The sequence below is a fragment of the Aulonocara stuartgranti genome, assembly GCF_965226115.1.
Source record: "Aulonocara stuartgranti genome assembly, chromosome: 7".
In the NCBI taxonomy this organism is placed as follows: Eukaryota; Metazoa; Chordata; class Actinopteri; order Cichliformes; family Cichlidae; genus Aulonocara; species Aulonocara stuartgranti.
This window is the reverse complement of record NC_138945.1, coordinates 44,167,059-44,224,694: the sequence shown is the minus strand read 5'-3', so window position 1 is coordinate 44,224,694 and position 57,636 is coordinate 44,167,059. Positions and strand designations below refer to the sequence as shown.

Here is a 57,636-nt window from a genome sequence, read left to right as displayed (position 1 = left end):
TAATTGAAGACTGTTTCACATTAGAACAGAGGAGCCAGAGAGTTGGAAAAAGTATGAAGCCAGTTAAGCTCAAGTCTGACGAAACAACGCAGTACGCACTGGTTTGGAACATAAACTATATAATAGATAGACTTTGCCACTATGACATCATACTAGGGTTTCTGTACTCCACACACTGAAACATCATGCTAAGTTTTTGTTACCATATTTTTTGTGTGTTTGTTCTGTGTTTTTATGTTTTTTTTTTACCCAGAAGCAACTGTCAGGATCTGGGCAACACAAGGAGGCCAGAGTGAGTTAAAAATCTTCACTAACAAATCCTGAACAGGGGGAGCACTAGGAACATGGGAAAGACCTGAGGGAAGCTGAACTGACATTCCAGCAAAGGACAAGGGTAGACTGGGATAAAGTCCAAGAAAAACAACTCATACATTTAAGAATTATTAGTTCGGGCTTTAAAATCCAGAAGTCTGGTTCAAAATCAAAAATGTACTCACTTATCAAGATATAGTATTGCAAAATTTTTACACTTTCAAAAAAGTGTCTTCACTTTGAGAAAGAAGAGCTTTTAATAAAGTACAATTCAAGCCTTTGGACAAAGTCAGGAAAACTGAAAGACATACAAATATTACCTCAGTCTGTGTGCGTGTGTGTGTGTGTGTGTGTGTGTGTGTGTGTGTGTGCGTGCGTGCGTGCGTGCGTGCGTGTGTGTGTGTGTGTGTGTGTGGTTTTGTGGGCGTGTGTGTGTGTGTGTGTGTGTGTGTGTTGAGGGGCATTTTTTTGAACTCCTCAGGCAGTGTGATCCCGACAGCACATTCGTTTCCACTACCTCTGCAGATGAAAGGCACATACCATGAACCCAAACTACCCTTTCTTCACCTCCTCATCCCCCTCACTCACTCACTCACTCACCCATGTGCGGAAACCCCAGCGTCGGCTGGCTGTCGTGGTCATAGGCTCCTCGTGGGCATATGGACTTCATTACAGAAATGGCTATGCTCAGACAGCATGGATCCTACTGCTGCTTTAATGACCTCAGTTGTAATGAGGCTTTGAGAATGAGAAGGAATACTTGGCTAAAAATGGTGCCTGGAATCAATACTTACCACATGATACGTTGAGTTTCAGGATAAACAAAGTTGATTTTCTTCAGAAAAATTTGCCTGGCATTTACTTCTCCACTACTACGATAATTTAGTTTTGATAGACCAGGGATTGAAAAAGCATAATTGTGCTTGTTGGAGAAAAAGGCCATCAGTCCTTCAATATTTGGGGAGTTTCAACTTTCAGAGCCAATTCAAATAATTTCCATTTTGTCATTGTTACGTTTAGATAAATGTTTGCAGTCATGTATTTGTTAATTCAGTTAAACACAGTACTAGAAGGACAGTAAAACATTGTTAACTGGCTCTCAAGAAAAAAATAGCTGTGTTTTATCTGTGAAGCTATAGTAACAAACATTTTCCAGAAACCTCTGTGCTGTGATTTGCTCTATAAACAGACTGAAACCTATCAAATATGTTATTTTTTAAAGAAAGCACTGATATACCTATAGCCTTTCTGATTCTTTATTTAACAAGGAAGGTTTGATATTGGTTTTTAATTACTCTGTATCTTAGTGTATGAGTTTCTTTAATAGAGTTTTATCTACAGTGCTTAACAAATTACACCAACACCCAATGTGAGGTTGTTGCCACAGCTGCCATAGATCAGAATCACAGTATTAGTGATTTAAAATATTTGATATGTTGTAATTTTATGCCAAAATATAATTATTGTTGTTATCTGTGAGTATTCAAATGTACTGTTGCCAACTTTTTTGGTGGCAACGGTAGTGTGGAAACTCAGGCAACACGGAATAGGCATGACACATAGGATTCTCTGGATACACCAGAGGCTGAGGCTCCTCAGCAGAGACTCCAGCTGATGGTGAAGCCTGGGGCTCCTCAGCAGAGCACCCAACCAGTTTCACTAGACAACGACATCAGCTGCTCCACCTCAGGATTAACCAGAAACCAGAGTTAACTGGACCAAAGTTTACTGGGGATTGCAGCTGAGGTACAGTCTCTGCAGTCTAGTCTTTATTGCTTTTATGTTGGACCTGGAATCAACAAGATGTGTGAATCATTTGGAAGTTTGTGAAGGCTATAACTGTAATCATCCATTGGATGTCACTGGTAGGCTCTGTCTTTGAGGCTTTGAAGCTTCAAATCTTTTGTTGATACAACCAGGAAGAAGAAATACAAAATACAAAACTAAAGAAAATCGAGACATCCCAAACATCAAAATGTGCAGTTACATTGCATTATGTATTATGGACATCAGAAAAGCTGATTTTAGGGAAAGCCTTTGCAAATCAGCATCCCTGAGAGTTCAAAGGGGAGGTTGCTGAAGGGTGCGAAGCCTAAATCGAAGTCCCATGAGGGAAATGAGGATCCAGACCTACAAGCTGTCGGCCTCTAGGCACCTTTTAGAAACTGGGAGATCAGACACGATTCATTCCGACTGAGTGCTGAGCGTACAACACAAACTGCCTTAATCGATGCCAGCTTACCTCGTTGCACTTGTCCAGCTTGGACTGCAGAAACTGCAAGACGGTTTCCACTGTGGCCCCATGGGGTCTATCAGGCAGTTTAATTCCAGGGGCAGGGGGGCCTTGTTTCCAAGACAGTATTTTAATTTTCTCACAGTTATCTTTCAGTAACCATGCCATGTGTGTCAAGGAATCTGCAAAACACCTCTTGCATAACAATGTGGCAGCAAGTGACAGAATGATAGTGTTTACCCTTTCGGACAGGCCTTAATCTGTTCTGCCTCTCAGCCTGATGTCATCAAAGTGGATGAATAATCTTTGGATTACAAGTTTCTCTCATCTTAACCTTTAAACTGTGAAATGATCAACAAATGTGTTTGATATTGCATGCTTTTTTTTTCAATCTCATCATACTGTGATGATGTGTATGACACTTATTTACTTATTTTCACTGAAACAGCAGCCCATCTCTAGTGTAGCAGTATCACAAACTCTCCATTCTACATTCAGACCTTTGTTCCTGTGAATTGTAGAAGTACCAGCAGTTGTATCATTCACTTCTTTTAAATGTATTTCAGTAGAAAGGACAAAATTATGTGTTTTCCACAGGGTTTATTATTATCTTTGCTGCAGAAATGGATACAGTTTAGTTTTCTTTTCTTCATTTCAATGAGTTTGTAAGATGAAACCATCTAGATCATCAATTGCTGCTGTTTGGACCTTGTTAACTGCTTGTGTACAAAGAATGTAAATGTTTAGCTGCATTGACTCCCCGCCTGTAATCAGCAACTGTAGATACCACTAGTGGAGTGGCAGTAGAAAGATAATAACCAGCGTCTTGTCTGGGACTCCGTGTCTGTGAGTTTCCTGTTTTATTCTGAAGGTCTCTGTTTCATGTGAGTGTGTTCGGTTTACGTTTCCCCTGTCACGTCAGTTCTGATTTCTCCCAGGTGTGTTCCCCTCCTGTCTTTCATCCGTTGATTATTGCTGTGTGTATTTAAGCCCTGTGTGTTCTCCTACCTGTTGTTGGTTTGTCTGCGTTATTTCCCTGCATCACCCTATTGTGGTTCCCCGAGTGTCCCTGCATCTCCATTTCAGGTCTGCTTGTGTTAGATTTTCCCAGTTTAGTTAATCTTAGGTTCTGCACTTGCCACCTCCTTTGCTGCTTGTTCTATCTCTGTTGCAATAAAGCTCACTCTCATCAAAGTCAGTGCTTGCATCTTGGGTCCTACTTCCAACCTCCACTCATCTGCCACTGCGGACGTGACAGTTACACACTGATTTTTCTGATTCTGGTCTTTTCATTGATTTGCTGATGTTGAAAAAAAAAACCTTTAGATGAACATCAGTCAGCATTAAGGCCCTTCAGAGGTTCAGGCCAGTAAGCTGGAGATGATTTGTTAGACAACAAAAAAGGTCACTGAGAGGAAACTCATGTTTAGTCTCTGCCAGGTTTACTTGCAGACACGCTGAACATCCACCATGAGAGCTGACACTGAACTGCAGCTGATTATGGTTATTAGTTAAAGTGCAGGAGCTAACTAAAGTCTGAGGTTTTTAAAATTACTGGTCTTTGGTGTCTGTGTACTTAACACATATTGAATGATGAACCCTAGAAGTTTATTTTCTAAAGCAGAGGTAGGATACAGCACTAAAAAAAAAGTTGAACTCTTTAACTTCTTGGTCTCATTGAAGAAGTTGAAGGAAACAAACAGCAAAACACTGTCTTTGTTATTTTTTTTTAAACCAGATGTGCTGATGATGTAATTTTTGTCTGTTCTAACAGGTTTGTGTTAAGAAAGTGAGGAAGATTATAACGTTAGAAATATTAGAAAACAAAGAGCTTGTGATATGCAGATGGGGAGGGTCTTTACACCCTCGGCTGTCAGTCATCTTAATCCATTAACAACACTGACAGAAGCTTGCTGCGAGAATAATTTAGCGGTGTCAGCGTCAGCTAATTATATTTTATTATATTTTAAAAACAAATCAGTTCTTGTTTGGATTTGACTGATCTTTCTTTTTGAGATACACTTCCAAACAGCTTTCCTACACTTATGCTATTCATCGATCATTTACTGGAAGTATCATGATGATGGCAGAGTGCTGGGTTGTCTGAAGTGTCACTGTGGACTCATAATTTGCACAGATAGCTCATCATTGCTGTTGAAGTAGGTCTCAGCTATGACCAAATTAAGAGAAATCATGCAACGCTAACTTCAATCCCCTACTACTACTTACCCGCTTGCATGTTTACTAATTACGGTGTTAATTCACACTAGACCACTTCCTCTCGTCCTACCATCCTCTGCTCCTCTAGCCTTTATGATCACCTGGACCCCATCAACATCTTACTTTAATAAAAGTGAATTTCATGTTTAGTGTAATATTTTTCTGATGCAGTCTCACAAACTCAAAAGTGCCTGATGTTTTTGGGCATGCTTAAAATTATCACCACAACTTTAATATTGTGTGAATTCAATTTAAAGGACAAGTGTCATCTCTGGAAAGAAACTGCGGTCAGTTTGCATGTGTTTGTGAATTTTCACCTGTTCCATTACGGCTGAATCACTGCTGATTTCAAATTTATTTCAAAACCTTAATTTGATGTCAAAAGCACAGTATGTAACATGTAGAATGGTGTCCTTTTTTAGAGACCATCAGAAATTTGTGGTCTTCTGGAACTTGTATTCTCTCATTTGTTCCCTTAATATTTATAGCTACATACATTCACACTCATTTGTTGCCAATAGTTTTGTAGTTATGGGTGGTTTATTCTCATTTTTGCACCTTTTTCTGTTTTTCTTCCCACATGTGATTTCTGTTGCTGAACTGATCCTGCCTGCTGGCTCTCCTCATCTCATCATTCCCATTTGCCCCCTTCTGAATGCATTATGTTTAGTAAAGATAAGCTATTTATTAGTGTTCTGAATCATATATCAAGTGAAGGTCTAACACATTGAAAACTTCACGTATATCACTCATTAAAATGATAGTGAGAACAGATAATTGACTTTAGGCAGAACTAATTCTAGTAAACTCTATCGCTTGGTTTAAGTAACTACACTCAAACATTGTGAATTTTTTATGAATAGTTAAACCATCACAAATACATTTCAAAACTCCATAGAACCCAAAACACAATGGTGGTTTAGAGCTACCAATTGTTTTCACTGCTTTTTAGCTAAAGAGTGTTTGTTGTTTCAAAATGGAGAAAAGGAAGCCTGATGCGTAACTCATGGGTGAACCTATATGTGTGTATGCTCTGCTTTTCATTGGCTTCAGTAATGAGCATTATAACTGCTTTAAAAGCCTTAACTTAAACACGTCCTTGACAGCCTGTGGAAATTTTTGATAAATAAGATAAGTAAGTAAAAATAAATAATAATAAGTCTTCACTTATCCCGTGTAGCTCCCATTTGGAACAATCCAGATATTTGTCCAAAAGTTAGAACCTACTGACTTTTGCATCATGGCATGTAAAGGGGATAGAAAGAATCTAGAACATATTATTCAAGAGAGAAACTTTATTTTGTTGCGAGAACTTGTATCAAAATAAAGTATGGAGTTAGTGACAATAAAGTTCCTGAAAACCAGCAACTTAAATTCATCATACAGAAAAAGTTTAAGCCCAATCCACTGAATTTAGAAAAGCCTATATGGATTACAGAATTTTTATATTTCTCTCCTCCCAGATTGTCATCATTTTCCCTTCAAATGGAAAGTAAGAGCACCTTGAGGCAACATTTTTGTGGTTTGGGATTATATAAATCAAACTGAATTGAAATGAATGCTGGTCAGCAGCCAACAGTCAGGTAAAATGTTAAGGTTCAAAACAGACGGTGTATTTGAGTTTGAATTTCAGTAATTGTATGTTGATATGGTAATTTAGTTTTATGTTAGGTGAAGGAGATGTCCATCTCTGCGTCTTGCAGGATTGAAAGTGAAAGTTGAAGGTTGTGATGTGAATGCTGTGAGTACTCGATTTGAATGATTCTGTGTGATGTGTACAAAATATTAAATAATAATAACACTATGAAAGTTGATAGTAGAGTGAGTGCAAGGCGGTGTGTGAACAGAGGAAGTCTGCAGAGTGTGTGTGCGTGAAATAAGGGTGTATTGTTTTTACATCAAGGTTTAGTAGAACTAAAGTAGAACGTTACAAACAAACAGATAAAAAAGTAAAATGAAGAGAGAAAATAACTGACAATTACATTAATGAATAGAAAACACACATACACAAAGTGCCATATGTGAAATTATTCTAGGAAGGAATCAGAAGTGAGATAGTTTAATATAAGATGCAATGAAGGAAGCAGCTTACACTCCTTTAATTTCCAGAGCCAGTGTGTTCCCTCCCCTGCCCACTTGGGCCCCGTATCAGGCGAGTATGGAAGGCTGGATAGCCCATGACGGGTAAGATCCCACCTCGAAACCCTGGGACAACCTAAGGCAGGCACAGTCACGATTACTCGGCCTCACTCAGTCCCTGTGAGCTCAGACTCACTGGTGAGATGAAGTGAAGAAGACGGGACCTTAAGGGTAAAGCCGCTGGGCTGAGGCAGAGGGGGAGAGTGGCAAGTGGAGCCCTAACTTCTGGCTGAGGACAAGGAATGCTGTTATTTAAGGGGAAATCAAAATGAGGGTTAGTAAATTTGGGAAAGAAACTGACGGCTTAAGTGGAGAATTATGAAGGAGTCTGACACACTGCAAAAGCAACATACACAAACAGAAAATGCATTAACCTTATAAAGACAAGACAAGCTCATGATGATTATTTGTATAGATACTGATTAAACCTGGCTTAGAACACAAAGATACGCAATGAAGATCAGCTTGCTACTTGTATGAGTGGTAGAATGGTGTGAATGGTTAATGAAATACACTTGAGTTTGAAGCTGAGGAATAACTCAAAGAAGTTATATGACAAAGGGAGTGAGTTATGAAAACAAAAAAGTGTTTAAAGTAGTTTTAAAAGAGTGACTTAGGAGTGCTCTCTCGTACTGAGTGATCAAGTAGTGATCACTGTAGAAAGAAATAAAATAATTTAATGAGTTGGTAATGTTTAAACATATGTTTCTGTTGTTACAGCAACTCATTGAGAGATGACTCAGTATGCAAATTAGTTGGAGTGAGTGGTGACGAAGGAACTTCCTGTGTGTGTGTGTGACTGAGGAAGTGACTTTCAGAAGAGGAAGCATGGCAGACAAGAGAAGTGCAGATTTGGGTAGGAAATTTATAGTTTAGTGATATGTTGTTGTAAGGGGGTCTTATGCTGAATGTAAGTAGGTTACAGAGCATAAGGGGGTGATTTTTGTGTGCAAATTGTGTGGTTTTAATGAGACTTTCGGTGTATTGAGGAGGTGAAATTATGTGGTGGCAAAACTTTTGTGTGTTTAAGGTTGTTGAGGTTGTTGTGGTGATGGGTTGATTCTGTCAGTTAGGTTCGGGTATAAGGGGGCTTTCCAGATTACAATTGGCTGAGGAGAAAGCTACCTGTAGGGACTATTCATAGTCCCTGTAAAAAGGATTTTATGCGAGTCAATCCAGTCCAAAAGCATAAAGAAATATTTTCCTATGGAAAATAAAAAATGACTGAGCTCATTTTGCTGAGGGTGGAGAATCTGATCACTTGCTCCATTATTAGCAATAAATGGATGTGAATGTGTGACTGGATGAAGGTGTGGATGAATACATGTGGACAAACAATTTGCTTTTACCAGAGAAAATTTCTGTTTTGTTGACTGGGGTTAGATTATGGGATTATAGTATATTGTTGGGAGAATGCCAAATGTTAAAGGGGAAACATTTTGATGTAACTCAGTTACCATTAATTGGAGGAACACATGACTGATAATTGTTCTGTTTTAAGAGATAGATTGGAACATGAGTGGGGAAAACTGAGCATTTTTAGTTTTGTATAGTATCTTGACACATGAAATGTATCAAGATAAAGGGGGGTTTAGGGTTTAATAATTTAATTGTTTAATAATTTAGGATCATTTTAGGACTTTTGGGGTTTTTGGTCATTTGGATATGGTAAAACTGAAACTGTTATTTTAATGTTAAGGTTCAAAATTGAGGAAGGAGAGTACAAACCACCCTTGGTCCAGAAGCTCTTGGTCAAACAATGATTTTTAATGAATACACACGTGTGGGAAGACACTCTGTACGCAGACAGCAAGTAGTCTTCAACTTAATCAAAGCATGAACAGATATTTTATAGCATCAGGGTTTGATTTACTGACGCCCCTTCATGCGTCACAGATACATTTTATACATAGATCAGATCAACACCACAATGACCTTTAACCCAGAAGATCATCTTCTATTTTCATGGCTGGTACTTTCCGTTCTTGTCTTAAAGTGAATTGTTCCTCTTTCTTGCCGAGACAACAAGGACGGTTCCTCTTTTACCGAGACATGACTAATCTCTCCTCTAAATAAATCTAACTCATGTGTGTGTGTGTGTTGACCTCACATGCTCTTTGTGTCACCTCTTCACCTACTAACTGTCTGTGTCTCGTCCTCAAATGCTCTTTCTCAATTCACCTGTTGCACTTCTGACCTTTCACCAGACCAGAGGCTCACTGAGACTATATGTATGTCTTCTACTAAATAAATGTTTTAACCAAGAACCTCTACTTAAAACCTTAATATGAAATGACCTGATATATAAGTGTTTTGTAAGCATGTATTGCAATTCCTTCTATGTTCTAGTTTTCCCTCAGCATGTATCACCTGAACAGTCACGTCAGTGAAGCTTAAGACCTTTAAAGAACCTGAACATCAACTCAAATAAGCACAGATATGCATTGTGTACACAATAGTTATAACTGCATCTGAAATACAAAATTAACATCATCATAAACATCTTAAGGCCATCTTAAAGCTATCTGTTACATTGTTAAAGCAATGATCATACTGCAGATTATATTATTAATGCAATGGTAATAATGATGATTATTTAACAATAGCAGTAAAATAATTTCCCTGCTCCACAAAAACTAAAAACAAAGACCAAAAAACAAAAACTCAAAAATATTGTTTAGTGGGAACATTATGGGAATCTAAATTTGCAATTTGTGACATAAATAAAACCGCAATGTACATTTTTCCTGAACTGAACTTTAACACAGAGACAAACATTGTTGCCTGGATCAGACCACGATCAGACTGAGTTTTGCATTTATAGGCCAAATCTGAGAATTTCTCATTCTTTCAATACAAACAGTTTTCTTCAACTAGGGGACATTGGCATGAACTGTGGCTGATCACACTTGTGGTCTGGCAAAGACTTTACAGCAATTCTCTGGTCCTAAATAAAATCTTTGTGTCTACAATATGAGAGACTTGATAATCAAACAAAGTCCCAGGAATATGATGACACATAGACAGAAGAAATGGAGTGACAGGAGGAGCAGGATGTCTCCCAGCAGATTGATCCCCTGAGGGCGAAGTACCGGCACAGTGGGTTGGAGTGGGGGAGGAAGAGGAAGAGGTGGCATAGTCTGAGGTACCTCACAGTAAACACCTGTCCAGCCCTGGTAGCACTGGCAGGTAAACTTTTGCTTCATATCCAGGATGTCGTGGTTGTTTAGGTGGCCACTGATGTGAAAGCGAGGGCCGCTGGGAGCTGAGTTGTGGTGGATGTGGAAGAAGCGTGGGTTCAGGTGTAGGTAAGTGTCTGAGTCCAGGCTCTTACGGATGCATCTACCGTTCTTTTTGCACAATGCTTTGCTGCACAGCTTAGCTGCTGATGTGACATTGATGACATAATGTCCCAGAGGACCATTGATGTACTTCTTCACCGTTAGGCAGTTTCTCTAGGGGAGGAAGGAGAAATTCTAAGTCAAACGTATAAGACATTTATTAGAATAATATATTGTATTTAATTTTCAACAGCATTGTCAACACCATTAGCTTTTTTATTCCCTACTTTAAAGACATTTTCTTGTGCTGAACTGTCATAAAATATAAAGGCTAAGAACTAGAAAAGCACTAATAAATTATGCCCTCCAATGACTAATATACTGCTTTAAAGTTTGGAGGTGATCCAATGAAAATTAAAGCATTTGATTAATTTGAATAACCCTGACCTTTGACCTATGACCTTGAAGCATTACATAGTAAAATGGAGTATTTTATTATGTTTACCACTGTAATTTATAGACAAACATGCAGCCAGAAACAGAGTGAAACCGAAAGAAGCTCATTTCAAATCATTTCCCCTCTGTCTTATGAAAACGGTATTATTATGGGGCTCACCTCTAAATGCGCATGAGGACAGAGTGAAGAGTTTTAGGACAGTGCCAAAGTTTTGGCAGTGCAATAGGAGCATTGAGCCATCTGTGCAAAGTGCTGATTAGTCACTGATTCTGATAACGTGACTGGTTAAAATATTCTCCTCCTGAAAGTGAGAGTCTTGCAAATACATATACCATAAGGCCAGCCACAAAATTACTCTTCATAACTTTCAGTCACAAAACTGACACTGAGCCTCGTTATGTTAACATCTAAAGAAGTCTTTTGGCTACTGCAGACATTAGTAAATCTGGGCCCAAATGGGCCTTCTTTAAAATACCAGCCTTGTGAAGGGATGTTTTCACAGGGTGTTTTTGTTTATAAGACCTCCATAAAACAACAGGGTTAGAACACACTCTGGCATGTTTGGCAGTCCATCGTCTTGTAGTTTCAATATAGCTAACATCAAGGCATCACATTGGAGACTAGTGTAAGGTCTTTGTTTCTGTGTTTTCAGACAGTAAAGGAACTGCACAGAAATTAGTGTGATTTTTTTTTCTGTTTTTTGCATGTACCACAGTGATTTTGAGTGGTGGTGGGCACTGCAGACTTTTCTTATGTTTTTCCCCCCTTTGGGTTGCAATGTAAATTGTCATGCACTTGAGCTTTGACATGTGGTGTTTGCTTTTTAAATATATTCCTTGCAGTGCTTCTCGTGTCTTTTATATGTTAGGCCACTGTAGTGCAGCACAATTAGTTTTATTTTAGCAATTAACTTATTTTAGAAGGAAGTTCTTTTTTATTGTTTTATTTGGTGCTGCTTTTGCACATCAAGACTTTAGCTCATTTTGAAAATGGTGGCAGTAAAATGTCTCAAAGGTTGGGACAGAGACATGTTTACCACTGTGTGGTATCTCTCCTTTAAATAAAAGTCTGTGATTTTTGGGGATCTCTAGAGACCAGTTGCTGGTTATGTTCACACATGGCTTCTTCTTTGCATTATAGAGCTTTAACCTACATTTTTGAATGGCATCCTCATTACCATCATCAATCCCAGCCAATCTACCTTAACTCTTCTATCCCTCTGCTGACGGTGGCCTCTAGAGGGTTTTCATAAAGTCGTCCTTCTGATGGTCGCCTTCATTACCATTGTCAGCCTTCAGTAATGGACACACAGGGCCTTTGTTGGCACCATCAGTACAGCCAACCCTCCTGAACTCCATCTCTGGCACTGCCCATCTGGTCAGCCTCCTGAAGTGGCCTGTCTTCTCCCCTGACCTCTTGGCCCAGCCACCGAACTTTGTCTCCTCTGCTCACCTCCTGACTGATCCGGTGGCCGATGAACTATTTCATCCTTGCCGTGGGCCAAACAGTCAGCCGCTGAATTGCTTCATCCCTGCCCCAGGCCACCTCCCAGCCCCCAGAACTACCTGATGGCAGCCATCAAATTCAAAATGAGCAAATATTTTTCTTATGATAAATTTTTCTTTTTTTTTTATTTACATTTTACACAGCTCCTCAAATTTGTTTAAATCTGTGTTTCTATTTTTGTCTGTATGTCTAGCAGTTACCTGTGATTGAGCATACTCTGAGGATCCCCAAAGGACGACACCTGATGCTCCCAAGGCAGCGCTTTCCCCAATAGTATGAATCAGGTCACTCTTAAAGAAAAGGACAGGTGTATATTTTGCCAGTAAACACTGTTAACACTTCAATTTATGATGCCTTTAAAGAGATCCAGGAATTCTTTATATCCACCATTGCACAATCTATTAATTTTCTCTTGTCTACAACCATCTTTGTGGTAAATACTAGGATATGTTAACATCAAAAGAGCAAAGCAAAGCAGGGATAATTGTGAAGTGGATCATAAGGAAAAATGGTCCCCCAAACATTGCAAAATATTGCAGTATGTTGTATATAGCTTAATTATTAGGCCAATAGACACTTTTTTGCTTTTTAAATGTGTCCAGTTGGCACACACACCATGAAGGTGTAATTACAGAGCTTAAGGCCTACCTCTGACAGAACTACAAAGGTGTAGGCATAGAATGGTCGGGAGTAGACAAACACAGGCAATGTGAAATCCGCACGTGCAATGGATGCAATCCTCATAGCTTCCTTGACTCGATAATGGACAAACTTGACTGTGTTAGAGGAGGACTTTAGCTCATAGTCTAGGTAGATGGATGGATAGAGGGCTGTGCTCTCCTTCCAGAGCCATATCAGATGGTCATTGCGAACATGTTCAACATTTGGACATTCCCCAGTGTAATGTTGTGGATGTTGTTTGTAGCCATAGTTGTAGCAGTCTGGAAACAGATAAAACCCCCACAGTCCACCTGGTCTGCGACCTTGAGCCAGTGCCAAGGTCAGATTCATGAAAGCTTGTCCAGCTCTCTCAAAGCCTTCCTTCGCTTCCTTTTCAACTTTGCTCTCTGGCCAATTTGGGTGAAGTTTTCGGATCTGTTCCCTGGACCTTTTGCGGTAGATGTCTTTAGAGCCCCAGTTTCTGACCCACTGAGGCCTCCAGTTCTCCCAGTCAATGACGCCTAAACCTCGGAAATCTTTGTGGGGGATCAACTTGTCAATGTCAGCCCGGGCTTTTCCAAGATGTTTGGAGATGCTTTGGTTCTGCGGCAGGCCACCATTTATTGGGATCCCAGAGTTCGAGTAGTATGGGTAGTATCCCAGACGGCTGTGGTAGAAGATGGTGACATTTGGTCCACTTAGAGTTTCATTGAGGTTTGCTACAATATCAAAAATGCTAAGGTCCAAGTCCACCTTGAATCGAAGCCGACATGACTCAGTGGGAGCATTCCAGACTACAACAAAAGGCTTATGAGGTATCAGAGGTGGTTGGGTTGGTTTGGTCTGGTCACCATCAACTATGCAAACCCATAAGACCAGCAGCAGGAGATGGCGTGCCATTAGCACCATGGCCCTTGATTCCTCAAAGAACAATTAGTAGTCCTGCACAGAGAGAGAGAGAGAGCAGATATTACATTTTCAGAGGGAAAATAAATGCATTATGAGCTTCAATGAGCAGGAACAATCATGAAGCACATAAGTGATGAGCACTGAAGTGAATGCTCTAAATTCCCCAATAATGCAAGAAACAAAGCTACCTTGTTCTGCAAAGAGCAATGGAGTGAATATTGGTGCAAATGACGAGAGAGAGAGGGGCTGGTAAAACCACACACTTTTTAAACATTAAAACCACCAATATGAGATAGTTTGAGGAAAGTCTGTGGTGAATTAGCAAAGTGTCCCTTAAAAAAAAATTGCAGAAAGAAATCAGAAAAGCCACAGTAATATTTTGTCATGAATTTAAAACATAGTTAAATTTAGTAGAAAGTTGTTAGTGCTTCTGGAGGCAGTGAACAACTTCTAAATGTGGATATCATCTTTTCATAAATTAACTTAAATACCTAAAAACTTAACTGTTATTTACTACTGCATGGCTCAAACACACCAACCACAAAATGCAGACATACCTGTGAGTCATGGTGCAGGGGACAGTCGCATATTCTAAAGGTAAAACTAGCAACAAGCTTGATTTATAGTCACTCCAATGGCTGTATGCATGCCAACTGTGACATCACCATTTATGCTGGTATTGGAAGGCAATTTGCTGCATGCTTCTTGTGAATGAAAGAGATCGCCACTGAGTAAATTAATGATGAAATAAATTAAAGTACTTACAAGAAGAATTGAAATATGTTCAGTTGATGTGCCTTATTATTCATTCACTCTTCTATAGGATTATGGTCATTTAAAAACTACTTTTTAAAGTATTAAACACTGATCTTTAAAATGTTTTATATTTTTAAAAAAAATTGTATTAGAAATTTCATTATAAAGACCTCGAAGTACACTTTGCAAGTCCTCCTTTTTGCATTAAGTAGTTCAACCCATTGTGGTCTCTGCTAACACAATGATGGTCATCAACCCAGCAACTCTCCTCACCCATCGTATCATAGATTTGCTACATGAAGGAAAATGAAGCACAATCCAAAGGGTTTAACAATAAATATAACTCAACAAACTCAAAACACAACATGCATATTATTTTAGTTAACATTTAGAAGTTTTGATACTGCACATGCTTACATTGATGCTTTCCCACTAGCCAACCAAATTAAATATTTATACATGTTGATGGTAAAACGCATAGACTTCAGTCAAAGCATAAGAATGTTTTAACAGAAATGATTGCAGTGAAATTAAACATTTAAATAGTGCTTATTTAAACTGCAAAATAGTAAAAGTGAATCAAAATAGGTTTCATGAACTCAAAAATGTAACAGGAACTCATATTTAACTTAACAGTTTAAAAACTATATAATGCCTTTAAGTAAATATCGTACAAATATGACAAAGCTTGAAAATAGGTTGTCTGATATTTGCCTTTTCATAATCTTTTCAGTAGTGTCAGAATGAGACACTTACTTACTAAATTCTACAAAGCATGTTTGTTTTAAATCTACAGTAGAAACCCCATTGTATATATAGTCATGCACACATGCAGTAGGACAGGCAAACTCTTGTTTAGCCTTTTTCAAACTAAGACTGTTATTTTCTTCGATCACTGTTCTCTACAGCTTTTTATGTTACACCATCATCCACTAATTGCTCTTGGAACCCCTCACAAGCAAGTAATCATATTTCATTTTTTCCAGAGTTAGGGGAAAGACATTGTGGCCAGTCTCTTAGGAAACATGGGTACTGAGGTTGTCTCCAAGAACGCATGGAAAATCTCCCATCATTCTTTTTTCAGGACTGTAACCAGAGCAGGGGAGCAGGAAACCACTGGTGGGCTGAGGCTTCTCTGATCATTTCTGCTTTACATTCATCTAAGAAAGCCCTGGATTGTTCACCAATGATTTTAATGGCACAAGAAGTGTATGATTTCAGTAGTTTTGGATCAGTAAGTTGAGAACTGCAGAAGAATGTGGACGAGAAAAAGGCAGTTACAGTCACAAATAAGTTCTTGAAAGATTATCAGAAGGTTTCCTCCCACTCAGATTAAAATGCATTTCTTTAGGCAGTGTGTTTTGCACCAGCTTCAATATCCTGCAGACTGAATGTTTTTTTCTGGTGATGCTAATCCAAGACAAGCAGAGTGTGGTGAAGGCGCTCAGGCTGGTCTCCAAACCACTGAAAGCAGGAACCCCTGGAAACATGGTGAATTCAGACCACAAGAAAGACCCCCCAAGTACAAGATCTGAGTATAAACATCCACATGAGATTCAATTTTATGTTTCATCACAGATGAATGCAATGGAACTGTGAGTGAGACGCAACTGAATTCATCTGGTCCAGACTGGAACAGGAAGTAAACTGTTGTTGTCATGTGTCATGATTAACAGTTGGTTGATCCACCCCTTTGATCTAGATCAAAATATCTAAACAGCTATAAACTAACTATAACTCCTGGATATTTGGTATTAAATTTTGGTCAAAACTTGATTAGGCACAAAATGGATCCAAGTTTACTTTGTATATTTTTTCATTTTTAGGGAAACAAACTGCTTTGAAACGTGATTTAGTCACTGGTTATCACTTAGGTGATCTCTCATTTCATCCAGTTTCATCAACAGGTTGTTCACTTCATTATTTGTCTTTGTTATCAACTAATCACGTTCCCACTGGCCTCATCTCAGAACTCATTCTGGGTTCATAGCTTTAAATATTAACATATTCAACTCTACTAATGACCTCACTAAAGATCTTTTTTTTAAAAACATTAGCATTATTATCCTTAATGTGTTTAATACACCCACCAATATTGGTTTTCAAAGCATTATTTAAAGGTTTAAATCATAATGTTGAGCATATCTGCATTCTGAAGTCAGCCCTGTGCTTTGATAAGTAAAGTAAATAAAGTGTATTTATATAGCAACGTTTCACAGACAGATGTGACAAAGTGCTTCACACGAGAGGTAACGAAGCACAACACAATCATAAATGCATCATAAAAGCACTGGTCTAATTAAAAGCTTTTTGAAATAAAATGTCTTTAGCTGCTTTTTGAAGGTCTATGAATTAATGACCTCAGTGTACAAAAAGAGGTGTATATATATATATATGAATCAAATCAGCAATATAGTGAGGGGCCTGTCCATGTAATGTCCATGTAAAATTTTAAAATGAAATCTAGATCTGATTGGGAGCCAGTGTAGCAACTTTAAAGCAGAAGTTATATGATTTCCTCTGTTTGAGCGAGTCAGTAGTCTCGCTGCAGAGTTTTGGAGAAAAATGAAATAAATTTAAAAAGCAGATTCTTACTATCCGTTTTAAGTTTCGCTCCCAGGAAAAGCTTAATCACAAATAACAACTAAATTACTGAGGCTACGCTTCTGCAAGAGACCTAAATCACCCGGTTGCTGTTTAATGTCAGGCATTGAACTGTCCGGTGCAATAATCAAGGTTTCAGTTTTGTCTGGCTTTAGCTGTAAGTAGCTGTTGTTCAACCATTGCTTAATGTTTTTTAAGCAGTCAATCAAAGCGGAGAGTTGGTAATCTTCAGAAGCAGTATGGCTGGATATCATCAGCCAAAGGATGATAAGAAACATCAAGAAACTGCTGTATTATCTGGCCTAAAGGAAGAATGTATATTAAAAACAGAATAACTCCCAGCACCAAGCCTGTAGGAACTCCAGCACCATTCAGACATAATCTGATTTGCAGACACACTAAAACTCCTATCAAAGTAGACCAAGAGTGAGAAGGGGGGGCCTCACTAGCAGAACAAGAAGGAGGCTTTGCGGAAATTTAGGCATTGATCTTTAATCTTATCAACTAAAAATTGAAGAAAAGACACACCAATACTGCACTGGGGCACGCAGTAAGCACAAAAAGCGAAACACCATATCGATGCATGTAATGTTTGACCCATCACTACCTGAAATGTTAGCAAGCAAGCAAGCAAAAGTCCTTTTCTGATGCAGATAATGCATTGCTGTGACAAAAAAAATCATGTGACTAATGACAATGTCATGCAGAGGAGAGAATCATATCTTGTCTTAGGTGTTGTTTGTGTGTTTACATTGTTTGGCTCGTTATCATCCACTGTACTAAAAAGCAGAATAAGAGCCACTTTAAGAAAAAAAATTAATTTGGGTCATTTTGAAAATAAAGTCGAAATTTCAAGATTTAAGTCAAAATACTATTTTGAGAAAAAAGTCAAAATGCTATTGTTTTGTCCTGTAATGTTAGATATCAAACTGCACCACTAGAGACTGGTGCCGTAAAAAAGAAGAAAATGTTGTCCAGCAAAAGTCACGATTGCAAACTGATAAACATACATGTAATTTCCTGCTGCATTCAGTGATGTAAGTTTATGTGCCTTGTTCATTAAAAGGCACTTGTTCCTTGCTGAGGACTTGTTTGATTATCAGCCCCCAATACAACCACTTTGAGAATAAAATAACTATATGATAAATAATGGAGCCCTGAAATAGAGAAACCTGATTTAAAAGTGATACATGTCACTGAATAAAATACACACTAATGAACTTACTTTAGAACACATTTTAGTATACTTCAGTGCTAAATCATATACCTGTTACTTCCGATTTTTACTGAGAAAGTTCACTGGGAAATATATCCTATAATCTTTGTAAACAACAAAATGCAAATGCTTAACCTGCAGAGCAATGATATTAAAGTGAGGCTAAGCAAATTTTGTCCAAATGGAGTGTACTTGCAATAAACCGTTTCTTTCTTGTGAATATTTTAAATAAGTAGTTGCAAAAATGTTTCTTCCATCTCTGTTGTCATGCTGTGTGATGTTAGCATTGCTGGAAGCTTGAGGCAAAATCATATGTTCAGTAATATCTTAGCCTAACATTGTCAATCTGGCAAATTGTCAAATGAGTTGCCCAAAACTTGTGACAACCCAGTACCTACATATGATATAGACATTTTTAACTGTTATTGAATGATGAGTCTTTTTGTCTTTTCACACTGGGACAACGGCAAAGGACAGTAGCTCACTGCCAGGCACAGTCACAACTTCTCACAGTCTCGGTTAAGGGCAACTAACGATTTTCCACCGTTTTGCTTTTTAATGGCCACTAACTACCAAGCAAAACTTCCCACTATTAGCAACTATGGAAATACTGATTCCTTGTCTAGTATCTGCTATTTATCGTTTGATGAGGTAAAACAGTTTAAAGAAGCTATAATAGCAATTTTCTTGAACAGATTACATACCTTCCCCTTCTTTACTGAATGTGCTTCAAATTAAGACCTGTTGGTGGATGACTGCCTCCTCTCTTGGTGTTGTAAAACTCAGAAAATCTCCATCTGATAAGCTGTGAATGATCTCTTTGTCTCTGCACCCAATTCTTTTGGGTCCCTGGGGTGATATCAGGGCAGAAATGCCCGAGTATTGTTTTGTTGTCCCCTCCTCCAACGTTACTCAATACTCACAAAGCCATCTTCATAAAGAAAGTCTTTAATAAATGCAACATATTGACAACAGTTAGGATTAATTCATGGAGGGTTTTGTTTTGAGAATTTCCTTAAATGACCAGATTTTAGATTTTAAGAAACGTTTTAATGTGAAGAAGAGAACACTTTAGAGCAACAGATGGTCAGAGCATCTCCATGACCATGTTCATTTACTCAGTCATGATCAGAGGTGGAGAGTAACAAAGTACATACCCTTGATTAATGTATTGTAGTAGAATTTTTAAATATCTGTGTTTTACTTGATTATTTTTCCTTTTTCCTTTTAATCCTTACATTTTCACACCAATATCTGGACTTTCTACTCTTCACAATTTCCAAACAAGCTTGTTGCTTTTGGTTTAAGACATTTGAGAGGAGTCATTTTTTCAAGTCAATGCATGCCTTTATACAATCAAACTTTGAACCTAAACAGTAATACATGAAAGGCAGGAGGTTCTCATACACAAAGAGATGAAAGATGCAAAGTCACGTAGTTTATGCATAATTTTGTCACGGTCCGTCGGTCCTCAAAGTGTGAGCTGCCATTTTTTTTGCACTGTTGTTGCTCCCTATTCTCCACTTCCTCCTTTCCCAGTCTCTCTCTCTGTGTGTGTGTGTGTGTGTGTGTGTGTGTGTGTGTGTGTGTGTGTGTGTGTGTGTGTGTGTGTGTGTGTACCAGGTTTGGTGCATTGTCAGGATGTGGCCTGTTTCCCAGTGTGCCTTAGTTTTCTTGATGGCACTACTGCGAGGAAGAGCCTTAAAATGGGGACCCAAACATCCATGTCTCATGAAGAATTCTTAAACAAATTCTGGAATGTGTTTGATAAAGGCTCTAATCCATACTCAGCGACTCACAGGCTATTTTATTTAAAGCAATGTAAGAGGAGTGTTGAGGATTAATCACTCAACTTTTGGATTCTGGCTGAAGAGACAGGTTGGGAGGAAAAGGGCCTCTGAGGTGTTTTTCTGTACTTTTTAAATAATGAACTAAAGAGAGAATTAGCAGCTAAAGAATTACCTGCTTCCCTTGATGCTCTAATTTCCATGTTTGTACACATAGGTGGCCATATGCACCACCCTAAGGGAGTCCAGCTCTGTTCCCATAACATTACTGGCCTTTGCAGATCAGTTTATTAGTGAGGATAAAACAGGAGTAACACATTTCCTTCTCTGTGTACCAGTTAAAAGTCTTGCAGCAGCATTTTGGACCAGCAGAAGATGTGACAAGGATGACTGGCTAATACCAAGGTATAACAAGTTACAGTAATCCAGTCGAGTTGTAATAAAAGGATGGAATACTGTTCTGAGATCTTTTTTTGACAAGATGGGTTAAATTTTGGCCAGTTACCTATGCTGAAAAACCTGGATTTCACTACTGCTCTCACTTGACTGTCAAACCAAAAATCACTATCCATTTTAAAACCCAAATGGTGACAGTGGCCTTTCCATACTGTGCTAGAGGGCCAGTGTCCACATGAAAATAGCCCACCAGTGACACCTGGCCGAATAGACAGAACCTCTGTCTTATTTTCATTAAAATTTTAAAAAACTAAAAGTCAACCAAGTTTTCACTTCCTCAAAGACAGTCATTTAGCACTTGAATGGAGTAGTAATTTTTCTCTTTTAGAGGCATATAAACCTGCATCTCATTTGCATATAAATAGAAAGCAGTTTTGTGCCTCCTAAAAATAGAGCCAAGAGGCAAGCGATATAGGGGGGAAAGCAGAGGTCCAAGTATTGATCCCTGTGGTACGCCACACAAGACTAGAGCTGAGGAGGATCTGAAATCCAAGAAGACTGACACAAAAAGTTTTCTTAGACCTAAACCACTGCAGAACAGTGCTACAAATGCCTACACAGTGTTCCAAGTGAGATAGTAAAATATTGTGATGCACCATGTCAAAGGCAGCTGTTAAGTCCCTGAGAACGAAGACCACATGATCTCGTACATCTGTAGCCAGGAGGATGTCATTAACAACCCCAAGTATAAGATTCTGTGTTATGCAGAGATTTAAAACCCATCCATCTTTTTCCAGTTATCTGGGGCCAGGTGGTGGGGGCAGCAGCCTAAGCAGAGAAGCCCAGACCTTCCTCTCACCAGCCATCAACCGCCATCCTCCAGCTTGTACGGGGGAACACCAAGGAGTTCCCAGGGCAGCCGTGAGACATAACCACTCCAGCGAGTCCTGGACCTGCCCTAGGTCTGCCCTGGGGCCTACCATCATTTGGGACATACCTGGAACACCTCACTCAGGTGCCCAGGACGTATCCTGTAAGGTGCCCGAAACACCTCAACAGGTTGCTTTTGATGTGGAGGAGCAGCGGCTCTACTCTGAGCCCCTCCCAGATGGACGAGCTCCTCGCCCGATCTCTAAGGGAGAGGCCAGCCACCCTTCAGAGGAAGCTCATTTCTGCAGCTTGTATCCGCAATCTCGTTCTTTCGGTCCCTACCCACAGCTCGTGATCATAGGTGATAGTTGGGGGATGATCGACCAGTAAATTGAGAGTGTTGCTTTTACACTCAGCTCTCTCTTTATTACGATGGAGCAGTTCAGCGTCCGCATCGCTGCGGCTGCAGCACCAATCTAGCTGTCAATTTCCTGCGCCCTTCTCCCATCACTCTTGAACAAGAAGTGATGGTTTTAGATGTGTCCTTGATCCAACGCAGCTGATTTAAATGGCTAAATTACCTCCTCAACATGTCTTGAAGTTCTCCAGAGGCCTGGTAATGAACTCATCATGTGATTCAGGTGTGTTGACCCAGGGTGATATCTAAAACCTGCAGGACTCCGGCCCTCGAGGCCTGGAATTGCCCACCTCTGCTCTACAATGCTTCTTTACCCACCATCAACCAAGGAAGAGAAAAGCATGACAAGATCACCATCTAGTGGACATTAGGGTACTTTAGCAATACCATATAGGTGGCAGTAAAGTAAAAAGAAAAAAAACAACAAACAAAAAAAATCCCAGCTATTTAATAATAAAATTGTAAGTACAACAATATGATTACCGAAATGTACCGAACGTGCAAAAAAAATTCGATAGCTTTGCAATAAAATGTTTAGGTAAACTATTATAAATTCATATGATATGATATTGATAGTATTACACGAATCCTAATAGTGTAAATACAAAACAAACAGTGAAAAAAAGTATAACCATCTTGGTTTTGCATCATCCCTTGTGCTAGAAATCTCTTCTGCCTCTATTTAGCAAGAACAACTTTCCACCCCCAACCCTCTCCACCATCTGTTGAAACTAAGATAAACTAATCAGCTTTTTAAATAACATTTTAAGCAAACAAGACTTTTTTACAGGATAAAATCCTTGGTCCCAAAAATGACTACCAAAGTTTTCAATTACTGAGATCCTGCTTCATGAGAACATCGTAGATTGTCGGTGCTGCTTCTTTGAAACTTGTGACCTTTGCTCAGTGTTTTATACTGCAGAATGTAGGAGCAGCTGGTCTCCAGATTAGTGTTGGTGTTAATGCCACTGATGTACTTGCTGCATGAAGACAGGTCCTGCATGAGACTGTCTGTCCATTTGTCACCTCAGCATTCACAAACTTCAACATTTTATTTGTTTACCATTAAAATATATTTTAGGTTAATTTGATTGTCACAGCAGAGCATTAACATTGTGCTTCTTGATATCAACATGTCTTATACAATGAACAGCCAACACATTATGCTTCTGGACTGGTCTTCTACAAAACCTTAAAAGGCACCTTGTTGTGTCTGGCACTAATATGTTAGCAGATCAAGTTTTGAAACTTGAGCGTATAAGATGTCACTTATCATTGTAGGCTCTGTTGGTAGTTGTTCACCACTACTGACTGGAATAATAAGGACTGCGGATATGTGCCATTCTGGGCATTTTGCAGAACACCAGAAGAGTGGAAACAGTAGAAAAGCAGAAAAATGGTTAGTGGTCAGGTCACGGAATCAGGTTTAAGTACTTAATTAGACAACTATAAAGATGTAACCTGTAAAAATAATGTCATAGGGAATTATCATAGAGAATTGAGCCTTTTACCACATTATTTTGGTCTCCCAAAATCTATTTCTCAATGTCTGCAGTGCTTATGGTGGTTAGAAAGTTCCTGGTTAAGAAAGCAGTAAATCAAGTCTATTTTACTATGTTTAAACACACATAGTAGGCTACATACTGCATACTGCACACATTATAATATGTACAAGATAAAGTAGAATATGTATAATATAAAAATACATTTTATATCTGGATTAGCACAAGAATATAATGTTATTTTACAATCCAGTCGGTTTAATTTCAGGCAAATGATAATGATAAAGCTAATTGTTTCCTTACAGAGAATTTTCTTCATACTTCCACGCTCTACATCTACTGGCATCCCCCTGCCCCCCACCCTTCTCCCTCTGCAGAGCTGCATTTCTGCTGCCGCATGGGATGAACCGTTTTTGTTTTCAGCGACATTTTATTCTTACCACGGAAAATATATATATAATTCAACAGTTTTACAGTGTTTAATGTGTCACATCTTTCGGCTTTTCTGCCCATGTTATCTGTATTATAGCGGATATGGGCAGATTTTGTTGAAAGCAACACCCCTCTGCTGTATCCTTAAAGTGGTTTGCTCCCTCCTGCTGCCATGTTGGATGTACGCATTACTGCTGCAGTCGCTGGAGTTTCCGAATGAAAGTTGAGCGTTTATCTGTCTACGTACACTTAACGAGTCACTGGTTTCACATTCAACATCAAACTGAGAATACAAGGGTTTTTCCTAAGCAGGAGCCAGACTGGAAAAGAGATCGCAACCACATCCTCCTCCGCCCTCCTGCTCGGAGTCGAACTGAGCGGAGATGATCCGGTTGCAGGCCACAGCAACCGGAGCCCGCATGGATTTTCTGTAAATACAGCCGTTTGTAGTGCCCGTTCCAGGGATAACTGCATTGTTTCGGGGTCGACTACAAGATTCTGGTGCCATGAACAGCCACCCGCCGCCCCGCAGGGCGGTTAACGTCGGCTCCCTGCTCCTTACCCCGCAGGAGAACGAGTGCCTGTTCTGCTACTTAGGCAGGAAATGCGCCGTAAGTTCCTGCGTTTGTTTACCACCTGCAACTTAAAAGTAGGTGCAGGTGTATTCACTTCACATTGTATGGGAAATGCATGTGCTTCTCAGTCCAGCTAGAATAGCTTAAAATTAGATGAATGAGTTACTCAACTATTCATAAATAAAACATAAAGATAAATATGGTCAGGGGGGAAATGGCCAGCGATAAATAAAACTTTTAATACAATACTTAATACTTTAGTTGGGCAATTCCTGATAACCTTAATGAGTCAGTACTTTAGATGCTAAGCCAATACATGGAAGAAAAAACATTTAAGATGCATGCAGGTGTGCATGCATATCAAGGGGGAGGGGGGGAATCGATAGAATCAATGCAAGTAACCGGACTTTTAGCTCATTGTTTTGGTTTCCGAGACTGTGTTTTTACAGTTTTCTTTCTTAGTGTCAGCATTGTTTATGCTCGCTCCTGGTAAATAAGCACAGGTACAAAGCTGAGCTTGGCTTTCTTTAAAGATGAACACAGCGCATTTGTGCTTTTATGTCCTCATCAGCTGGATGCAAATGATAGCCACAATAACAAAATAACAACAGAGTTCTTCTCGCAGGTGATAAAAGCAGCTTCTTAAATTTGCTATTAAATTTATTAAAATTGAAGCTCCAATAATTACTGTTATTCTGCTACTAAAGGCAAAACCATTAAGAAGCACTTGACTCACTAGTGCAACTCTCAAACACGCACTTTAAAGCATATAACCTGGAGCGTAAACAGTGTCACACTAATTTAGAAAATCTTAATTTAGCCTGAAAAAGAGTTTGTTGCTCTATAAAAAAAAAAAGCCCTTTATAACGCTGGGACATCTTACTATCAATCAGTGATGAAGAACAAAAGGACAACCCAGGGTTTCTTTTTAGCACTGTAGTCAGGATAAGAGTCAGAACACTGAACCAAGCATTCCTGTAATATTAAACTGTCTATATTCTTCACAAATAAAATTCAAGAAAACACAAAAACACTCAGACAGCACAAGGGATAGCTCTTGTGTTTTCTAAAACTTTTTTTTAATTACAACACGCTGACGTCAGCCTTTTTTTTCCTTCTTTTTTTAATTGCAATATGATGATGTCTCCCCAGCAACATTATGATATCATAGGGTAATAGGTGATATTTAGTCAGACTCTTTCTCTCCAATTGATTTTTCTCTCTGGTTTCCTTCTTTGAAAATAAGTAGATTGACAGTCTGTCAGCATTACCTGTACATGGTGTTAATGTGCTGTGTTCAAGGCTGGGCTGTTCAACAATAATTAAAAAAGCCGAGAAGCCTGTTGGGTTATGTACAACAGGCCTTTAAGGTGGCTGGAATTAAACAATCACTTGACCGAACTGTCTTAGCTTAGGCCGATGTCCAACCTTTATTTTATCTCAGAATTTCTTGAAAAAGCAGTTGTAAAACAGATAACTGATAATCTGCAGAGAGGTTTAATTTAAGATTTCCAGTCAGGTTTCAAAATTCATCTCACTACACTAACAGGATTAGTGAAGGTTACTTATGGTCTTCTTGTGAACTCGTCTCTGTTCTTGTCCTGCTAGACCTCGTTCGATACCATTGAACATATTGTATTATTACAGAGATTAGAACATGCTGTGAGTGTTACTGTGCTGCATTGGTTTGAATCATATATATCTGACCGACTCCAATTGGTTCACGTAATTGGAGCGTCTTCTTCACACACAGGTTAATTATTGAGTTCCACAGGGTTCTGTGCTAGAACCACTTTTATGTACATTGTATAGGCTTCCTTTAGGCAGTACCATTTGAAGGCATAGCATAGATTTTCATTCATTTAGTTAAACTGCAGGAATGTCTTAAAGACATTAAGACCTGTGTCGATCTGTAGGACCAGCACCCCAATACAGCTCCGTCAAATTAATCCTAATCTCTGATCCCATGGATCTTACCCAGTAGGCAGTACAGAGCTTATGTGGAGCTGATGGGTGAGGGGACTTGCCCAATTCTAACTGCCTCAAAAGCTCTCCAGGTGTCTACCCTGCCTCCTCTCATGCGAAAAAACGGGAGTCTGAGTACCCTTGCAGGCCTGGCATCCAGTAGTCACACCTGTTAATGGCAGCTCCCCTCCAGATAGGTTCTCTTGGAAAATCATTGGTTTCATTTAGTGACTTGGGAAAGTCCCAGGGGTCTGTTACTTTTGTAAGGCTGAAGTGGCCTCTAAGAGCTATTTATATTAAAGCAGATTAATACTCGGGTTTTTACCTGTACTGTTTAACAAAGGGCTAAAAAGGTAATGTCCATAATGTAGACTTTTGTGATGCAGGATATTTTATTAAAGTAATTTAGAATCAGTAAAACAAAAGCAGAATCAAATAATACTAATAAAAACAAAATCAAATCACTTGAATTATACATATCTAATTAACCTACTCTGAGATAATGCTGACCTTGTTCTGATCTTTGTGAGGAAAAAGGTTAAGAGAATAAGTGCGCCTTGGCCTCCCGGCCTCCTCCCGGTGGGACATGCCCCTCATCCAGGACTCACCCAGGAGGCATCCTTGTCAGATGCCCAAATCACCTTAACTTGCTCCTTTCAGTGTGGCGGATCAGCGGCTCTATTCTGAGCCTGTCCCGGATGGCCGAACTTCTGACCCTGTCTTTAAAGGAGAGACCAGCCACCCTTCAGAGGAAGCTCATTTCTGCCGCTTGTATCCGCGATCTCGTTCTTTCGGTTACTACTCACAGCTCGTGACCATAGGTGAGGAAAAGGACGTAGATCGACAAGTAAATTGAGAGCTTTGCTTTTACACTCAGCTCTCTCTTCACCACAACAGGCCGGTAGAGCATCCCCATCATTGCAGCTACAGCACCAATCCATCTGTTGATCTTCCGCTCCCTTCTCCCTTCACTCGTGAACAAGACCCTGAGATATTTAAACTCCTCCACTTGGGACATCAGTTCGTCTCTGTCCCACAGTGGGTACTCCACCCTTTTCCGTGAATCGCTACCTTATCATGCTTGAGAGGTTTGTGTCCCAGGGATCCCAGGGGCTATGTTCTCAGGGGACTTTTGCCTCCTGTACGGTCTCCCATGGCAAATTGGTCCTGGGTGAAGGACCAGACATAGCGATAACAATCAGAGGAACAGTTCACCCTGACTGGGATAGGGTTACTGGGGCCCTGCCCTGGAGCTGGGCCCGTAGAGGGTGCCCAAGGGCGAGTGTCTGGTGGCCAGGCCTCAGTCCATGGGGCCTGTCTGGACACAACCTGAAAAAGGGACATGGGCCCATCCTTCTGTAGGCCCACCACCCACAGGAGGTGCTGTAGGGGTCTGGTGCAGTGTGTGTCAGGCGGTGGCCAGGAGCGGAGGCCCTGGCGGACCGATCCCCTGCTACCAAGACTAACAGTCTGTATCATTTTAAACATAAAAGGTTGAATGTTAAGACCTTTTTCCCTCTCTCAGATGTGATTAGAGGTAAGCCGGGGTGACTTCAAGCTCTCTCTGGCCCACTTATCTTGCCAACTGGATGATCATTTTCCCACTTCTAAGTTCAGATAAAACTGAGGTTATTGTCCTTATATAGCAAAATAAATATTACAAACATGGCATCTAACCAGATACTCACTCTGGATGGCATTACCTTGGCTGCTAGTATCACTGAGTAACACTGCGCAAATTAAACAAAAATATGTGGAACTGCTTTCTTGCATCTGTGTAATATCTCTAAACATCCTATCTCAGAGTGATGCTGAAAAACTAGTTGATGCATTTTATACTTCTAGGCTAGGCTAGTGAAATTCATTATTATCAAAATGTCCCCCCCAAAAAAACTCTGAAAAGCCTTCATTTGATCTGAAATGCTTGAGCAAGAATACTGACAGAGATTAGAAAAGAGAGAGCATATTTCTCCCAAACTGGCTTCTCCTCACTGGCTTCCTGTTAAATCCAGAATCTAATTAAAATCCTTCTCATCGCATAAAAGGTCTTAAATAATCAGGCCCCATTTTATCTTAAAAGATCTCATAGTACCATAACACCATAAGCGAGCTCTTTGCTCTTGGACTGCAGGCTAAACTTGTGGTTCCTAGAAAATTGAAAGCAGAATGGGAGCCAGAGCCTTCAGCTATAAAGCCCCTCTTCTGCTTCCAATTTGGATCACAACAATAGATAAACCTTCCTTTTTGATAAAGCAAGTAGGACTGGACCTGAATCCTTCCTTAGTTTTGTTGCAATAGGCCTAGTCTACTGGGGACTTCCCATGATGCACAGAGTATTTCTTATTCACTCACCTTTTTTCACTCGCTGTGTTTAGACGCCAGGCATTTAATCATGAGTTATTAATAATCTCTGGTTCTTTTTCGCGCTCTTTTTTCTTTTCTTTTTTTTTCTCTTCCCTTCAACCCCAACTGGCTGCAGCAGATGGCTGCCCCTCCCTGTACCTGGTTCTGCCAGTGATTTCTTCTTGCTAAAAGGGAGTTTTACCTTCCCACTGTTGCCAAATGCTTGCTTGTGGGGGCCATCTGAGTATTGTAGTTTTTTCTGTATTATTATAGGGTGTTTGCCTTGCAATATAAAGTGCCTTGAGGTGACTGTGATTTGCTACATAATACTAACTGCTCAAATCAGTTACGTCTTCAGTGATTAATGCATGTACACATTTTTAGCACGAACTCATGGTAGTAGGCACTATCAGGAGTTTAACAGGAAGCAGCCAGGCTGCTAATGATATAAAAATGACTGAGATATTGATTTTTGCGTTCATCGTTAACAGATGCTAAGATCTTAGCTTGCAGAGGCTGCAGTGTCACCACTGTCTGTGTTCATTGCTGCATTCTTCTCCTCTGTAAGAATTTAGATGCTTTTAATTTAAGGTTTTAAGGAACACATTTTGACCTTTTCTGGGGGATGCTGATTGGTGATTTCCTGCTGAAAAGTGTTTGCACCTGTTCCTTTGACCTACACCTATAAATTACAGATGGAAAGGACGCAGTGACATTTCCTCTTAACTTCCTCAGCAGCCGGAGTTACTTCCACTGCAGAGGAATCATGGCAGTGCATCAAACACTGTGCAACCTCTGCAGAAACCACAAACTGGAGCTGTTTGAAACCTGTGCAGTGCTGACTACTGCAGCTGGACTCCTCTTGTTGTTGTTAAAACACTGTGGAAAAGTGTAAGACAATGAGGCGGTGTCAGTACTTTTAAGTTTTACCCTCCTGAAGTTGGGAATCGGTGTATAAGAGTTACAAGTCCTTCACTTTTCACCTAATGTAAATGTAAAGTCAGCCATTTGTCATCAGAGTTCTTGTTTTGTTTGTGACTACATCAATACAGCTGAGTCACAACTCACGAATCAGTGTAGGGCCTTTGATAGCCTTTGATATTTGTGACTCCCTGTTAAGGTAGAATGCATTTGACATATATAATCTGATTTCCAAAGGTCTCAGTGTTTCCCTGATAACCAACTCTATTTCTCCTCCCAGCTGTAATTGTGGCTGTTTGAAGGTTTTGCATAGTGTATGTTTCCTCCTCCATTTGTCACACATGGAGTTTACAGGTATATACTAAAGAACATTGTGTGTCTGTAAAATCTTAAAGAAAAAATGGAGGGAGATAAAGTGGTTACATTTTCAGCAACGTAACCTTCTTTTCTGTAGTTGTCTTTGTTCTTTCTGTAAATCACAAAGGTGATGATATTAACCATCATATCTGTGCTTCAGACTCTGTGTTCAGCAGTGGTCCAGGTGTATGGTGCTGAGAGGAGCTGTAACTGGGTGAAGAGGTGCTGTGGAGTGGTCTGCCTTGTCAAGGACAACCCTCAGAGATCCTACTTCATCAGAGTCTTTGACATCAAGGTGAGTGACACCAAACGGAAACAATCCAAAAGCTTTAAACACCGCAGAATAGTTGAAAGATGCATCTTAAATGATTATTTTCACATTTTTGGAATTTTCTTTTTCTTCTTTCTTCCTCTTTGCTTTCTGTCAGAAGAAAAACTGAGATATGAACCTGCTGCCAGTTAGCTTAGCAGTGGTTACAGCACTGGAAACAGGCAATCGGTGCATTTAATAGAATCTGCCTCTAATGTTCACAAACACTCATATCTTGTTTGTAAAAGAAATAAGAACACGGATTTAAAGGGGGTTACTTAGATTCCCAAAAAGTTGATTCTGTTTATCTGGACGTAGCGTTTTCAGTGGGAGAAACGTTTCCACACTCATCCAGGTGACTTCTTCAGTCTCAGCTGACTGCAGGTTTCCCCAATCTTATAAACAGTTCATTTGCACAATAACTGAAACTAGCACCACTGGCAAACAATGGGCTGTGAGGTCAGTTCCTTGATCATTAATATGCAAATTGTGATGACCACTGATCAACAAAAACAGCAATAACGCTGTTTGCCAGTGGTGCTAGTTTCAGTTATTGTGCAAATGAACTGTTTATAAGATTGGGGAAACCTGCAGTCAGCTGAGACTGAAGAAGTCACCTGGATGAGTGTGGAAACGTTTCTCCCACTGAAAACGCTACGTCCAGATAAACAGAATCAACTTTTTGGGATTTCCTCTCCTGGATGATTGAGCATGCATCAAGACTTTATTCAAGAATAGTGCTTGGAACAAAATTGTTTAGTTTTTTTTCTCAGTGCTTCTGTGGAGGGTTGTGGCCAGACTTTTCACATTTACTCTGTGTGTTCACTGACTTAATTAGAACAGCACTTTATATATGATGTACATTCAGTTGTACATCTCAAATGGATCAAAATGAATTATCAGATGTGTTACTGCCTGAGGCGGATACAGGCTCTCAAAGTAATATCAGTGTGGACTTAAGCTGTATATATATCCATGTAGGGCTGGGCCATATTATACCGTTCATGGTAATACTGGTATAATGTTAGACAACGATAGGAAAATGAAATATCGCGATAGAATATGAGTAAAACGCGCATGCGCAGTGCCTTTGTTTTCATACGCACATGGCCGATTGTTGAGTGAAACAGATGAACCAGAATTGGTTTGTAAAAATGGTGCAACTTCCGTGATGTGGAACTGGTTTGGTGTTTGTCCGTCAGATACACGACAAAGCACATTTTTTTGCAGAACATGCAAGCGGCCGTCGTTATTGTCGTATTTGTCGGACTAAGATGCTCTTAAATCTGGGAGTAATCTGGGTCCTAAACTCCGTATACTTCAGGTCAAACGAACACTGCAGCATCACTGAGAGTTTAAAAACTGTCTAAATTCTTTCATCTTTAATAAAACGATCAGCATTGCTGCTTTACCAGGTGTAACTATGGAGTTTAACTTCCAGGCATCCATGAAAACAAAATTTATTACATTTAACGGAGTTAGAAGTTAGCAGGAAGCTAGCGGAAGTTAGCTCGCTAGTTACCTAAGCATGATATAGCATGTTCTGACTGAGAGATTTCTGAAAAAATTCAAACGTACAGCTCTGCTATCACGTCCAACATAAATGAAGACAGGAAACTAAACAGCAGTGACGTTTGTAGGGTTACTGAAGTTGGGCTAGCTGGTATATAATGATGTGCTACGTGATCGCTAGCGACACAGCTATGTTAGCATAACATAAACAGTGAAGCTGGAGGACGAACACTAACACTTTTCCACTTATAAAAGTTAACGTTAAGGTTCCTGATAGTTAGAGACAAATGCAATCGCATGGCAGGATGCTGTAAACGGACCAAACTTCAGTCAGGAGAACAACTGAGATAATCCATCCACAATACGAGGTTAGTCATTAATATACTGCAACAACATGGGAATAGAGCAGCTGCCAGAGAATTCAACATTAATGAATCAATGGTACAGAAGTGGAGGAAGCAAGAAGAATGAGTTTAATAAAGTTTGATTTATCTGACTGCTTTGTTTCGCTTAATGTGCCTTATAATCCCGTGCACCTTATGGTCCGAAAAATAAGTACTGCACACTGCAGTTTAATGTTGCAAAGCACCTCTTTTTAACTTCAGTGGATATTATACATGGTTATGCTCAGGATATGTCAGCCCATTTCTACTGGAAATGCCTTTTGGTTAAACTTTCAGCAAGGAATTTGCATTTGCACTGTTAGATTTTTATAAAGCTTTAATGTACATAAAAACCAGCTTCTTGTTTAAGTGAAAATAAATGGAAGGTTGTCTTTTTGCGCTAGTAATGTTGTGGAGTTGTATTTTGTCTCGCATCAATTATATCGTCAGTTATATCGTTATCGCAAATTTTCAAATATATATCGTGATAAATATTTTTGGCCATATCGCCCTGCTCTATATGCATGTATATATTTATTTTCTCTTTCTAATGGGAAAAAACACTGCTCACTTATCAGAATCAAGGAATGCTGAATTATGACAAGAAGGACAGTCATGATTATTTTGGTCAGGTTTTATTTCAGAAGTATAAGATTGCATTAAGCTAACAAACCATCTGTTGATTGAACTAGATGTGACAGGAGAGAGGAGGGTCTGACTGTTACCATCCCTGTTACATTCACGTTTAGCCATGAATGTAACAGGGATAATCTGCCTTTCTGAAACACTGTATGACCAGTCAGTACTATTCAGTATGACCCAAAATAAGTGACTGATAAACTCGTTATCTTTACTCATTAACTCAGCGGAAAGTATTTTTCAGAGTGTATTTGCAGCCAGAAGTATTGTCTCCTCGTGGCCATTAAATAGAATTCAGGTTTAAGCTATTTTGCTTCACTTTTCAGATCTGTAAACTATGTTTATTTTTTATACTGTTTGTGGACCAGACGAGTAGGTATTGATCACCGAGGGTGGTCTGTGGGTGCAGGTGACGGCAGACTTGCATCTCAGATGACCTGTATTATAACTATAGGTAGTGCGATGGCAGGGCCAATAATAAACCCAGCACCTCAGTCCCATGGACTGAGTAACAGAAACTAGGAAATGCTGAGACACCTGCAGAAAAGGCACCTTGAAGCAATTGTTGTTGTGATTTGGCACCATATAAATAAAATTGATTTGAAAAACCTTTTTGTAACTTTTACTTCCTCTAGTCAGTGCTCGTTGACCAAAAGTACTCTTCCGTCATCTCGGCTGGAGCTGAAGTAAACGTACTGATATGAAAAAAGGCGTTGCGTTTAATTTATTACACAACATAAAATACAAGTCCGTCCATTCGCTTTCGCTTATCCTTTTCGGGATCGTGGGGGGGCGCAGGAGCCTATCCCAGCTGTCATAGGGTGAGAGGCAGGGCTCAAGTTTTATGCTTAAAAATTATAAGTAATTGTTTTATCATATTTAAATTGTTTGATTGTGTTCAAAGCCAAATTTTTAATTGAATTTCTAATTAACGGCCCAGCCCTACTTGTAGATAGAAAATGCATGCTGCAAATATTTGGCAGTTTCTTGTTGGTTGTGTTGTTGGTGATTTTTTTTTTTTTTTTTTTTTTTTTCATTTAACTAAGTGGAGGTGAGCTCCTTATGGAGGTGTGTTCAAGGATACCAAAATGCATCATTGTCTTCCAGAAGACATTTAATTTCTTGAACAAGCAGCCAGCTCTTAAATCTCTCTTTGGGTTGTTGGGAGTATGAATTTAAGTTGTAGAGGATTAGAAGTCAGATTTTTTTTCTGAACTTTTTTTTTTTTTCAATTTCATTTTTCCGTAATTTTTTTTCTGTAGGAAGGGAAAATGATGTTTGAACAGGAACTCTACCACAACTTCTTCATCAGCAACTCCAGACCCTACTTCATTACATTTGCAGGAGATGTAAGTGTTTGTTTTCTTTTGACTTCTTCAAGACTTGAATGTCTACAGCAGATGATTAGTCTTCCTGTTTTTAGAGTCTATTCTCACCAAGAATTTTATCAGCATAAAATAAGGCTGTGTGGTTCTTTCATATTTCCAAATATCAGTTGTCAGGCTTGTCTTTATCCACCTACAGTGTATTACGATTTAATGTTGCACAGTTTTTCTGTTCTTCAGAGAAAGCTGTTAGAATCACATTTCACCCTTTCTCTTTCTTTCAGACATGTCAGATTGGCTTGAACTTCGCCAGCGAAGAAGAAGCCAAACGATTCAGAGCCACCATTGATGACTTGCTCAACCGACGACAGCGGAAAATAGGTGAACTTTAATGTATCAGTTTGTCTTTGTGTTCTTCCTCAATTGGTTTAACCTTTCACAACTTTTATTGGAGAACACACCTTATCTTTTGCTCACTCAGCCTGAATGCGGCTCAGAAGTCACTGCCTTAAAGGCAGGTTTGGGGCTGACTTAGAGTTTGGCACACTGTTAGAAAAGGGAGGGGAGGTAGTTAAAAGTGCAGGATTGTTTAGTGGTGAAAGTAAAAACAGCTCTACTTTGAGCTGTGAATAGCACTGACTCTCCGGACACTAGCAGTGGAAGGCTTGTAGTGGACTGATCCTCACCAAAAGTATTTCTCGGAAGAAAAAAAAAATCACCTCTCATATCAGTCATCAAGCTGTGGTTTCCACTGACAGGTTTGGTTTGGGACTGTGTTTTTGTTTGTTTCTGTGGGGTTTTGTTCCCCTATTTCTATTTTTTCTTTCGCTTCGCTGCTGTGTGCTCCATCTCTTTCTCTCTGCTGCTGTAAAGCTGTCAGTCTTTCTCAGTAGAGTAAATGTCTCTGCTGTGAGGCTCCTCTGACTTCCCTTCAGCTCCTTCCAGCATGTTGGCCTTTTGAAGTGCACCTCTCAAACTGTGACGATGACTGAGGGTTCAAAGGCTCACGGGGCTGGCACAGCTGGCAGGACGCTGTATGGCAAACACAGTTGAGCTTTCAAATATTTTGCTTCTCTTCTTTTTCTGCTCAGGCCAAGAATAACCTGACTGCTCTATTAAAATGCTTTTTCATATGTGAAGCAGCATTTCTGCAGCTTAGGGCTTTAACAGAACTAACTGAACCTAAAAAGCACTTTTCTGACTCTTTTTTTTTTTTTTTTTCTCACTAAAACCTCTTAATAAGTTCCGCTTCATACATTCTAAAGATTGCTGACTCGTGATTACTTTTCTGAAACCATAATTCTGTTAATTTTTCTTTTGCAGAGAAAAGAGGCGACCCTAAAAATGGTATGTTAAACTCTTAATAAGTTTTGCTTACGTAGGCTCTTAACTTTAGTTAATTTTGTAAAAATTATTTTTCTCATTCAGTCTTTAAAAAATTCAATAACAAGTACATAGAAATGAATAAAATGAGGATGTCATTCATCCCCTGAAGTAAAAAAAAAACCCAAAGAAATACAGCAAGATGCAACATGTGGAGAAATGGCAAAGTAAACGCTTCAGTTATCCAAGGATTCAATAGAGGATTGATAGAAATATGCTAAAACTGTAGCATATGAAGCACTGAATAACCAAGAATATAGGCACTCAATCATTTCCAATATTAGCAGGTTACTATTCTAAATAAATGAATTCTAAGAATCTAAGCCAGGACTGCAGTAATTATCTGTGCGCAAATACATGTTGAGCTTTTAGTTTCTTGGTTCAGTTTTCATGTAATCCCTTTTGCTACATTGAATTAAATGGTGGTTTGACAGGTCTTTCTGTAAATACACCTCCTAAACATTAGTAACACTTAGATTTCAGAAACTGCCGTTTCGTACATATAGATCATCTGCTTATAAACCACCAAATATGCCCAACAAATGCACCCGATTGCTACTATTGACCTTCTATTTTTTGTTTTGTTTTGTTCTTTGTGTGTGTATTTTGAAAATTACTGAGTGAATTAGCAGTTGGAATATCTGTTTGAACTTGCTTGTGTGGGTTTTGATGGTTACAGTGGAGAGACCATTAAATGAAAGCTGTTAAACACATGAACTTCAGACAGTTTTGATGGCGATTGGTAAGGAATCCATTGACTTTGTACTAGGATATAGAATAAGAACCAGCTGATGTCCAGTTCAGCTAGTTATTTCTAGAACAGTTCAGAGCTGCAGTGGCTGTAGGAGTGGCTGTAGCTCAGGTGGTAGAGCAGGTCACATACTAACGGGGAAGGTTGGTGGTTGCATGCCAGATATCCTTGGGCAACATATTATCATCCATCGGAGTCTGAATGCACTTGAATGTTAGATTGTGCAATGGGTGTAAATTTGTGAATGGGTGAGTGAGGCTAGTTGTGTAAAACACTTTAAGTGCTCAAAGTAGAAAAGCGCTATATATGAACCAGTCCATTTCCCATTATCCAGTGTTTAAGAGCAGTGTTGATCAAACTGGCAAACACTGGTCTTGTAGAAGGACCTCCTTGTATGACCGCATAGGCGAGACAGTGATGACAACAGCGTTCGTCCTACAGAACGTGTGTGTGTGTTAGTGTGTGTGTGTGTTTGAGAAATGCCATTAGACTGTTTCCTAACACATTGGCAGCATTGTTTCACAGTCTGGCTCTCACACTGACAGAGTGAAGCAGGTTAAATCTGGTTTATGGAGAAACCTTTCTGTGCCGTATGTAGACCACACGCTTTCTGTTGTTCTCTTTAAACCCTCTGGTGTGGGTTTTAATACTTCATACAAAAGCCTTTGTTGGTGATAACATCTTCAAGTATGGAGAAACTAGTCATATGTATTGCTCAGGTCTGATTTTGGCCCCGTTCTTCCCCACAAACAGTCCTGAAGGTTCTGTGGGCCCCGTCTATAAACTCTGAGCTTTAGTGCTTTCCAGTGATTTTCAACTGGATTTAGGTCAGATGATTGGCTGGGCCGTTCTAGCAACTTGAATTTCTTTCTTTCTGTGTGTTTGGAATCATTGTCTTGCTGAGACATCCACACTCATTTCATCTTCATCATTCTGGTAGATGGCAGCAGGTTTTTATCAAGAATGTCTCTGTACATTTTCCATTCATCCTTCCTTCAGTTACATGAAGCATGCCAGTGCCATATGCTGAAAATCAGCCCCACACCATGATGTTCCCACCTCCAAACTTCACTGTTGGTATTGTGTTTTTGCAGTGCCTTTGACCTTTGACCTTGTCTAAATGTTGTTCTGCGCTTCAACATGCTTTTTCTTCAGCTGTGGAGCCTTGCATGGTGAGCGTGCATACAGGCCACGGTGGTTGAGTGCATTACTGATTGTTATGTGTGTATTGTACCTGCTAATGCCAGGACTTCTTATTAATAATTATGTATTACATCAGTTTAAAATATTTATTAAACTTCATTCATGTTTTGTGAATTTTTTTCAAAATAGAAATTAGCACGTTCTTCATTTTTGTTCATCTAAATGATTAGGTTGGATATTGGTTAAAGATGGCTGCTTTTGAGTCCTTGCTTTAATTAAGAAGCTGTAAAATGTGGTTATCAGTGTGGATGGATATTTGATGTTAGTTTTTAGAATTTTATAAATGATTAATCCTTTGTATTTTCTTTTCAGTCAGTACTATTAAAGTACTTATTTTGATATCAAAGCAAAAGTACCTCAACAGCTCTGTTTGAAGGCAGGGAAACAAGCACCTCCCCCATCCCACCCTAGTCCTTAGGCTGCTGATGAGGTAGACCTGTTGGTCTAGTTGTAGAAGTCCAGAATTCTTGGGGAGTGTGGTGGGGGTGCAACCAGGGATTCAGACATAGATTACTAGTGGATTAGTGGCTGTGTCAGATGTTACTTCAGTTTGTGGAGATTACAAGGAATTTCCACACTGTATGGCTTGCACCAACAACATGGACAGTTCATTGTGCACATTAAAAAAAGAATATGTCATGAATGCTCAGTGCAGACGGATGAAATCACACAGTTTGTGGCAGCCTTCTGTCATATCGGTACATGGGGTTATAGCAAGGCATGTTGATGGCACTGTAAGAGTGTCAAAAAGGGTCGCTTGCTTGGATTATTTTCCTAGAGTTAAGAGCAAACCAGCATTTCATGGAATTTAGTTTCAGTTCCCTCAGACAGGCGTTAAGCCTTTAAAATATATATATTTGTGTAAATAAGGGTGGGTGATCTTTATCCTTCAACCTCAGGTCCTCTACCAGAGGTCTGGGATCTTGAGGGTCCTGCGCAGCATCTTTGCTGTTCCTAGGACTGCACTCTTCTGGACAGAGATCTCGAATGTTGTTCCTGGGATCTGCTGGAGTCACTCGCCTAGCTTGGGAGTCACCGCACGTAGTGCTCCGATTACCAATGGGACCACCGTTACCTTCACTCTTTGCATTTTCTTGAGTTCTTCTCTGAGCCCTTGGTACTTATGTTCCTTCTTCTTGATGTTGCTTTCATTCGGTATCACTACAGCCGTATTCCTCTGCTTGTCCACCACTACTATGTCCGGTTGGTTAGCCACCACTATTTTGTCCGTCTGTATCTGGAATTCCCACAGGATCTTAGCTCAGCCATCCTCCACCACCATAAGGGGGGTTCCCATTTTGACCTTGTGATTTCCAGGCCATACTCAGCACAGATGTTTCTGTATGCTATGTCGGCCACTTGGTTATGGCGTTCCATGTATGCCCTGCCTGCTAGCATCTTGCACCCTGCTGTTATGTGCTGGATTGTCTCAGGGGCATCTGTGCACAGCCTGCACCCAGTTTCTATGGATCTTGTACTTGGAGCTTGTTCCTGTGCTGCCATGATTAGTGCTGCATCTGTCAAGAGGTGCTGTGCTAGGTTTAAATCTCTCACAATGGATGTCCCTTTATGTTTTTGCACTGTCCTAATACTGAACTCATGATGTCAAGATGCATACAAATATGTACACACAAACTCATTTACTCGCACATAAACACATTTCATTCCAATGTTGACCCTGTGCTAACTTGCATATGACAAATAAAAACTAAAACAGTGACACCACAACACTACCAATGTTTTGATGAGTTCTTCTTGTCCTTAGCGGGCGACCAGCGGCGGTGGTCTGCCACGCAACCAGTACGCTGCTGTAGGTGCCGCAGGTTCTCTTGCTTGATCAACGATTATCTTCCACGCTTTTCGATCTAAGGCGATGGTTCTTGCCTGCTCGAGGTCAAGTCGAAGGGCCTTCAAATCATCCTGGATTTGTTTAATCCATGTCTTCTTTGGTGCATTTCGATGCACCCTCCAATCGGTGGGGCGGGTCAAGCAGAGTAGGCCATGGGGGTAGCGGCTTGGGTCCATTCGACAAATGTGGCCAAACCAACGGAGTCGGCGGCGCTGGATTAGGTCGCTGATCGTCGGTTGGCTGCCGCAGCTGGTGAGGATGGTGTCATTCGAATGACTGTCGTGAAGGGAAACGCCGAGAATGCATCTAAGGCAACGCATTTGGAAAACTTCGAGCTTGGTCAGGTCGTGTTTGAGCATTGTCCACGTCTCTGCGCCGTAAAGTAGAATGGGCAGGATCAGGGTTCGGTAAAGGCAGATCTTTGTCGCCAATGAGATGTTGTTCTTCTTCCAGACGCACCAGCGCAGGGAAGCAAATGCTGCCGCCGCCTGCCCAATTCTGGAGCGTATCTCCACTGATGATGCCACTTTCTTCTCCTCGACGAGGGACCCCAGATATTGAAATTGTTGGACTTGTTTGATCTGCACACCATCGAGGTGGACGATCGTTGGTGAGCCGTCGGTGGTCAGGACTTTGGTCTTCTCGGCGTTAACCTTGAGGCCGTAGAGTTTGGAGTGCCGGGAAATGTCATAGAGGATGTGAGTTGCCTCGGTGTCGTCTTCGGCAAAAATGGCGCTATCGTCAGCGAACATTAGATCGGTGATAAATCGATCGGTCGAGGCTTGGACTCCGCGGCGGCCCTCGAATGCTTTGCGCATTATCGCATCGATGACGATGTTGAACAACAGCGGTGACACCACATCGCCCTGCCGGGCCCCTGTCATGATGGGGAATTCTTCGGACACTTCGTCATGAATGCGTACCTGGCTGGTCGAGCCATCGTAGGCGGTTTGTAGTAGTTCGATGAAGATCATCGAGCTACTTCTGATGAGTTGGCGATACTCATCTGTATCATCAGCATATATCATCAGTACTTATCACACTCACTCTGTATTTTGTGTCTCTCTCACACACACACACACACACACACACACACACACACACACACACACACACACACACACAAAGATACTTTTTGGCTGAATATGTGGCAATAAAAATCTGAGTTGTTAAAAATCATTAAAAAAATTATAGTGGTTGTTACTTTTTCAACTCTTTCTGCTAACTTCCTCCACATGCACAGGCCCAACTCTGCATGTGGCCACAGTAGACATAAAGAACCCGGAGATCAACAATGTCCGATTCCACAACTCCCACAGCCATCAACAGCCATATCACATCAACAACATGCTGAGCCACAGCGGCCTGAGCCGGAAGGACAAGAAAACCAAAGGCAAGAAGAAGAAGCTGACGAAGGCCGATATCGGCACGCCGAGCAACTTCCAGTGAGTCCGAGTCACACCACACAGTGTACTGAGTGCTCCAGTGCTGAGCAAATAGGACTTTTTTTTAATTTATTGAACCAAATCAAATGTCTAAAATAATGAACATATTTTATCATGTAGTTAAACTTTTTCATCTGTTGATGGAGAAAATTACTTATTATTAATATTTATTATTGCACAATCAAATTTTGACAGTTTAGTAACTGCAGTTCTTCCATATGGGCAAGCTGCTCTTGTGGCCATTCTGCTCTCTTAAGGCCTTTTGTCTTGTGGCCAAACAGATTTCAACTGCAGTATCCTAGATTTAACCTGGCAACAGTAGTCCTAGTTCTGCTGTGGAGATCTGCTGTGAGTGGGAGAGCAGAACAAGGACCACCAGCTGCAGTCTAAGTTGGTGTGGTTGAAAATTGTCTACGAGATGTAGCTGATTATTTCTCTGTTGTTTACTGTCACAAGGGTAGGGGTTAAAAACGTGGTCCCTTTAGCACATGTGCATATATATCCTCACATATGCACACATACCACGCTGTGAAACCCACAAATATGACCTAATTCACACCTCCAGCTCATAGTTGATCTCCAGAGTAGGGCTGTTCGATATAACGATATATATCGGCTGACGATATAAAAACGTCTATCGTTTCATTTTACACTATCGTTTGTTTTGTGGTGTCGCAAAATAAACTGTTTACGGCAATATTTTCTCATCATTTTGATGGTCACTGTAGTGGCTATATTAATTTCTTAAAGTTCTCTCTTTCTCTTATATTTAATATAACCACACTACAGACGGACAAGTGCCTGTTTTTATGCGTTGTCATTAGCAACAACGACGGTAAAACCACCGCGTGTCTGCTTGTTTATTTTCCACATAAACCTTTCAGAATAAAGCTCAAGATCCTGTTGAGACCTTTCAAAATAAACTGAATGACGTGAAAGAGTATGCAGAGTGTTTATGGATGAGAAGCAAAAAAGAGCCGTCAGGTGCTAGAAAACAAACCTTAGACTCAAACGTTAGAACAGGCTTTTCCCCGCAGCACGCCGTGTAATAAATACTTACAAAGAAAACTGCGGCCTTTACAACTTATGTCTAAAAATGTATCGATTCATCCATTGGTTAAAACACTCGACTCCAGCTACATGACGCCCAGCTGGAAACACTTCCCACAAGTCGAGCTGCCCGAGATTCACAGAATTTACAAAAAATGTTAAATTTTTGTGATTTATATCGTTATTGGGACGATAGATGTCTTATATCGGGATATGAGATTTTGGTCATATCGCACAGCCCTACTCCAGAGTGGGAAGACTACTATTCCCAGCTGCAGGTAATCATGATAGAGTTGTAGCTCACCCAGCCAAAAGATTTTCTGTGAAAGCAGCTGAATCAAGGTCACCATAACAGTGACCAGTGGATTGTGTCAGGTTACATTTCACCGCGTGTTATATTTGTATAACTATGCATGTGACGAATAAAGAATCTTGTATCAAGCTTGCTGATTGGAAAACACAAGATTAGAAAGGCTGGTGTTAGCTGGTAGGCAGAGACTGAACAGCAGAAAAGCAAAAGTCTGCTTTACACACCCTAAAACTTGAAACACAATGACAAATGATAAAGTTTTTGGACTGTGGTGTCTGTACAGTCTGATCTAGCAATGATAGGCTCCTTTGTGGCAACAGTGAACATGTTACATTAACGTCTGAGAGCCTTCAATGGCCACATTATCAGAGTGCAGTGTGTGCATTCACTGTGTATCATGTGCACATGCTAACCAGCTGATGTTCTTCTGTGTACTTACATACGCGTGTTTGCATGATCTCACTACACATCTGTCTTCTTCAGGCACATTGGTCATGTGGGCTGGGATCCAAACACAGGTTTTGATGTGAGTACCCCCCTTTATATATACACACACACAAGCAAGCACAGTAGTGACTTGTGTGGTGGCTGCTTGATGAAATCGCACAAATTTGGCTCTTGTTGCTTCCTGCTCTGCATCTGAGAACCTGCACAGAAGGAATTTGGAGATTTTCTGTCAGGTCAAAAAAACATCTGTAGGTTGCATCTTTGTAACGCTGACTCTGTGGGCAATAATGTAGCTGTCACGGTGTCTTCCGCTTTCCTTGTACTGGCAACATTTACTGTGTGTTACTGGATCATTTATGATACATTACTATATGACTTGCAATTAATTAAAACGTACTTGTTTAAAGCTTTATGTGTCTACTTTACAGACCCAAAATGTATAAGGATGATGGATTCAGACTTGATTAGGCCCAGATCAGTCATGTCCCTGCAAGCCCCATTCAGATACATTTTGGATCCATTCACAGTTACTTATTGTCCCGACAAGATCAGGATACACTTTTAGAAATTGCTCAACCTTCCAAAATTATACAGAAATATCTAAAATGTAGTTGACCAACATGTAGATCGCTCTCTAAAGGCTTCTGGCATTGTTTTTAGTTAAATTTAGTATTTAAATTTAGTTTTGTGTTTTTGTTTTTTTTAGCTTACCGTATTTTCACGACCATAAGGCGCACTTAAAAGTCTTAGATTTTCTTCAAAAAGTGCGGCGCGCCCTATAGCGCGGTGCGCCCTATGTGTTGTAAGGAGGACGTAGTAGAGAACACCATGAGAACGTTAAAGGGTGAAGTGTGGGCGTTGATCGTATGTACCGGGACAATCGCACATACCTGTATAAAAGAACAGGTATGTGCATTATGCAGGACATCGTTGTTTTAACAACCCTGAAAATGGCAAAGAGACACGCTTACGAAGCACAGTTTAAACTGAAGGCCATCAGCTACGCGGAGGAACATGGAAATTGAGCAGCGGCGAGAGAATTTAAGATTAACGAATCGATGGTTCGCAAATGGAGGAAGCTGGAAAACAAGCTCCGGCAGGTCAAGAAAACGCAGCTGAGTTTCCGCGGACATAAGGCGAGGTGGCCCGAGTTGGAGGAAAGACTCGAGCGGTGGATCATCGAGCAAAGAGCGAGCGGGAGAAGCGTTTCGACGGTCACCATTCGGCTAAAAGCAGTTTCACTAGCTGAAGAGATGAACATTGAACATTTCCAAGGAGGTCCGTCTTGGTGCTTTTGTTTTATGAAACGGTGCCATTTTCCCATCCGGACCAGGACTACGGTAGCGCAGCAACTTCCAGCGGATTATAAGGAAAAGCTGGCCATCTTCTGCTCCTACTGCAGCAAACACATCGGCGACAAAAACATCCAGCCCAGCCACATCACTAACATGGACGAGGTCCCGCTCACTTTTGACATCCCGGTGAGTCACACTGTGGAGAAGAAGGGGACCAGCACGGTAGCGTGCCCATCTCACAGCCGATGTGAAAAAACTTGTGAAGCAAATGAACTGTGAGCTTGCTGTCATTCCGGGAGGCCTGACAAAGGAACTCCAACCGCTGGACATCGGTGTGAACCGCCCGTTCAAAGTAAGGCTGCGAGCGGCCTGGGAGCGATGGATGACTGGTGGAGACCACAGTTTCACTAAGAGTGGAAGGCAGCGCCGGGCGAGTTACGCCACAATTTGCCAATGGATTGTAGATGCTTGGGCTAACATGTCTGCTGGCACTGTTGTTCGAGCTTTCGCAAAAGCCGGCATCGTTTCCGAGGAGCCGCACGGCACGGAAAGTGACTCTGACAGTGAAGACAGTGAACCTGGCATGTTTGATGGAGATTTAGCGCAGCTGTTCAATTCAGACACAGAGGATGAGGACTTCGATGGGTTTGATTGATGATAAAAATGTGAGTACCAAACTCAGTTTTGCTCCTGCTTTATTTTTAAATATGCACACTTGTATGCTTGTGTGTTGTTGATGATGACGATTACCGGCAATAGAAATGTGAGTAAGGTACTGAATTCAGGTTTGCTCCCGCTTTATTTTTAAATACGCATACGGTACTTGTATGCGCCCTATGGTCCAGTGCGCCTTATGTGTGTGTTAAATACAGTAAGGGCACACATAACTGAGACTGCGCCTTTTAGCACAGTGCGCCTTATGGTCGTGAAAATACGGTAATGTAAAACCGTTACTGTTAGCAACAGTTAAACACCTCTCCTGTTGCTGTAAGAGAGCCATCATGTGTCAGTGAAGTCTGATAATAGACAAAATTATACAAAGTTCCACTGAGCAACATTAAAGTATTTTTTTCTGTAAATCACATTAAGCATTTTTATCCAAAATTATTAACAAGTAAAGACTGTTTCTGTTGTTTTCACATTCAGTTGTTATCAGAAGCTTGCATACACTCAACATGGGCGCGAATGTTTTGGTAATTTTGGGCTTTTAATGGTTTCTTTGAAGTGTTTTTCCAAGTTGGAATGAATGTACAGCATATAACCTTAATGATTTTAAAAAAGATGCAGATGTTGGAGTTTATTTTGGGTTTTCTCTAATCCAGACCTGTGTCAGTTATCTTCTCTCCAGCTGATCATATCATATGAGTTACAGAAATCACATTTTGTCTAAAGATTTCTGAAGAAATAGACCAATGTGTTAAAAATGGCTCACAGCAGTTATACTGCAGATCAGGCTGTGCGCAGGAAATGAATCGTACTAACAAAAAACTCAGTTGCTGCTAAAACATCTATTTTAGTAGCATCCTTTAAACAAAACCTGTAAGGTTAGTATAATCTTTAAAGCTTCGATAAATGTTTCTAATGCACAGAAGCATAAGAAAAATAAAAATACCTGATTGGATACCAGGAATCGGGGTACAGCCAGTGTGCATTTCCTGCTGCTCACCACAAGGTGTCACACGGCACTTTGAGCGTCAGTCTGAGCTCCTGCACTGCGGACAAATTCATCAGACCTAGAACATGAGGAAGTCTATTATTAGTTTAAAAAAAACAATCCAACATAAACAGGGAGCTGTTTAGCTTTTAAAACCAGTTTTATTCAGTTAAAGGGTCTTTAAAATATAAAGCACTTTGAGGCCACTGCTGGTGTGATTCAGCTCTATATAAATAAGACTAAATTGAAACTGAATTGAAGATCTTCAGCAGGAGTTAATATTTCCATAGACAAACAGTGACAGTAAGTAACATACAAGGTTAAAGCCTTAGCCCGGATACATCTTTGAACAGCAAACTTACCTGTTCTTCCATATTTACTTCAGTCCTTTGTTTTGTTTTTTTGTTTGTTTGTTTTTCTCTGCACAGCATAAAAAAATCAAAAGAGGAAACTGTAAAAGTATCGACAAAAAGATGTGAATTAAACTGCAAGCATTATGACATTCACAAAACAAGCATCGTGTTTACCTTTCTGGACCAATGTCAGTCATCTTCAGTGAAGACAGTGAAATCTGTCACATACATCCACACAGAAACCAAAGAACACACTTTACAGCCCAGCAGAGTTTATATTTTAAATGTCATGTAGTATCACCTGTTATTTCTCCACTACATTGTATGAGAAAGATGACACCTGTGGCAGCCACCTAGTGTTTTGGTGTTCAGGGTATTTATTTTTAGTTCATATTGTTTTATATCTCTGTGACTATCTCACAAACAAATTAATACGTCCACTCCAACTGTGTGGAAGCTTTAGGTAGTTATATTTAGGGCAATATCCCACAGTGACAGCTACAAATAAGCTAAAAAGATGTGATCCTTTTGTAGATTTCAAATAAAATGAAAGGTAAGCTGATGTAGTAAATATTCTTTTATTGGATTAGAAAATTGTACACTATAGTTTTCTTTAGATTTTGAATATATCGGAGCATTAAACAGGCGGATGTGTTTTTGGGTTTGAGGGTCCAACAGGACAGAGATGATACAGAAACATGACATCCTTATAAAGTTCACACTTTAAGTTTATGAATGTGCAACTTTTCACAGTTCTCATTCTCTAGTTACTTGCTGGATGAAAACATAATTTTGACTTATAAACACATGGACATACTTCATATAGAGAGGAAAAAGGGGGAAATGGGACATAAACTCCTGCACAAATGCTGGGCTTTATAGCAATGATGACGGGCTCAGGTTGTGTGATATGAGCAGGACAGAAACACCACAGAAGGGGAAGAATGACAAAGTTGATTCTGATTGATAAGACTTTGATTTACCTTGTATCTGGGTTTACATGTTATTGATATACAGACATATCTACTGTCTCTTTCTGCTGCCATCAGACATTAAAAAGCATTAGATGAAGTTTACGTCACTGTTACCAACGCCCATATTAACGGCCACCCAAGTATTTTTGTTTTTCTGTGGCTAAAGTCATATTTGAGTTGCTGGCCTGGTTTTTGCACCATAAGGTTCTTCATAAGGTCCTCCCCAGCGTAAAGCGTATTTTAAAATATACTTTGTCAACAGCTGAATAACCTGGACCCTGAACTGAAGAACCTGTTCGACATGTGCGGCATCTCTGAGGCTCAGCTGAAGGACAGAGAAACGTCCAAGGTCATCTACGACTTCATCGAGAAGAAGGGAGGGGTGGAGGCAGTCAAGAACGAGCTGAGAAGACAGGGTGAGCACACACACACACACACACACACACACACACACACACACACACACACACACACACACACACTAACCTACCTGTGAACTGAACTGATAATTACAAATTGTTGAACAGTATAAAAAAAAGAGTTTTAAGTTCCCATTTTTTGTCTTTCACAGAGAAATAGAAATTGTTGAACTAGAAATAGAAATGTCTTTGTTCAAAAATGTACTGTGAACACAGAAATGATACAGTATATTAATTACATTTTTTAAATTAGAATAAAATGCTTATTTTTTTTATTGTGTTGTTTACCACTTCCAAAACACATAGCTATTTCATCGTTTTGGGGATATTTCATCATTAAAAAAAAATAATTAATAACTGAATAAATGCCAGATTTAAGTGAAATGTTCATAAAAATCCAGTTGATTCTCACTGGTCAGTGTATGAAGTCAGAGATCTGATATTTTTGAACTTTTATAAATTCACATGTTGCAGTTCTTCTCACGGTTTTATCTTGAGCTGCCACCTGCTTCCTTTTTTCACATCACACAGCAAATATGAGCAGATCAAGTGCTTTTCTGAGTCTGAATTGTTATTTTGTGAAACGTACTCAGATTCTTCTGTCCTGACTGTTTGAATCATGTTACCATGGACTAGTTAGAAAAGAGGTGTTTGAATTTAGGACAGTGCCAGCGTATGTGTTGGTGTAAATTGAACCCCTCTTTAATTACCTGTTATATTCTAATAATGCGAGTCGTTCCCTCATTTATCTTTAATATTTTATAAGAATTTTATTTTTTTTAGTGTTGCAGACTAATACTGGTTAGTTTATAAAATGCCTTGTTTGAGAGAGTAGCCTGTAGTATGAAGTTAGTTTAGCATGCACATGATATATTTTACTCATGTGGCTTCAAATATTTCAGGTATCTACAGTCACATGAAGGTGGTTTGAATTTAGTAAGACAATCTGTGGTTACTTAATCTAGTTAACTTAGGAAAAGTTGGTGTAATCAGCATTATACCACTGAGAAACATCGACAGGGATAAGACTCTAAGCTCTCAAGTATCATTTTACTTGGTGCATTTCAGGGAAAGATAAAGACTTCAGACGATCTCTAAAGTTTCCAGGGATTTAGAGGTTTTTAGGTTCTTCCTAAAAAAAAATTCCAGTGAGCTGATTGGTCGATAGATGGTGATTTCTTACAAATTTATCTCTTGTGTCAAACACAACCTGCTCTGCAGCAGACTGGGCCTGCAGCATAAGTAATTGTTGCAGTGTGGTAAGAACTGACCCACATTAGACCCTTAGGCTACGTTCAGACTGCAGGTCTTAATGCTCAATTCCGATTTTTTTGATCAAATCCGATTTTTTTTGTCTGCTTGTTCACACTACAAATAAAATGTGACAGCAAACGTGCTCTAGTGTGACTCCTCAAAGCGGCCCGCATGCGCAAAAGAAGATGTCACACACAACGCGCCGTTTAGACCCAGACCAAACGGTATTGTTTGACTGATGGCCGTTAATATAAAGACTTGTTTCGAACTTTACGTTTCCCAATTTTGCTTTAAGTTATTAAGTTATTTTGTTATTTACATATGGCCTAATGATTATCCTTATTGCTGTTTTAGAGAGGAGCGGCGCTTCAAAGGATAGCTGCAGATTTCTGTCAGAATCTGCAGATTATACAGTACAAATAAAATGTTCACGTTTCTCCAACGTTGTCTTCACAACAGTTTCACTGACATCTACACTGGATGGCCAGGAAGCGTTCACAATGTCTCCGGCACTGATAATTAGCGTCTGTCTTGTGTCAGTGACGTAAAAGACGGATTTAATGCGACATGACCGTTCAAACAGCAGTCGCTTTCTGAAACATCAGATATGTATCGGATTCAGTACCACATACGAAAGTGACCCAGATCGGCTTTGAAAGGCGCTTTCGCCTGCAGTGTGAACGTAGGCTTAGTTACTTTGGGGCTTAGTTACTTTTCTGAGCTCCAGATCCAGATGTTTCCCCAGATCACAGTGCTGCAGCAGAGTGGCGCAAAACTGCACAAGAGTTAAACGTAGGATGTTTCTTGTTGTGTTCTACTTCTACAGCACCCCCTCCACCACCTTCTCGAAGCGGCCCTCCGCCTCCTCCCCCGCCGCCCCACAGCTTGGCTCCACCCCCACCTCCACCTTCCAGAGGAGGCCGAGGAGCCCCTCCTCCCCCTCCTCCATCCAGGGCCCCGGCCTTAGCCCCGCCTCCACCACCTCCCTCCAGACCGGGAACTCTGGGTGCCCCACCTCCCCCACCTCCACCCACCAGGGGAAGTCACCAGCCGCCTCCTGCATCCCACCACCACCACCAGTCTCCCCCTCCTCCTCCCCTTCCTTTACATGCCTCTGTTACTCCCCAACCTCCACCCCCTCCACCTCTCCCAGTGGCACAGCATTCTGTGGTGAGCAGCACTCCTGCACTGCCACCTCCCCCTCCTCCTCCCCCACCTGGCCCACCTCCTCCTCCAGAGCCAGATAGCGTAGGTGGGGGTGGAGACTCGCCTCATTCACCAAGTCCAAGTGGGAAGTCGGTGCTGTTGGAGCAGATTAGAGGAGGAACCCAGCTGAAGAAGGTGGAGCAAAACAACAGAGTGCCAACTTCCAGTACTGGACGAGATGCCCTGCTGGACCAGATCCGACAGGGAATCCAGCTCAAGACTGTGAGTCAGTCCCTTTGATCACTGCGATCACTACAATAATACATAATAAATACTTGAGGCTTTATTTGCACATATGAAGACAGCCTTTTTTTGTTTCCTTTCGTTCTGGGGTTTTGTTTTTTTTTTGTGAAAACCCACATTGTAGTTCCTGGTAGATTCTTCATAAGCTACTTGGAAATTTTACTACTTATTAGCCAGCTAACCACAGTCTCAGATAAGCCCACCAAAATTACCAGTGGAATGTTTTGTTTTTGTTGTTTACTGCTTAAATCAGCCTGTCCACTGTTTACTCCAAAACTAAGCTTTTCCTATATTCAGCCCTTTTTAGACAAATCTTTTATGGCAGTGTAAACGTATCTATGCATTTCATATAGTCACTCAGTCTGCCTTTAAGTCAGACTTAAAAATTAATGTAATCAAGATCCTTTGTGGAAAAAGATGTATTCAGAGATCTGATGTTTCCCCATTTGTTTTATCTACTTCATAATCATAATCTATTTTGTAAAACTGAACCTAGGTCTTATGTTATAATTAAATTATGAGGTTTTCTACAGTGTATATAAAGTACTGCAGTGTGGGCATAACATTCAACTAATTTAGCATGATTTTTAATTTGTATAATGAGAGTTTGTTATGTTTTGGGTTGTTTGTCATTTAAAGCAAATTCCATAAATATCTTTTGCAAATGTGCCTTTGTGAAGACTATTCAGAAAAAAAGAGGACATGTAGTGAATGGACATGGGTATTTCAGCAAAAATACAACTTGATGTTCCACTTTTCATCCCGAGTTTTTCCACCTCACCCCCAAAAGCTTCTGCTACTACTGGCAAAAGGTGGTAGTGAAGAAACCTACTAGACTACCAACCACGAGAAAAGATGCATTTTAAGACAATACATTTTTAATCTACCTTTTCATATGAGCAGTTTTCCATTATAAATGTCTAAATGCCATAAGATTCATTTAAAGTTAAAACGTTCATCTTAAAACAATAATGTGAAGAGCAAACTCTGAACCACAACTTTCCTCTGGATTGTGTTACAATGCTACAATGTTGCAATTCTTTTTATGTTTTCTGTTTGTCTGTTCCCAGGTGTCGGATCATCCAGAGTCCGGCCCTCCGACACCAGCTCCAACCACAGGCATTGTTGGTGCTCTCATGGAAGTGATGCAGAAGAGGAGCAAAGCCATCCATTCCTCAGGTAGCAGCCTGAAAATGTTCCTTTTTCTGTCAGTCGATTTTCTCCATGGACCTTTCAACCTGTTGTTCATTGTTTATTCTTTAAGTTTTTCTTCTGTTGTTGAAATCAGAAAAATTACCAGTATTTCAGTTTAGTTTTCTCATCAAACATGTAGTCAAGTACTTATCACTGCCCCACCTCTCACCACTGTGTGTGTGTGTGTGCGTGCGTGCGTGCGTGCGTGCGTGCGTGCGTGCGTGCGTTCCCTGAATGCACATCAGGGAGACTGAGCAAAGGTTACCATTAGGGGTGTGTGTCTGTCAGCACATGTGTGGTCATCTGTAAAGTCTGTTCACTCGTTTATTTCCTGTTTAGATTTTGATTGACTGAGCCAATATGAAAACTCTCCACCTTCTTCATCTTAATGTTTCTTTTCTCAGATGAAGATGATGATGATGACGAAGATGAGGATTTTGAGGACGACGATGAGTGGGATGACTAATCAGCGCACACACACACACACACACACACACACATACAGTTTCTCCTAAAAACCTAGTATCTGACTGACTAAAAATGTAAATGTTGTATGAACTTGCTGTATATTTATTTTTGCCTTATTTCTTCTCTTTTTAAAAAAAAAAAAAAGATTATTATAAATAATCTGTGCAATACCTGATCCGTTAAATCTGGTCCGTTTGCCACACATCCTCACAACTCCACATGTCATTTCCTTCATGTCATTAGAAGCACTTAAATCCAGCATCAGCACAATGTGGAGACGGCACCAGCTACATTTCACTTTCGCTAATAGGTGAATAGAGAACACTCAACTTTGAGGAGTCTGAATCTGTGTGTGCTCCTTGAGAAATATTTGTGTGCGTTTTCATGTCTTCATTCCTTGAAAATTAAAAGGGAGACCAAATGGGCATGATCATCTTTGTGTTTGATAGCAGTTGGTTTAGTATTAGAGAACACTATTAGTTTCTTTTCATACTTTCAAGTTCCCTGCAAAATTTTGGTTGCGTCTTCTTTTTTTCCCCTTTCCTTTGATTCATCTGCTGCACCATGTCCTCGACTTCCATGATAGTTTTTGTTTTTTTTGTTTGTTTTTTTTTGGGGGGGGTACAGGATATCAAGCAGGACAATGGGGTCCTTTAAAAGACTAAAAGTTGCTACTTCAGACATGACTGGTAAGTTAGGTTTTTGTTTGGTTTTTTTCATTGGATCTAGTTCTTTTTTTTGCCATTCCTGTGACATTCCCTGCAGCATGTGGGTTTGCACTGCCTGTGATCCTGCATCTGTAAACATTGTAGGAAAATTACTTGTTTTAAATTTTTTTTATTGCCCTCCGGTGAGGCTTAATGCTGCATTTAGAAGCTACTGACGTCGACCAAGTGAAAAGGGAGCGAGACAGGCAGTGGTGGTGCACAGTCAATAAGAATACTAAATTGTATACCTAAATAAATGTTATTTACAGAGAGGCATTTGTCTTCTATTCTTTGTCTGAATGGTTTACAGCAGAAATTCACTGAGATTTGTCACATGGGATGTATGTGGAGTTGGTTTCAGGGAAGAGGCTTAAAATGACTAGCCAGTTAACTCATGTGCCCAAAATATTTGCATAAACACACCTCTCCGCAGTTCCCTCACACAGACTCGTACCTACACGTACATCTAAAAATAAACCATACATTCTTCACTTCACTTTCGGATCACTCTGACACCACCATTATAATAGGGGGAGACTGCAACCTGGGTTTTAATCCAGGAATTCATAGAAATTAGTCAAATGAACTGGGAGACTACAGATATTCTTAAACAATACATGAATGATTTTGGTCTTTGTGATGCTGTGTGTTCACATCACCCCACTCTCAGAGACCAGTGCACCACTCACATTCTTCCCGAGATTACTTTTTAGTTAGTAGCTCCATTATGAGGGAGATTACAGGCAGATTCGTTCAATCAATATTGGTGATTGTGCAGCAATGTCTTATCTTTGTGACACAAAGAAGATGCATCACCAATTAGGAACTGGAGATTTAATACATCATTACTTAAAGAACAAGATTTCAGTCATTATTTCAAAAACCAGTGGGAAATGTATTGAAAAATTAATTACCCTAAAATACTTAAAGTATTCTTAAACTAGGTTGCAAAGCCCTTGCCAGAAGATTAGAAAAAGTCACTTCATTCATAATAGGTTTTATCAACACTCAGCCAATAAAACATGCACGCTAATAAATGTAAGAGATTATTGCTTCAGAGAGAACACATCTGCAAAACGCTGTTGCAATTCAGCAACATCTTTTCGTTGGTTCTGTATGAGATGGTCATCATAATGAAGGGAGGCAGGAATGGTGGAATTTGGCAGCGCCAGACCTTATTCCACCTCTTTCCTTCTCCAAGCTCACCAAGGAAGCAGTTTCAGCCTTTGTCCATGCTCTTAGGAGGTTAAGGTGCAATTCCTGAGCTTGGAGAAGGTTCTCCCTTGATAATCTTCACAATGTGTGTAGCTTTTCTCTCTGGTCCAGAAAGTACAAAATTTCTCTTTTATCTGGGCTTGGACCTCCCCCAGTTTCCTTAAGTTAGGTCCTAAACCCCCTGCAGCTTCCTGCCGAACAGTAACTCAAAGAGAGAAAATCCCATGGAGGCATGGGGCATCTCCCTGCTGCAAACAACATGGGTCTAACCAGTGACCATTTTGCTCATCCTTGTGAATGAACTTACGAATCATGGATTTTAAAATCTTATTTAGCCTTTCCACCAACCTGTCAGTCTGAGGGTAGGTGAAACAGATCTAACGCCCAATAATTCACATAGTTCTTTTAGTGTGTGAGTATCTCCTTCAGAATGCCAACTAAAGAGAAAACCTGAAACAGTGCCTGCGCAAGACTTTTTGCAGAAATGTTGCACAGCAGCCCTTCTTTGCGATATTGTATTGCATCCTTTAGAACTAATAAAAAGCGAGTGAAGTGCCCGATGAGGTCCGTGCCAATGCATTAAAATTGGACCTCTATTAAAGGTAACAGGTGGCTGGCTGGTTCACCAGGCAGCAACAGAAGCCACTGACACGTCTCTGCAATGGCCTGAAAAACCTCCAGGAAGGCCAGTGGTTGTCCCCTTCATCTGTTAGAGTGTCACTGTGGGTTCCAGGAGGGGCAGCGGTGGTGCCCAGGAGGTGCCAGGACGAGCAAAACAGATTGCCCAAAACTTTGGTGTAGCACTCAGCCTGGTTCTGCTACCGTTCTAGCTGTTGTTGGTGCACTGCCATCTGTTCCATATGCATGGCGGTAACTCAACCACGATCTTGGCGCATTTGCTGGCTACGCCAGTTGCTGGTCCATTGGCATCACTGTGGAAGTAAGACCCGTCACACTCAGCACTGTACTATGAGTGACAATTTATTTATAGTGCTTTATATACAATAACAGAGGTGTAGCTTTTCAGCTTCTGTTGACTAAGTTTGCCCTCTTCTTGTCCTCTGTCTGTTCCCACTCCTCTCTTCTGGGTCCCGGCATGCTACTCAAATAGTGGCGACATGATGAAATTAATGAGAGACGGCTGTGACCTCCAGCCTTCCATAGCACTGCCCCCTGAACCCACTGTTACACCCCGCCCCTTCAGCTGAGACACAAACCATACCCCACCACACCTACTATTGCCTGGTTTGAGTCACTAGAGTCAAACATCTCGAAATCTTTATGGAAAAATAAACCATCACAAATAAGTTTTAAAAAAATATACGAAAGACAAAACCCAATGTTGGTCTAAATTAAGCTTGTTAGACAGCCCATGGCTGAAACTAGAACAACTCTTTGGAAAAGTGAAAATCTGCCTTTCATGAGCTCCAGTGTTAAGCATCATAGCTGTTTTAAAAGCCATAAGAAAGAGTGCAGGAATTTCAATTTTTTGATAAAAAAAAACCTAAAAAACAAAAGTAAAAATTTAAAAGCAGTAAAAGTAAGACTGACATTGTGTCTCTGTCAATGATGCTGCATCTCCAGCAGACAACAGCAAAATAGATGAAACTCACTATCACAGGCTGGTAGAAGATCTCTAACATCTTGCTGCACACATTAATGGATCTGAGCTTCCTTAGAAAGTACATTGTGCTCATCCCCTTCTTATACACAGCATCACTTATGGTCCTCCAGTCCAGTCCGTCATTCAGGTGAATACCCAAATACCTGTATCTGTCTACTGTTTCCACCCTAGTTGTATTGGAGATTATGTATCAGAATTTCAGGAGCAGGACCACGCCTCCAAACACGCTCCTTCCGGTTGTCATCTGTATAGGTTCCCCCAGTTCTGCAAACTGTTTATTCTCATTTACGTGCCCCACCCTCCCTCCCTCCTTGTTTTCAATTCTTTAACTTCTTCATTTCTATTTAGTACATGGGGATCTGCCAGGCCCGGGAGCCGTCGCCAATCCCCTTCGAGGCCTTCCCCAATCCACAGCTCAATTCATGTCAAAGCATTTACTTTTACCTACTAAAATGCTGTTAAACCTAAAATGGGGACGTGGGCCCAGCTAGTGAAGTTTTTATTCTCTGGAAGTCAACCGCCATCTTTTTTGTCTTGCTGACATTCAGATGGAGGTGATTGCTGCCTGCCCACCAGCTCCCTGTACTCTAACTCCTACCCACCCTAAATGCACCAAACCACTGCTGTGTCATCAGAGACCTTCTGCAGGTGGCATGTTTCACTGTTGTACTACAAATCCGAGGTGTAGAAGGTAAACAGGACATAAGAGGTGACACCCATCTTGAGCAGCTTCTCACTCAGCAGAAGTAGTTGGATGAAGGCACAGGAATATAAAAAGAAACATGATACTTGCATGTCACCAGTACCATCCTGGTGAGAGTGACCATGCTGCAACAGGTAGACAGCAGTATTATCCACCCCCACAAGAGGCTGGAAAGCAAACTGAAGAGGGTTGAGAACATGTTTCACCTGCAAGCTGAACCAGTCTCTTCAGCACCTTGATGGTCAATAATGGTCTGAATTCATTAAGGCCAGAAGGGGTGGCTTTCTTTGGTACTGGCACTGACAGTCAAGCGTCAGCCAGCAGAGGTTGCATGAGGAGAGGAGGGCTGCTGAGACAGGGCAATGACGGGGAGGGGGTCAAGCTGTTCTAGCACTGAAAGCAAGTCTTCACCAGTTTTTCTCACAAAGGTGGTCTCAGTCTGGAGCTGAAGGGGTGCAGCAGAGGAGGATGTGGATGCAGGGAGGTGTTGATGAGAGAAAGAGGGGATCCAATTTACTTTGCACACAGGTATGTTGATGAGTGTGTTTGTCAGCTGCACACACGCTGACTGCTGGTGAGGCAGGTTGGTAACACCTGGCTGTGTCTGTGGCTGCTGGCATGGCTCTGTCACAGATGAATGAGAAGAAGATGGCTGTATCTGATCTGGCCTCACACAAAGCTTCTTGGCTTGTTGAACTTCCTGTTCAGTCTTTTTTGTTTCAACAAATCTTTGAAATCTTCTCTCACTTGTGCTAGAGGTGCAATGTCAGATTCTCTTTATCTTTTTGCCCTAAAAACAAACACAATAGAATTTTCAGGAGCTGATACAAACTTTTTTCAGTGATCTTTTCATCGTTCAGTTCAGTGATGCGCACGTGTACGGACTGCATGTTGGCAGTTTGGACATACGTAGTGTCTTTGGTGGACCAATCAGGATTCTTTTTGGTGTGACGGCATCTTTCTGTTTCTGCCTGACTGAAATATGTGGCCTTCTGTTCATTTGACAGTAACTTCCACTGTGGACAGAAGATCATAAGAACACACTGCCAGCATGCATAAGTACACAGCTACACTGCTACAACACATAACTATAGGACAGCTGCTACACATGCACAAACACCAGCATAAAGCATGAACAGATACGTATATATATGCAGATTTACACACTTACACTCGTTCCCACAACTGCATTTACCGCTGCACTTCTAGTGATGTTCAGCTCAGCCATGACCTTTGACCTCTGCTCTGTCAGGTACAGCATGAAAGCATTTGGTGGCTTCTTAATATATGACCACTCTTCATTCTGCTGGGATTGATGCTTTTTTTTGCTGCAGGAATAAAATGCAGAGTAAAAGCACGTGTTACCTCTGTATACAACTGTGAGGAAAGTAGTTTAAAAACAATATGGATAGTGGAATAAACTCCACTTCCCATGACTATCCAATAGGAAGCAGTGTATGGGTTGATGCAAAAGCATGCAGTATTCTGGCTGATGTGCAACTATAACAACAAAACACATGCATTATAAGAAAACAGATTTTCAAGATGTATCATATATGATATAAACACACATATTACTTTAAGAGTGCATTTTAAAGAGGACCATGAGGTCACAGAGAACCTGGTGTGAATTATTATGAAGCAATTTATAAATGAAAAGTTACTGAAGATGTGACACGTTTTCTTTTTCAAAGAAATTTGCTCATGGAGTTATCTTTGACCAAAACTTATAAATTACCCTAAGTGGAGATTCTGTTCATGCAGTTGCTTATTAATGAGACCTTTTACATCCAGGTCATGACCTTTGACCTTCTTCTGATGTATTGTGGATAATGTTCAGTTCTAGTGTTATTATTAGTTG

General features: G+C 40.4%; 2 protein-coding genes across 4 annotated transcripts; one reads left to right on the top strand and one right to left on the bottom strand.

Annotated features, from left to right (window-relative positions):
* Positions 1–9,542: 9,542 nt before the first annotated feature.
* Positions 9,543–23,598, bottom strand: hyal6 (hyaluronoglucosaminidase 6). 2 transcript variants are annotated; one of them, XM_082541312.1, is made up of 4 exons: positions 23,570–23,598; positions 12,797–13,750; positions 12,349–12,438; positions 9,543–10,359 (listed from the first exon to the last, which is right to left on the bottom strand). In XM_082541312.1, the coding sequence occupies exons 2-4, from the start codon at positions 13,715–13,717 to the stop codon at positions 9,871–9,873; spliced, it is 1,500 nt and encodes a 499-aa protein (XP_082397438.1). In that variant the 5' UTR covers positions 13,718–13,750; positions 23,570–23,598; the 3' UTR covers positions 9,543–9,870. The 2 variants fall into 2 exon arrangements, with proteins under 2 accessions (XP_082397438.1, XP_082397437.1); XM_082541311.1 differs by lacking the exon at positions 23,570–23,598 and adding an exon at positions 18,998–19,130.
* A 63-nt stretch (positions 23,599–23,661) lies between these two features.
* Positions 23,662–52,505, top strand: LOC309711186 (actin nucleation-promoting factor WASL-like). Of its 2 annotated transcripts, XM_082541309.1 has the most exons (11): positions 23,663–24,309; positions 30,020–30,154; positions 33,966–34,052; positions 34,313–34,409; positions 35,352–35,375; positions 40,458–40,659; positions 42,503–42,545; positions 47,005–47,158; positions 49,242–49,843; positions 50,935–51,043; positions 51,463–52,505. In XM_082541309.1, exons 1-11 carry the CDS (start codon positions 24,205–24,207, stop codon positions 51,522–51,524), a joined length of 1,620 nt encoding a protein of 539 aa, XP_082397435.1. In that variant the 5' UTR covers positions 23,663–24,204; the 3' UTR covers positions 51,525–52,505. The 2 variants fall into 2 exon arrangements, with proteins under 2 accessions (XP_082397436.1, XP_082397435.1); XM_082541310.1 differs by lacking the exon at positions 35,352–35,375 and having other exon boundaries at positions 23,662–24,309.
* The last annotated feature ends 5,131 nt before the right edge of the window (positions 52,506–57,636 follow it).

Excerpts from the sequence above, each read along its gene's own strand:
- LOC309711186 (XM_082541309.1), top strand. The coding sequence starts at position 24,205 with ATGAACAGCCACCCGCCGCCCCGCAGGGCGGTTAACGTCGGCTCCCTG. Across the intron at positions 24,310-30,019 it reads ACTTAGGCAGGAAATGCGCC|ACTCTGTGTTCAGCAGTGGT; the intron begins GTAAGTTCCTGC and ends TCTGTGCTTCAG. Across the intron at positions 34,410-35,351 it reads CCGACGACAGCGGAAAATAG|AGAAAAGAGGCGACCCTAAA; the intron begins GTGAACTTTAAT and ends TTTCTTTTGCAG.
- hyal6 (XM_082541312.1), bottom strand. The coding sequence starts at position 13,717 with ATGGTGCTAATGGCACGCCATCTCCTGCTGCTGGTCTTATGGGTTTGC. Across the intron at positions 12,439-12,796 it reads CCTTTGTAGTTCTGTCAGAG|AGTGACCTGATTCATACTAT; the intron begins GTAGGCCTTAAG and ends CTTTTCTTTAAG. Across the intron at positions 10,360-12,348 it reads CAGAGTATGCTCAATCACAG|AGAAACTGCCTAACGGTGAA; the intron begins GTAACTGCTAGA and ends TTCCTCCCCTAG.